The 67,431-nt window shown below is 40.5% G+C and overlaps 2 protein-coding genes across 9 annotated transcripts in view; both read left to right on the forward strand.

The window, feature by feature from the left end:
• Window positions 1–8,913, forward strand: part of SINHCAF (SIN3-HDAC complex associated factor) — an 18,341-nt gene extending 9,428 nt beyond the window's left edge. For both annotated transcript variants that reach the window (XM_032689525.1, XM_032689524.1), the window contains exons 2-6: window positions 972–1,119; window positions 2,783–2,882; window positions 3,816–3,942; window positions 5,365–5,515; window positions 6,384–8,913. In XM_032689525.1, the coding sequence (XP_032545416.1) occupies window positions 992–1,119; window positions 2,783–2,882; window positions 3,816–3,942; window positions 5,365–5,515; window positions 6,384–6,546 (669 nt within the window). In that variant the 5' untranslated portion in view covers window positions 972–991 and the 3' untranslated portion in view covers window positions 6,547–8,913. The remainder of the gene's footprint in view (window positions 1–971; window positions 1,120–2,782; window positions 2,883–3,815; window positions 3,943–5,364; window positions 5,516–6,383) is intronic.
• Window positions 8,914–26,733: 17,820 nt separating this feature from the next.
• Window positions 26,734–60,547, forward strand: CAPRIN2 (caprin family member 2). Of its 7 annotated transcripts, none has more exons than XM_032689042.1 (20): window positions 26,734–26,748; window positions 27,862–28,124; window positions 29,836–29,898; window positions 33,240–33,326; window positions 35,743–35,981; window positions 37,348–37,430; window positions 39,377–39,541; window positions 40,034–40,077; window positions 41,433–42,263; window positions 47,112–47,243; window positions 47,444–47,531; window positions 47,975–48,030; window positions 48,647–48,757; window positions 50,105–50,215; window positions 50,852–51,004; window positions 53,991–54,174; window positions 55,774–55,959; window positions 57,235–57,335; window positions 58,083–58,149; window positions 59,628–60,547. In XM_032689042.1, the coding sequence occupies exons 2-20, from the start codon at window positions 27,876–27,878 to the stop codon at window positions 60,194–60,196; spliced, it is 3,519 nt and encodes a 1,172-aa protein (XP_032544933.1). In that variant the 5' UTR covers window positions 26,734–26,748; window positions 27,862–27,875; the 3' UTR covers window positions 60,197–60,547. The 7 variants fall into 7 exon arrangements, with proteins under 7 accessions (XP_032544933.1, XP_032544937.1, XP_032544932.1 ...); XM_032689046.1 differs by lacking the exon at window positions 26,734–26,748 and adding an exon at window positions 26,999–27,125 and having other exon boundaries at window positions 27,885–28,124; XM_032689041.1 differs by lacking the exon at window positions 26,734–26,748 and having other exon boundaries at window positions 27,148–28,124.
• Window positions 60,548–67,431: the final 6,884 nt, after the last annotated feature.

Below are 67,431 nucleotides of genomic sequence, written 5' to 3' on the forward strand. Positions count from 1 at the left end.
TCTGCCTGGAAAACAGCCTCACTGTATGATACCTGCTCTGATAGCAAATCCTAGTTTAGGAAAAGAATAGGCAGACCTGTGAGAGCAGGATGGAATTTTTGGCCTTCTGTGTTGGTGCTGAGTTTGCAGAGCTGGTGGTTAAAAAATTCCCTGTAACTGGAGTTCCAGTGTTATTGGCAGCAGTGTGTGGTAGACACATGCTGAGATGTGCCCCAGGGTCCTGCTCCCTGGCCCTTTTCTAACTAGGTTTGCTTCCCATGGAAAGCAGGGTGGGGAAGGCAGGAGGGCGAGAACGGAGCATGTGCTGACATGGATCTGGGATGTGGCTGGGATGCTCACCCAGGCCTGAGAACAGAGCAGTGCTCCTTGGTCCTGCAGTGCAGACATGGCCACTGAGGGCTGGGTGGGACTCCACCCTGCTGTTTTTAGAGTGGCTTTTCAGGTATGTCTGCCCTACAGCCTGGAGGTATGACTGCAGCTCATTTAAAATGACTCCTACTCACTTTCAGCAAGGTTTGGCAGGGCTGTTTCCAACCAACACCGGTGGTGGTGACGAGGTAGTTCCAGTGACCTGGAGTTCAGCTGCCAGCTCCTTATCCAGGGGCTCAGGCAGATGCACATGGCCTGTCCTGCAGCCTGTTTTACCACATACACAGAGCTTTCATTAGCCAAGTCAGCTGCATTCACACCTCTGGGTTGTGCTGTTCTAGATGTGCCCTTAGAGTAGATTTGTGCAGTAAATGAGATTGTTACGAGTCCTGCTGGGTATTGCTTAATATTCCAGCTGTTAATTACATAATTTTTTTACCAAGTGCATTCTAGATGCCTCTGCTCTTCTGAGGCAACATGACATGAAAAAATGGTGCCCCACTCTAGCAGTTTCCCATCTGAATTATAGTTTACCTTTGCCCAGGTTTTTCTTTCAGTATCTACAGTGATAAGTAACACCAGTTTCTCTTTTGTTTTCACAGGCTACTGCTGGGAGGAAAAGATGTTTGGCTTTCACAAACCGAAGATGTATCGCAGTATAGAGGGCTGCTGTATTTGCAGAGCTAAGTCTTCCAGTTCCCGTTTCACTGACAGCAAACGTTATGAAAAGGATTTCCAGAATTGTTTTGGGTAAGATTCTTTCTTTAGTCAACGTCGTGGTCAGTTGTGGCATTGATCTCCAGGCCTCCAACCTGGTGTACTGTCCTTCTTGCTCTGTAAGACTGAAAGATTAGGTTAGCAGAGGTGAGTGGTGGGAAAAGGCTGCCTGTGGCTTCCTCACAGCTTTCCTGAGCAGACAGGGAGGGGCTGGATCCTCTGCTGCTGTGTATGGTACCATTTTAGTTTTGGTCTGCTGTCACTGCCCATGGAGAGCTGTTAATTCCTAACAGCAAAGTTTTAGGCTCATGCCTCACCCAGCTCACAGCACATGCAGGGATTTAAACCCCTCTCAAACTGTGCATTTTCCACTTGTTCCACAGAGGTGTAAATACCTACACAAAATGATGAACTGTACAGGTCCATGGAGGCTTTCTGTGGCTCTGAAGATTCAAGAGTGTTAGATAAAACTTGAGGAGAAATATTTAGGAGTTTCAGCAGCGTTAATGTGAAGTACTTGTTATGGATATTGGTGTCTTTGTTCAAATAGGACATGTTAACATGTAATTACAACTTCTCATTGGAAACCCCTTCTAATGGAAAAAAATGAGCGTCAAGTAATTAGCTTTCAAATTAGGTAATGTTGCTTGAAAGCACTGGTAATAAAACTATAAATATGAGTGATTTCTTGTGCCAATTACTGTGACCTTTTAAATTTTTTAAAATACTTTCAAAGAGCTTTGAAATTATGTATAAATATTTCCCTCTTCCCCTCTTTTTCTAGAAACACTACTTTCATGTACAACTTTATAGTGCTTTGTATTTACCAGGGATTTTTGTACATAAGTCTGGTGGTGACAGTTTTCCTTATCATATTTCTTGACTACTGTCCTTGGCAGTCAAAGACTGTGTGAAGATACATTGCTTTTTTTTTTGGTTGTTGTTAACTGCAGTAAAGCAGCTTGCAGTGTACCAGGGCCATTGGTCTCATGCTTTCTGTTTGCCAAGGTAAAAATGCAGTCTTAACACTGAGCAAATATCTAAGCCTGCCCCATTCATCTATAAATCTTCAAAGTCTTCCTATTTAAATAGCTGAAAAATTTTACAAGGTTTCCCCTTTATATTTCTTTTAGCATGGATTAGCAGTAGAGATGATTCCTGAGGAAAGCTTGTTAAAGGGAGCGAGTATTGCTGTCATTCCAGTGACTGCTGTTTCTGAAACCTTATCCTGTGCTTATGTGGGAGTGTGTTAGGTGGTATTTGTTACTCATCCTTGAAGCTCTGTGAGAAAGTTAAGACCTGAGTAAGCCGTTCATGTTTGTTCCCAAATGTACGTTTGAAGAACATGATTATTCCTCCTTCTCCAGTCAAACTAACAAACCCACTGGAACTGTGTGTTGTTTTCTGGTTTTGGGGGGAAAAACCTCAGAACCTGAAGATGACAGGACTGCTGTTTTCAGTGCCCCTCTGGAGGCAGATTATGACACCTTTTATTTCTCTGTGGAATAGTGCTCTTTGAAAGTGAGACCTGGTCTTTAAATGGCAATGTTTGAACACCCCAGATGACTTGTAATTCCCAAAAAACAGAGCTTCAGAACTCCTCTTATTCATGAATTTTTATGCTGCTTGCTGTTATCAAGTGGGGGTATGCTTTTATTAACTGTAGTTAAGTGATTTTTCCTTTTGTTTTTACCAGGCTCCATGAGGCCCGTTCAGGAGATATTTGCAATGCCTGTGTTCTTTTGGTGAAAAGATGGAAAAAATTGCCAGCAGGATCCAAAAAAAACTGGAATCACGTTAGTAATCTATTTCTCTTCGTTCCCCAGATCAACTCTTTCTAGGGAGGGGAGGTGCTGGCAAAGATTTGGGGTTTACTGTTTCCCCCACGCTCTCTCTTCCCACTCTCAGCATCTCTAAATCCTTCCTGGAGTACTTCCTATTATGTGGCTCTTACCTGCCTTCGTTTGGCTTATGTGCAAATGGTGATTATGCAAGCCCGAGATGGAGTCACAGACTGACTTACCTTGTAATTCCTTGTTTTCACAAGCTCATAACTTTGTCCAAAAGTCTCTTATGACACTCAAAACATTTCAGATTTGGCCTCTATCCAAAACGGGATGCTTTTTCTTTTTCCAAGCAAGTGACTTGCTCCAGCAACACATAAATCAATGTCATTTAGCCAGATAATTACAATGACTAATATCTCGCAGCAATTCCCACTCGTATATTCTGGTTTGATACACCTAATTCAATTTGGGCCTAGGGCTGGGAAGATGATCAGGATTCCTTGTGTATGTAATAATCTTTATCCAGGAAGCCTTGATGGTAATGGGAGCCAGAACTATAGCTATCACTACCACTAGCTTTGCTCAGAGGTTAAATTTATGATTAAAAAACCAAAAACTGCAGGGCAAATGCTTGGCAGACACCCCTGACTGTACCTGTATTAGTTTAAACAACTGTTGTGGGCTAAACTGAATTTATCAAAAATGATAAGTTGGCAAAAGTTGAACTAAATGTGCTTTTAAAACTAGTTTTTGCATTTCCCTACAGACTCAGCCTCTTACAACTCAGATTTAAATGAAACATAAGAGTGTCACTACACAGAACTGCCTTGAATTAACTAAATTGGTTTTGAGCACCTTCAGCTAAGTCAGTACAGGTGCCTTGACGGGGGCAATATCTGGGCATGATGCAAAAGTGTTAGGCATGCATTTTCTGTGTTCTAGGTGGTAGATGCCAGGGCTGGACCCAGTCTTAAAACAACATTGAAACCAAAGAAAATGAAAACTCTGTCTGGAAGCAGAATAAAGAGCAATCAAATCAGCAAACTGCAAAAGGAATTCAAGCGGCACAGTAAGTGGATCCAGAGAGATTTTGGCAGTAAACTTTAGCCTCCCCTCACATAGCTTACAGTTAGCTGGCCAAGTTGAATCACCATCTAGATTTGACTGTACACTCACACATTTGGGCGCTGCCTGTTTTCACAACCTCTTGTTCTCCTGGACCTTGGAGAGGGGGTGGAATGAGGAGGAAGAACGTGTGTGCAGAGTGGGCTGCAAGACAGAGGTGGGGAAGTGACAAGGGGGGAGTGTGGAGCCTGGCTTGAAAGAGTGGGCAGTTGTAGCTTATGTCCAACACTTAAATTACATGTCTCTAAAAAGAACATCTTGGGCAAGATCCTCTTTGAAACTGAAGTTGGAAGAGGCTTCCCCCTGCTCTCAGTAATGTGCTATGGCCATTTTTCAGATCTCTTTTCCCAGGAAGATTTCAATCTTTTTTTTGCATATATGTTTTCAACCCAGGCTTTGTATTTAGCCTAGACTTCCCCTCGCCCACCCCTAATTTAAATTCTTACCATGTTTCCTTATACCTTCCTCTGCTGGTCTCAGTGATTTCTTTCCAGTAGCACATGGACTATTCAAATGGATTTGGATTCATAGCTTTCCAGCAAAGCCATCTGCCAGTTATATTCTAAATATATGTTGGTCCTTTAGGGTTTTTTTCTAAAGCAAACCTCCTAACTTCTTAACTGTTGCTGACTTGGTCTTCTCTCTCTTTCAATTATCCTACCTGGCTTGAAGGAGAAGTCTCCAAAGAATCAGTAAAGGTCCTGACCCAAAGAGCTTGTATCCTCATTCAATGTGCTGTAGTTAATCTAGTTGTGTTACTGTGTCTGCTAGAGATGACAGCTGAAAGGTAGGGGAGTAGACACTCTGTTAAGGTGTGTGTCTGCACAGAGTCCATAGTTTACAGTCTTGACCCAGCAAAAGCTCAATACTACCTAATGCATGATGAGAATATATATATATATAAAAATATGCACATACACACACAGACACTAGAGAGAAGAGCTTTACCAGACTTTACCTGAACAGGTGAGAAAGAAGATTTACAGTAAGAGAGAAAGGTTACTAGGTATGAAGAGCAGATCCCATTGTTTTGAAGGATCTTCAGTGATTCCAGAGCATGGCCTGCGTGGGCTATGTTTGAGAGCCAGGAACTGAAGCTTGATCCTGAACCTCTTTCCAGTCTCTCACGTGCAAGGACCCCCTCCAGTTCCAAGGTCTGCTTTGGAAATGCTGACAGATCGTCTCTGTATTGAAACCTGGTGGGGGCAAGTTAAAAAAACAGGTTGTCACTGTTAGGTTTTTCTTGTTAATTAAAAAAACTCTGTCTCTCTGTTCCTAGTCCATGTATGACCTTTTTTACGAGTCAGGAAGAGGCTAAGTCATTGGATGCATGTCCTCATTGTGGCATTTATTCTTTCCCCTGCAGATTCTGATGCCCACAGCACAACTTCGAGTGCCTCCCCGGCTCAGTCGCCCTGTTACAGTAACCAGTCCGACGATGGCTCTGACACAGAGATGAGCGCTGGGTCCAGCAGAACACCAGTGTTCTCCTTTTTAGATCTCACATATTGGAAAAGGTAAAAAGGTGCACTCTGTGCAGGTGCTGACTAACACCACATGCACACTGCTTGATTCTGCTTATTCAGGAGTTTGTTGCTGCTGAACTGTTTTTGGTTTAAGGATATAATTTAAGTCACAGAGCATTAGACAATACCTGTCTGTCTTTCTATGGGAAGAAATGCCATGTACTTGAGACGTTTTCCCCTATCTCCTTCCAGTTTCTTAAATACTAATGCAGTTGCTGGAAAATATTTTTACTGGTTTTGGGAGCAACAGATAATATTCCTGTCTCTGTCATTATCTTTTCTTAAAACTATGCCCTGTAGATGTGATGTGTTGCCAAATACAAGAGTGTTCTCAGCTTGCCAGCAAACATAGCATTTGATTGGGTTGACCTGTGATGGTAGTCATTTGGAAAAAAACAATAAATCCTGGAGTGGGAGGAAAACCACAAGGTTTTCTGGGAGCTGACGAGCTTGTTATCTTTTATTGCATGTTGTGACACAGTAATCCCTTGTTTAGCTAATTGCTCCATTGAAATTGTTGTGACTTTGCTGCCTCCTCTCAAATAATGTTTGCAAGTGCATTGTAGCCAAGGTTAGTTCAGCCCAGATAGTTGTGTATCTGAAACTTCTCTGGGAAGCCAAGTGGGAGACAGTTTTGCAGAGATATATTCGGATTTTTTCTCCACATTTTTGTTTCTTCCGCAAAGCAGTGTTGTGGATTTAGACACAGACTTGTTTTCTCTTTATGAGCAGCCTTTTTGCCCCTATCCTCTGAGCTGGAGGCTCAGTAGTGTCTGGGGTCAGACTTATTTTTTGCATGTTTGTAAATTCTGTATATTCTAAACACACAAAGTATATGTCTCCCTGCCATTTCTTCCAGGCAAAAGGTCTGCTGTGGAATTATTTACAAAGGTCGTTTTGGGGAAGTCCTCATAGACACTCATCTCTTCAAACCTTGCTGTAGCAATAAAAAGTCCGCCACTGAAAAGCCAGAACAAGAAGGACCACAATCTCCAGCAATCTCCACCCAAGAGGAGTGGTGACTTCCTTGGATAGCTGCAGAAGGTTACACAGATCCTCTTATTCTCCGGAAAAATACTAGAAAAGTGACTCTTCACTTTGGACACCTGCTATGCTGCCAAAAGACTATTCCCTAGAACTGTTTTGGGTTTTACTGCTACAATTCCACAAACTCTGAAGCCAGTTGGTATCCTTTCAGAAAGACTGTACATAATATTTAAGATGCTATGGAACACTTGGCAAAGCTGAATGCTGCTGCAAGGTTGTCTAATCTTCCCCCCACACTCACTTCACGAGTGAACATGTGGATGGGGGTTTGTATATTAAAGTATATGTAGTTCATGTTTCTGTAATTGAAAGAAGCAGTGGTTGTAAGGTTTTTTTTTTTCTTTAAAAGTTGGTTGGTAAACTCCCTTAAATCCCCAAGAAAATATTTCATTCTTAGACATGTATGAGTCAATAAGATGAACTAATACATAGAAATGTTATAAGTCACCTCTCTAGTTATATAAATATATATTTTTAAAGGTGTGGAGATTTCACCCTGTACTACTGACGTAACAAAGACGAATATTTCATCCCTCCCTTGTGACACAGACTGGTAAACTGCAGACATCTCTACTATGAGTGGTAGCTTGCTGAGAAGGCCTCTAACATACAGTCCTCCTCAGAAGAGGTAGGAAAGCTCTCCACCTTAGCTGAGGAGGAACATAGCAAAACGGGAGGTTACTTTGTTTTAAGCCATCAGCAGACACCCTGGGCATGGTGTAGTAACCAGCTGGTGGTGAGAGATGGACCAAGAAACATCTTGATGCCCAAGTTAGGTGTAAGGGATGGCCAAAACTGAGTAACTGCTCTCAGTTGGCCCAGTGCAGCTGCACTGTGACCACAAACAAAACTCCTGCTGATTTTGGACCTGACATAGAACCAAACCCCTTGCTAAGCAAATCAGGCTCTCGTCCAGGGACATAATCTGATTGCAGCCTGGGGTCTGGATTCACAGTTGCTGTTTTGAAACCCTTCCCCTGCAGTGCTTCTCTGTGTTTGGGTTTTGTTTTTTCTGTTTGTTTGTTTAAGCAACTGCCAGATCAACACTTTTGTGAATACTGAATATGAAAAGTTCTGCTAAGAACGGTGCTGTGCTGAATCAAGGCAGCTCTGTTTGCATTCACGATCAAAAGATAATACTTTCTACATAGATTCCCAGACAAGCTCATGTGCAAATCATTGTGACACTCCTTCAAACTCCCCTTTGCCTGTGGGGTGGAAGCAACTTCCTGGAAGATTGTACTGCAGTTTTAGCTCCCAGTTGCTTCATGTTCCTTTTATGAAGGTTTAACTTGTGTGAGTTGGGAATTCTGCTTTTTGTTTGTTTGTTTTTTCTGGTTTTGGGGGGAGGGGGGATTTTTTTCTTACGATTACTCTTTTGGGATATCCTACAATGGATTGCTACATGGTGTGATTTTTGGGGCTGTCCTGCACAGGGCCAGGAGTTGGAGTTGATGATCCTGATCCTGAGTTGGTCCCTTCCAAACTCAGCATATTCTATGATTCTAAGCTTTCCTTTTTGTGAGAGTCATCAGCATAATACTGTGGTGGGTAGGGTTTAGGACTGGATTTCCATGTAGTCTCCATTCCTGAAATGGGAATACTTAGCAAATGAAAATATAGATAGGGAAATATACACAGGTTTTAAGAGGAGCCTCTGCCTTCAAAGCTTTTTTTTTCTTTCTTTTTTCCTCTCCTTCTTTTGGATAAACCAACCTCTGGAGAGAAAGAAAATCAGGGGAAACAGGGCTTTGACTTATCACAGCCTTACAGCTTAGGGCTTTCATTGGACTTATTTTGCGCTTCCTAAACTCTGGAGATTCTGAAGGGAGGACAAAGCTGCTTACCTTGCTTTCATCCTCAACTGAATAGAATCATTTGAGTTGGAGAAGACCTGAGATCATCGAGTCCAGCCATAGATATAATGGATACTTGGTTGTATAAAGGCATAATAAGGTTGGTCATGTCCAATAAGGGCTTGAGCAAGAGTCCTTGCTGTTTTTTGCAGACACTTGTTTCATGTGAATTTGTGTTTTCAGCATCAGTAATTCTGTACACCTGAGGCTGCAGTATTGGTGGTAGGATGTGCTCTGATACGAATCATCTCTTCTGTATTTATTTATTTATTGCTAGATTTCAACCACCAACTGCTTCCCCTACTCCCTCCCACCTCTTCCATTCATGGTAGTAATGCAAAATGAACTGTATGTAGTCATGCACTTTGTATTAATGTATTAGAAATCTATGGAACCTGTTTTGTACTTTTATACTGTTCAGACACTTGTAATCCAAACTTTTTTTTACTAGGGTAATGAATAAATTTAGACTTATTTAGAAAATAAGCAACTTCTCCTCTATTTATTTCAACTCTCTTCTGTTAAATTAGACTTGGTGTTGGAACCAGTCCAGGCAACCCATGTTGAACAAGACCAAGACTTTTTTTTTTTTTTGAGGTGGGGTGAGGTAATTCTCTTCCTATTTAATTTGGAAAGAAGAGCAGAGCAAAGGAAGGAGATGGTGTTTGTTATGATAGACAGCTGTCTTGGGGCAGAATCCCAGAGCTTTCCCTTGGCTCCGCATTCCTTCACTGGGAATGGGTGGTGCTGACATTGGGTGTTCACGGGGAGCTTGCTCTCTTTCTGACTCACCATCATTCATTGAAGGCCAGCTGAAGTAACAGCGTTAAAGGGTTGGTGCTGACAGCATTTGGAAACATCCCTTTCCAGATCCGGTGGAGTCGGTGGAAGAGACTGGTGCTCCTCTACTGAAGCTGGAGCCTGGAGTGTTCCTTTCCACAACAGGCATAGTCAGCTGGATAAGCTCCAGCAGACTGGTGGGAGCAAGGTCTCTGTCTGGTAGGAGCTGTCCGTGAGTATCTGAGTTTAGAAGATAATGGGGAAAACATTGCAACTTAAGTTTGTTGCAAGAGACCATTTTGGACTTTAGTGGAGATGCTGATTTATTCCTGCTGAGACACTGGCTGTTTTCTTATAAATTGAGTTTGATGATATCCAGAGATTCATATAGAAATCCCTTCAGAGAAATCTCTGCATAAACTGCAAGACCACATGATTTTAGTACAATAGCATCTATTTTTGATATATTTGACACATCTGCTGAAGATGCCTAAACATACCTTGAGCATAGTTCGGTTCACCTAAAATGAATTTACTACCTAAAATTACTGAAGAGAAGCAAAAGACAAGAAAAATCTGGCACGTGACAAGAAAATGTTTTGTCGAAGGCCACCAATGGACAGGGAGCAGATCCATGATTTCCAAAGCCTGAGCTGGGTGTCCAGTGCTGCTGCTGAAGCCTGCAATGGCAAGTTCTGTTTGCTTTTGTATGGTGCTGCATGAAGAGTAATTTTATTCCAATTTGTGCAATTTTGAAGTTTCTTTGTGACTTCTACAACACTGAGCCTATGACCTGCTTTCTGAGCAGGTGACTGGGTGCCATCCAGCCCCAGTGACCAAAAGTTGCAGCTCTTATGAAGTCATATAAAAGCTTAGTTCCACTATGATGTAAGAAAAAGGGAAACTCCTCCTAAATGGTCCTTGCAGTATATAATGTAATTTTTTAGGTTGTCCAGACCAGAGGTAAGAGCAATCTGCCATGTATTCTACAGACCTGGCCCTGCAAGTACCAACATCAGAGACACAACTTCCTTTTGGTTCTTGTTTTCTGTTTTCTTTCCATGGAAATCTGGTGGTGAGGAGGAAAGGGAGCACATGTCCAGTTCCCCTTTTTCAGACACTGGAAGTGGCACCCAGAAAATGCTGTTGGCTTCCTCCATATAAACAGTCTACAGTAAACAAACACAAAACCCATGCTCCCTTTCAGGATAACTATATATAGGGTTTGTAAAGCTGTTGGAGGTATCTATTTGGTTGTGATGGGCATCATGTAGCCAATCCAGCCTTTTCAGTAAACCCCACTTTGCCGTTTGGAGGAGAGGTTTCAGTCTGTATTTCTATTGGAAATTCCATGTTTGTGTTGACCTGCAGCAGCTTTGAATTCTGTTGGTGAGGAACAGGTAAGTTAATGGTTATGGGCTTACAAAGAAGTTACACTTTCTGGGATAAAATATGGTATGCAGAGCACTTGTGTACTCCAAATCCTGAATGTATTTGGAGTGCATGTGACACGTTTCAAGCCATTTAGCGCAATGAATTTAGGTTTTGTTTCTCTTTTACATTTATTACTGAGAGTTATTTGGAGAATACTTTCTACTGTATCTGAGAGAAGTTATCCCTACAGGAGTCCATGATATCTGCTTTGCCATAGCCTCCAGCCCAGCAGAAGATCGACTGGAAAGGGACAGACTGCCCAGATGTCCCAAAGACCTCAGTTCTGGGGAAGGGACTGTTCATGATCCTGCTCAGCCGAAAAGGGACTCTCACTGTCGGAACCTGAACCTAGCCCTGGCTCCCTGCAAAGACAAAACGGAGGAGGCTGGAAATGCACTGGGAAATGCAAAATGGAGAAGGCTGGAAATGCACTGGGAAACATGGGAGAGGTGAGACTCGTCAGAAAGGGACGGTGGAATCGGGCACTTTGCAGCCGCAAAGAGGGGTGGCACGGGTGGCTGTTATTGCCGACCTCTACAGAGCGGCCTGACGATACCGGGCATAACACCCACGTTTCGGAGGAGGTCGAAAAGCCTCAGTCCCCGGGGACAGGGGTAGCTGGGGGAGCGAGGTCGGGTCGGTCCCTCCCGGCGGCCGCGAGGTGGCGCTGGCCCGGCCCGGCCCATCCCGGTGACAGACACCGGCCGTCCCTTTTCTTCCCTTCCCTTCCCCGGCTGGCAGTCCCAGCGACCTGGGCATTCCCGGCTGGCAGTCGCGGCGTCCAGGGCATCCCCGGCGCAGCCCTGGGATGGAGCCGTGAGTTGCCCTCGCTCAGGCACTGCCGGCAGCGCTCGGCTCTCTGCACCGGCACGGCCAGCGCCTCCGGTGAGGACCTCCTCCAAGGGCACACTAAGCTGGGGCTTTAATCGTTGTAATTCCATCTCAGCAAAGAGCTACTGGGAAAAAAAAATTTTTTTTTTTTTTTTTTACCTGGGCAAACCCAAGTAGTACCAGAAGTGATGGTCTTTGTTGTCAGCCAGAGTAAATAAGTGTCATTGTCATTGTCTCGTCCACCCACTGAAAGTTGTTAGAGGCTATAAGGGGTGCAGGGGAGTCGCTGCTAGAGGGATCACTTAGCAGGGAAAGCAGCTCAGTGGGTGACGTGCATGTCTGTCAGCTCTCATTGCTGCTGTGTGGTGATGTGAGAGCCACAGCCACACTCGCAGTAGTGCTGGCCCCTGATGCTGCTGTTCTCAGCCTGTAGTTGCCCTGCGAGGCTCTGAGAGCAGCGCTCCACTTGGCCGCCCTCCACGGCAAAGTAGGGCACAGGCCCAGCGCTGCTGCAAGCTGGTATGCACGGCAGGAGATTTTCTTAGAAGCTGAGCTGGAGATGCTTCTCTGCTGCCAGGTCTGTTCCCAAGAATTTAAACTGTGAAACAGTGAGCCTTGGTGATTGGCAATGCTGCACCTCCTGAGTGTTTCACCTTCTGACATCTAAGAAGCAACTGCTCCCTGATGACTGACTGATCTGGCATAGCTCGACCCTTGGTGTTTGCCTCCAAGTGATGATCTCTGGGCTCCCCTTCCACCTGAAATGGAGCTGACCAGGGACCATGACCTCTTCCTCACCATCTGTGACTGTGAGAGAAACAGATCTAATACCCACATACAGCCTCTTTTCAAGTCTGCTTTAGGGAGAGCACACATCAGGTCATAATCAGCGGGTGAGTTTTGCTGTTACATCAAGAGGCTCTGGTGTTCTTCATTTCCCCTCAGCTGCTGGTATGCCTTCTGTGATTTTTATCTTCAAGAAATGAAAATGCAGGACACACAGGAGGAACACGTGGCATCTATCGCTTGCGGAGTCCACTAAGTATCAAGGGCCAAATCCTGCTGAAGGATGCAGGCCACTGCAGTTGAATCAATCTGCAATTGTTCATCTGAGAACAGGTGCAAATTAAATGGCTGAGAATTTTACAGCTGATTCTCAGACACAATGTAACCAGGATTAACAACTTTTTTCCCACTCCAATGAGATTTCTTAGCCATGTACTGCTGCTGCTCATTAACATTGCCTTAATTAGGCCATGGCATTCCACAGCAGTTTGGTACTGAAGCAGAGTTTTGATCTAGTAGGAGGAGGTCTTTCACCTGCTTGAGAAACCTTACTAAGTAATTGGAAAAATGCAGTGAATTGAATCCAGGTGAAGCATCACAGGTCAGTCATTAATGCCCCCTCACAAGGATTGCTTTCATGGCAAGGCCACCTTGTTAGGAATTGGAGTGCAAACCACAGCCTTTATGTGTGCCCCAACGCCACACAGTCAGTCCATGGGCTCATACTGAAGCAGCCACAGGGACAGAAAGGCCAATGAAGGAAACAAGCCGGGCAATTGTTCCTGGAGCTGCTGTGGCATAGAGGATACTGGAGTTAACATCCTGTCTTATGTCCTGAAGGGGTAGCAGATTTATTGTCCTCCTTTATGTTCTGTTGAAATAAAACACAAATATAGAAACCTCTTTGCTCCCTTTTTTTCTGTTATTTTTCATCTTCTGGAGTTACAGAGCTTCTAGAAATTTTAAAATAGTCTTAAACAGAGGTCAAGGTACCCTAGAAAGAAAAACTGAGTAAAATCTAATCATGTTATATACTAGCTCTCCTAAGTAACATCACCTCTGTAACATCACCTTCTTAGTCTGATCCCACCCCGTTTTCTCTCCTTCTCTCAGCTTTGTCTCTTCTAGTGTTTCTGTCATTTCTGTAATTTCTGTCTATCCCATTGGACAGACTTTTGAAGTCTGAGTGATAACTGATCCTGTTTTCACTGCTGGCTCTGCACCTTTGGGAGTAGATGGGAGTCCTAATACAAGCTGAATGTTTAAAATAAAGATCAGATGGAAAATGGGAAGAGAGAGTATCCACACAGATTTCACAAGAAGACTAAGTTAATGTTCCTCTTAAGAGAAAATGGAAAAAAGTAAGTTTTCGAAATGAAGAAAAAGATGATTTTTTCTAAATGTAAACAGTGGCACTCATATAACGCATGTTCCTATTGCAGGTGAGGAATGTGCTTTTTAGGAAAGGTATGAGAGAATATGGAGATCTGTGAGAGCGTGGAATAAAAGTAGAACTGAGAAACATCAGGACTCGAACAGATTTGCAGTGGTGTTGGCACACAGTAACCATCTGTTTTCTCTTTTGCTTCTGGAAGGCCTCTGTCAGCAGACAGGAGGCAGGAGCTTCACCTCGTCTGTGTTACCAGCTTTCCATGTGAGACAGGCGCTTTGCTGGGCAGGCACTTTCCCCCCTTTTGAAGGCGGGTGAGTGAAGGGCCCATCCCCTCCGCATCACCTCCCACCGTTTACACAAGCTAACCCTCGGCTATTGTCTGTGCCTGTGTGAACAGAGCTCTGTGCAGCACGATGCACGGCTCCCAGGCTTACATGGGAAGCTTGTGAGCTGCAGATGGCTGCCCCAGGACAGCGTGGGGCTGCGGGCAAGGCGCACAACACAGCAGAGAACTGCTGGAGTATGTGCAGAGAGAGCTGTCTTCCCATATGTCCTCCCTGGAGCAAAATCTCCAACCACAGTGACCCTGTGTAGGTTCCTCAGACCTATTTTTGCCTGCAGGGAAAACAGAAAAGAAACTAAGACTAAATAGGAATGATTTAATATCCTTGCAGCAAAGGGTAACTCAGACTTTTGTAGGCTTTGAGGGGCAAGGGAGAAGTTATGGAGGGGAAATTTCTGCCGTGTGGTTTGGAAGATGATTCTGGCACTCTGATACATAGTTAGATTTGATTTGATCTTCTAATACAAAAATTTCAGGAAAGTCATGTCTTTCCCCTCTCATGTTACTTCTTTACTGTTTCCTACATCTCTTTAATTAGGTTAAAATCAGCAAGCTGTAAACCACGAGGTAGATTTCTCCTAAGTTTCTAATGTGGAGATTACATACCTATGAGGTGGCCAAAATAAAAAGGCAGTGTTTGTATGAGGGATTATGCTTTCTGGTGGCTGCAGGGGAACCCATTCCATTACCCAGGATGGGTCCTGTCACAGCTCTATATCCTGTAATGAGTATGGAGATGGTATTTTAAACTGTGTGAATTATTGCCTGCCTCCTTGTTTAGAGGGGTTTGGACAGTTATTGCCAAACCTAGTGAGAGGACTGTTCAAAAATTATGCTGTCACCTCTGCTCTTGTCTAAACTAGAACAAACTGAAAATTGCATCTTTATCTTTCAGTCTTTTCTCTCATTTACAGCGTAGCAATAGTGTGAGTTACAGGTGGAACTATGAGATGGGGAGTTTACCCAGGTCCCTTGCTGACTTTAAAGCTGCCCCTTCCCCTTGGAACCTACCCTTGGAACTTCTGCCAAATTTCAACTTTTTTTAAAATTTATTTTAGGTTTTCGAAAAGCTTGTGGGTTTTAAAAATAATAATAATAGAAAACTCAAACATCAAACCCAAAAAACCTAGACCAAATCAAACAAAAAAAAACCACCAAAAGAACCAACCACCAGACAATAAACCAAACATGCTAATTCATTGTGGATATTAGCTGACCACTACTCCATGCATGCTTTCAGCCATAGCCCATTTAAGTACATTGGTTGTTGTGAGCAGCCTAACACAAAGGAAAATTAGATTTCAGTTTCTAGCACTGTCTTTCTGTCATCTCTTGTAAGCTGTAAATTCACTTAAATTTTCAAATTAGTTGAAAAATTATGGCCAACAGAATAAATAGAACATTTAGCTTCAAAAAAACCCCACCTTCATCATCACATCTACCTGCCTTACTATGTAGATAGCAGTAAAAATAACAAATGATTCAGTCTTCAGTACATTCATTTAATAATTATAATAATTCACTGTGCTAAAAGGATTCAAAGGACATTAATTGTGCAAGTAACAGGCCTCATGACTATGCAACAAAGTGGGAAATTTTCAAATCATGGTTTTAAAGCATGTGTACGAGTTCACTGTTCTCTATTATCTATTTAGAAATCACTGTCACAACTCCCTTATTAATGTATGAGGTAGAAACCAAATGTATAATAATTTCAATCAACTTCATAATTTTTTAAAACACTGCTTTAAAACTCTCCATTATCATATGCAAAATGGTAAAGTCAGTTCCACTTAATCTATTTCATATGTTATTCCAACAGCATCACAAATAGTTCATTGTTACACATCTCTCCAAATAATGAGTTCAAGACATCTTTTCCTTTGCACCACTTCAGCTGCATGCTGCACACTTCATATTGTGTAATTGTCTGATGAAGAAGGGAAGCAGTATCAATGAAAAAGTGTTGGACACAGGTCTTATACCCCCTATGGAATATTTGGACGATGGATAAAAAAGGAAACTAATGATGAAACTAATCAACAGATTACTAAAAACATAGTTTAACTTCCTTCCCTCGTTAGAATGCTACCCATCACCACAGATGCTCTCACCCAGGATGGGAAACTTCCAGACAACCATGAGATTCCCATAAAAGGTGCTAGATCAAATTTAATGAGCTCTGTCTGAATGCTGCACTTACAGTATTTGCTGGAACAATTGATGTGAGTCTAACAAACCTCTTATTAGCTAAACAATATACTTTTTTTAAAGCCTAAAGAAACTAAAAAAAAAATCACCAAAAAAAGGGTGTTAAATTACATAGGAGGCAGTCAATCTCTTATGCACTGAAGTCTGTGCTTTGCTGGACTGGGAATATAGTAATCATATAAAATGCATCTATTCAGAAATACCCCTGTTTCTTCTCAATCTACAAAATGTAAATGCCCCTCCCTTTCTCCACATCCATGGAGAGAAGCACATGTTCCTCTTCTGATGCTTGTAATGTAAAATGTTTTGTAGCTCATTAAACTGCTATAATTTTTCTACTTGAATTCTGTATATAGACTTTCAGAGTAAATAATCATATCTTGATTAGCTGTGAGAAAGGTAATTTTCTGTGAGGCTGGGGGGGGGGAGGACGGGGTAGGAGTTCCATGAAAATATTTTCTTTACTGGAAATAAATAAGATAAATATTTCTGCATTGGAAATTTAGGCAACTAATTTAGGTTCAACCCAGAGGTCATTCATAATTGTTGGTGTTTAGTATGTTGGGTTTCCTCTGCTACTTCCCACCATGTAAAGAAAAGGGCAGAAGAGGAGCTGAGCAGTACTGCACTGCTCTGTGTAGAGCCCTTTTATACTTGGGGATGCTCCAGGTCTGTGGATCCGTGGTGTCTTTTGAAAAAAACCCACAGCTATTAAGAGAGTCTGAGATTCAGCTTATGATCCACTGAAGAAAGACAAATAAGTAAAAAAGACCAAAAGAACAGTTATAAATTATACTGGCATTTCATTTGGCCATCATACCTGAGTGTCTTCTTTATAAAGTCATGCAGTTTCTAGTGGATTTTTAAGGTCCTGTGAGTTTTTACTGTATGTTTCCCTATAGAGAGCAAAAATATCCACCTAACTGCAGTCAGGCACTGTTTCAGGTGCCTTTCTATAATGGTACAATATACTTGAACTACACAGCAGAAGAAACTTCTGACAGCAGCCAACTAAAATGCGAAGCTGAAACTGGTAATCCTTTGGTAGTGTGAAACTAGCAGCGGCATTATGGCAAGGTAAGGGGGAATGTGGAGGTTTTTAATTTAAAATCTCATAAAATATATTCAAATATTCAAGGTGGGGATTATTTTTTGTTTGTTGGGTTTTTTTGTGAGCACATAAGTCAAATTTAGTCCTCCACTGAATACATAAGCACAGTGAGAGTCAGGGGCAAAATACTGAGAGGCCCCTCCAAGAAACCCACAGAAGTCTTTCCAATGGCTTCGATGAAGGCTGGATAATGTGTCACAGAATTACTTGTGTATTTAAAGATAAACCTGTGAACAAATATTTACAGACTTGGGGGCTTTTGGTTTAGTTTTCAGAGTGTCTGAGCCTTTCTGGTTACCATGGATGTCAGAGGGAGCTGTAGGTGGTTCAGCATTTCTGGAAGTGGAGGCTTTTAGTTACAGAGTTGCCTGCTCCGTCTAGGGCTACCTGGAGGCCTACCTACCCCAGGGGACTTGGAGGGTGTTAAGATGAAAGGGCTCTTGATTCCACATCCAAGATCTGATCCGCCCACCAGTTGCACAGCCCTCACTGGAGCGTGCCCAGCCTGGGCCCTGGTGTGTGCAACCGGCTGTTCGGGAGGGAAGCTCGGGTGCCAAACAGGCTGACTGTCATCAGCTCACGTCCCTACATGTAACACCAAATAATTCAAGTGGTTCCAGAGGACTCTCAGGCCTGGGAAGTGTGGCCACAATCCAGGCACACACCACGGTCCTGCATTTTTTGCTCTTGTTTACATGCTGGTGGCAAGGATGGTGTGGCCATAACCTAGGCAGGTATGACAGGGCAGCATTCAAAATGGAATTTTTTTTCACTTTGTGTTAACAATCCCGTGTATCATCATGCTGTTGACTCTTGAGTGAATCAAGGTCTGTGAAATGAGAGCATGTTTGTTTACCACTGAAACATGAAGATAACCACGCCTGTTAGTGCTGCCTTTCAGCCTTACTGGAAGAGAAGATTTGTGCTTTGTTGTGGTTTTTGTAGTTTTCCTTCTAAGCTATAGGATGGTCACTAAATCTCTGCCTCTCCCTCCCAGGCTCACCCTTGGCTCTTTGTTTTGTTATCAGCAGTGGGAGTGGTGCAGGAGTATAATACTGCTCTGCTTTTCTGAGGATCTGAAAACACTCTGCTGCTGGTAACCTGTCTGGAGGCTGAAGGCTCTGATAATTTCCCAGATTTTTGTCTTCAATCGTGCTAGTGCACAGCCGGTTGAAAAACAGGAAAATTGAAATTATTCTCCTCTATTCTGGCAATCTTCAGAGATAGTTCTGGTATTTTTTTACCAGAAAATATTCCTTATATTCCATTGGGTCTGTGAGCTATAACAGCAGTATGCTTTTGACAACATTATTCATTGCTTTTTCATAACTATGTCTCGATATTCCAAGTGCTGCAGAAACCCTAAGGTTTTGTTTGCTTTTCTTTTTTTTCTTTTAGCAGGATCTCTGAATTGACTGGTATTTGTAACCTTTAAAATCTAATGATACATATGTATCTGAATTATATGAATGAATAATACAGAGAGTAAATTATTATTCATCAACACTTTAAGTAAAGTTCTTTCATGTAACTTTCATTAGCATACTAATACTGTGCTGGAAAGCTCTCTAGATTTTTATCTCAAGGAAGCACTTACTGCTCCTCCTTAAGAAGATGAACTGTCCCATTAAGACCACAATTCTCGTGAGCAGGAAAAACAGCAAAGGCAAAAACCCCATGTTTTTCAATAGGAACCTTTAATAAAAATTAAATTTGTATATTGTCTTAATGAAGTCAGGGGGATTAGCCAATTGCTCAGAGTTAAGCATGGGTTTATGCAAATGGTTACTAAGGGTCCTGAACAAAAAAATTAATTTGCAGGCTCTACTGCAGTTTATACTCCCTGTGGCTCCATGTTCCAACACTCGTGTGAATGACTGCACTTATATCAACACAGCCAACATAAAAAATGCAAAGTACTTAATCAAATTGTTCCAAGTGAAAGCTTCCTTCTTGTGGCAAAACTTAATAAGGTAAGAGAAAACCAGATTAGTTTCTATGCAGGCACTTTAAGAGGGAGCTTTGTTCGTAACAAATACCGAGAGTAAATGAAAATAGGAGTTAGATGAAGCAGGGGATTAAAACAATGGCCAATATTTAATTCATTTTAATAATACAAAAATATTAAGATCCAACTTGTCAGGATCCCTGAATAAATGCATCCTGCCCTCTAAGGGCTTTATGAAATTGTTTCAGCCCTGTTAAAAACTGTCAACAATATTCTTATTTCTCATAAAAATCTATTCCTACTTATCAGAAAGATACTGATAGATTTATGAACAATTTATTTGCTGTTGAGTCTAAGCAAATAATGGTAGCAAGATAAGATCTTTTTAGAATATAAATTAATAAAGTGCCTGAATTTTATTAAAAAGTGGGAAAATTAAAGACTATGATGAAAATTGGTTTTCGTACTTTGAATTCTACAAGGAATTATTGGAAGTCTTCAGGAAAGTCAGGCCTTACCCTATAAATCTTAAACATGCTTATTTGTATTCATGTGATCAGCATTGTTTTATTTTGTGAGAAAATGGCCAACATAAAACTAAGCATATGCATGCACATTTTTAGAAAACACCTCTCCAGTTTATAAGAGTATGAGAGGGGTGTTTTGGGTTTCTGCATTTAATTTTTCCTATAAATTCTATTTATCATGCATTTTAAACTCTGGTTAAAATCTTCCGCATAGAAATACCATATTCTTTCATGTAAGTTTTAAATTTTTACAGGAACACAGACGAATCAAATAAAATAAATGATAATAAAAATCTCTACAGTCTTCAAGCTTCGTTCCCTAGTAATTTTGGATGGTTTTTTTTTCCCTACTGAATCTCATAATAGCATTTTGTGAAGTTGCCAAATTCTGCCCCTCTTTTTATTCAGTTACATACAGACACACAGCATCTTGCATATTACATTGCTGAGAACTCGCAGAATCAAAAAAAATGAAGCCACAGAGACTGCGTCCTAAATTCAGGTCACAGATGGATTTCAGGAATGTCAGCTGTCTGCCACCCATCCTTTCTTCCTAATGAGAAAAAGACCAGAAAGTGGGGCCTATTTTTTTCTTTCCTCACAACTTATTGGGTAGTGATGCAGAGAAAGCTATCGGATTGTAGAGATAGTCTGCTATGGTCTGAAACCAGACTTATAAATTAAGTTTAAATTAGTCCCAGAATGCATCTGTGACATAGTAGGAGTCAAAGGGAAACACAAATGAAAATATTTTTCATGGGTCCACCTGAAAAGTGTGAGATCAAAGGTGTTTAGGTGGCAACAGGAAGGAAATAAATCTGTTATTAGTATTTCCCTGGGAATAATAAAAATCCATTAGCTTCTCTGGAGGAGTCAGGGTTATTGGTTTTAGGATGAAAGGCATGCAAGCTGCCCAAATCACTATCTAAACCATACCTAAGATAAACAACTGGATAAAACAACCCAACAAAGTCAAGCTGTTATATTTTTAAGACCTATTTGGCTTAAATATTTTCCAGCCATGCATCATAGTTGTAAGTGTACAGCCAGTCTGAGATTCATGCTTGTGAGATTCATGCTTGTGAGATGATATTCTGCTGCACAGAAGCTGGAGCCATGAGCCATGAAGGATCCTGAGTCAGTGAACAAGCAAATCAAATTCTGTGAGAAGAAAGTGTGTTTGCATAAGAACTCAGAAATCTGAAAATGATGGACCCCAGGTGTTTGAGAAAGGTTTTTACAAACAATTGAGAAGCTGCTTTAATGGATATGAAAACCATAGCAAAAGAAGTGCTCTAACAGAAAAATGTAACAGAATAAAATTTTAATGGAAGCCTGCAGAATCAAAGGGTTCTTTGGGGCTGCGACGGAAGGACAGGGTCAGGGATAGCTACTTTTTGGGAAGCAAAGAAACCCTGGACTCTCTGGGCTCTGCCAGTGGAGCAGATGAAGGTAGGACACCCAGTACCTCAGAGTACCATGTGGTTGATCTCTGTGCAGAATGGTGAGCATGTACAGTTCTACAGTTCCTCTTTGTAAGAAACTCTTTCCACCACAAAACTCCCCTTCACATTTAAGAAAAGGAAAACATTTCTCCACAGACTACCAAAATTAAATAATAAAGATATGATTTGGAGACAGTGTTGGTTTCAAATGGGGAAATACACTGGGCAGCTTTTTATCAGCATTCTGGTGGAGGTGGGATTATCCCCCTTTTCTACAGGAAAAAGTCAAAGATGCTACTAACCTTAAGTGCATAATTCAAGACATATAATGCCTCATTCTCCAGGAGATTTGTATTCAAAGGACCATATTATGTTCAAAGCATCCCACCTACTGATGCTAGTTGCAGCTGTGAATGCTCTGTACCTACAACTGGATCCTAATTCATCTAGAAAATGAAGAACATATCCATGCAAAGTTCTTCAGAAATATGTAGCAGAGACAGCTTAATTTAGCTTAAAAGCCAATGTTCGCTTGCATTATCCATAAAAATATATTTTTCTGCAGTTATTTTTCTCATTCACTCTAAGTGTTCTAAATCCTGCAAAAACTAAGTATGTGTCCTGAACTCAACAGTTTTAATGCACAATCCAGTTTTGTTCTAAGCCCACATCCATGCCAGGCAAAAAGAAAGGGGAAGGGAGGAGTTTCATGGAGAAAATAACACTTTAAATGTGTTCATTTATCAATATATCAAAATACCATCAGATAGACATAAAATTAACTGAATTAAATTGGTCTTAAGGAAAAGTTTACTTCTACTATTTTCTAAGTTTTTAATGCCTAAATTTACAAGCTTACTAATATCTTAACATCAAATTTCCAAGGTTTCTGCAATAGTCCATCACTCTGAATCCTCTTCTGTCCCGTATATTATCTTCCAACCTTTTATCTCCTCTGCAACTGAGTTAAGCATCTTGCCCATGTGCTTGGTAGCAGAAACACAGAGAATTGAAAAGTAAGATTCCCATCCTGAAAATGAGAGTGATCCCACAGCACAGTGGCCATCCAAAACCTGACAGTCTGCACGTCCTCTGAACATAAAGTCTGGAGAGAGTTTAGCTGCCAAAAACCCTAACAAGCACATGTGTGAGTTGCAACCTCCAAAAGTAAGCAAACTTTTTTCATAGGGTCAATGAAAAAAACGCTTCTGACACAAATAACAAATCCACTTTCATGGGTTGATCCTTATTGCAAAGTGTTCATGGGCAAATGTTCCCTTTAATCTCACCACCGGAAATCAGTGAATTTCTTTGGAAATTTTTTCTCGTGTACACACAAAAAAAGAAATCCCATATGAATGCCTGCTCTGCATTGTTCCCCTTTTTGCAGCTGAGGTTTGATGAAATCCTAAGCAGGGACAGAGACATTAACAGAGGCAGGTGCCGCTGCTTACACTGCTCAGACCACATCATCTCCCTCCTCAGCTGGGCCCTCTTACTACTAAGGTTACCCAGCACTTTTAAAATTTGCTTTTGCTTTAACACTTTTTCAGTTCCAGATGAACTCTTCCATTCTAGGTGACTGCTTCAAACTGAGTTGAGATCCACTAGGGTCTGGGCTAGGTGATATCTAGAGATCCCTTCCAACCCCAGGAATTCCATGATTCTGGGTGTGTTAACCGCTTTCAAGAATTGAACTGAAAAAACAAGCAGTTCATAGGATCCTTTCTGTGCTTTCACTGAAATTCCAGAAACTCACAGCCTGGGAACAGGAATTTCAGCTTCTGCCAGGAAGCATAACTTCATTCCCTTGCAGATCTTATAGGTATTAACACAGACTTTAATTAAACACACTCTGTTTGGCCTGGGGCTACATAGGTGAAATATGACTAAGCTTGTAATGGCTGCTCCCAGGCACAGTAACTATTTCTGCTTACTTTTTTTGCTCCCTTTCCTCTTTTTCTGGAAATTTATGGAAGAATAAAACAACTGATGTAAACACCGAAAGTGAGTGGAAAAAAGGGAAAAGCAAAACGAGAGGAATGGAAAGGAGTCAATAGAATCAAGAATTCTGGTGAGTGAGGTGACTAGCACTGGCTGGGAATTGGAAAGGGTGCCTGGCACCAGTGGCACAAGAAGAGCAGGAATATGAACCAGTTTGCTAGGCAGAATTGAACATGGAGGTAAAAAAAGGACAAAAAGTTTCTGTACAAGGAAACTGAAACAAGGATTCTGTGAAGGAAACACCGAAGACAAGGAGCTGAAGTGCTAAGGGAGAACTGTATATTTAAGAAACCTTTGCAAAAGTTAGGTAGAAATCACTGTGGAGTGCAGTAGCTTGTGTAAGGCAATGCTGGACACTGAGTGGGGCACCCAGACTCCTTGGCTTTGAGCTCTGAACAGCAGACAGGGAGCCACAGGGTATACACATGAAAAAATTCCTTGCAATGTAACATAGCCTTGCAGCGATGTATTTCCTAAGATCCTTCAGGTTCTTCCAATAAATTGGATGTAATTCTGACTTATATTCCTCTTTGTGAAATCTAATGTATTCATCCCGTGTTGGTTCCAGAACTCCTCAACCTTTCTGTCTAAAATATGTTCTATGACTGAAAAGGGCTTCTCTAGTCCATCACTGTATGATCTTTGCAACAGCTTCACTGTCTTTCTCTCCTAAGGTTAACAAGCAGCTGATCTTATTCTACACATCGACTTGCTTTCTGGAGTTTCACAACAAAATAATAAAAGGGGTGGCAGGGAATGAAAGTGGGAACCTGATCTCAGTCTTCGCCATGGCTGGCTGGGGGTTGGCCCACTGTACTGCAGGGAGGCAGGCTGATGCTGGATGCCACTGGGATTAGGAATGGTTTTGGTAGGCTGGATAAAGAGTCAGGTGTGGAAAACTCAAGTGGTTGGGCAAAGGGTTGGAATTGTGGGCAAAGGAGCCTGTGACTTGGACAACATGCAGACCTGGGGAGAAAGACTGAGCCTGGGGTTCAGGGATGGAAATAGGAATGCAGGAAATATGAGAGTGGGATAAACTGCTAGGACTTGGAAAGATTAGAACAGTCTCAGTGAGAGGAGATAAGCAGAATCAGTCAAACACAAAAAAAAGGACAGAACATTTTTCTTCAGCCATCAGAGCGTAATCCCTTTCTGATCCTGGAGTAAAAGGCACAGATTCCCAGGTTGGGAATGCTGGGCATCTGGGACTCCACAGCTATGATCGATGTGTGGCTAGGCTATAATAACCTATGATCATCTACTTAAAGATGATCTCACAATGGATCTGCAAAATGGAATTAAACTAATTAATTTCGGTTGTGCTTAATCCTGGCATCTCCTAACTTCAGTGGGCTTGAACTTGCCACATTAATAACACTTTTTACAATGCTCTAGAGATCACATTTATACTATAAATGATACAGCAGAAGTCTCAATCAGATATTCTGTATTTGTTTTAAAAGGAAATTCAACTATCCTTTGATTTTAAATATGGATTTGACTTGTATGACTTTTCTTTAGAATTTTTTCCTCTTTTATACAGTTTCTTAATTGTAGAAGTGCACTATAAAGCAGTTTGCCAGCTGTAATTATGACATAGAATATTCCTGGGTGTATGAACATTAATTATGACTTATTATTAATATATGCATTAATTGATAATTCATTTTATAATTACTTTGCAAGGATCTCTCTCATCAGTGCTAGCTTTGGAAAAAAACACACAAAGAACATGAATCTACTGGAAAGACTCCCAGTGTACACCGCTGATCTGAGACACAAGCTGTGTCTTATTCATTAGCATTTCTTCTCAGTCATGAAAACTGCCCCACAAAATTACCTCATTCTAGGGGTCAGGGATATAAGAAAAATAAAGTATTTTGAGACTTGTGACTAAACCAGGAGTAGTGGCAAGATTGTGGATGCTACAGGTGGCTGCATATGGCTGAATCTGATTCTGTGATACTCTGTGAATTCTCCTTATTGTTTGAATCGCTTAGCATTTGCTTGTTCTACTTTTAAATACAGTCTTTCTTTTGTACGAACCTTTCCTCTCCAGTTCTCTTATCCATCCTGTGTACTACATAAACACTTCTTGTGTTCTGTAAAACCTCTCTCTGCAATCCTTCCTCACTGACTTATTTTTCTCTTTCAAAATGTCTTTACTTTCATAACTTTCACGCTTTCACAACTTTTAGGATTGCTATGAACTTGCTGTATTATTTATTGGTTTTTTTGAGGTAATGGCCACAAAAATGGAAACATAGAAAACAGAATTCCATCTTAGTCTTCTGATCTTTAGAAAGTCTGTTTTGTCTAGTCTTCCAACCTTTGGCCCCTTGTGCAGCACTGATGGAGTTTAACAAAAGTTTGCGTGTGATTATTTTATGGTGTATGCTCAATGCACTTTAAGTGCTTTTACTAGTTATCAAGTGTTTACATGGTGGGATTTCATTTGGGTTGCATTGGGTTGTCCTACGAGGAGCAGCTGAGGAAGCTGGGGTTGCTTAGCCTGGAGAAGACGAGGCTCAGGGGAGAACTTGCTCTCTACAACACCCTGACAGGAGAGGGGTCAGTCTCTTCTCTCAGGCAACCAGTGATAGGACGAAGGACATAGTCTTAAGCTGCTCCAGGAGAGGTTCAGGTTGGACATTAGGAAGAACTTCCTCACAGAAAGGGAGATCAGACATTGGAATGGGCTGCCCAGGGAGGTGGTGAAGTCAGCATCTGTGGAAGTGTTTAAGAAAATACTGGATATGTCTACTGGACATGGTGATGTTTGGTCACAGGTTGGGCTTGATGATCTCAGGTCTTTTCCAACATACTTGATTCTGTGATTCAGTGATTTTTAGAAGACGTACACATTTTTTTGTTACATAAGGTTACCCACAATCCCACAAGTCTCCTCCAGGAACTCTGTACAGGCCCAGAGGAACCCTCCAGGTGGTTTCACAGGCACTTGTCTTATTGTCCCACGGCCACCCGCGTTACCCAAAGGGTGCGACAGGGCCCTGGGCTGGGAGCAGGCGGAGCCCCGGGGGGGATCCCCTTGCACAGGGATGACGAGGCCTCTCGCTGTTCGGAGAGAGCAGCCCGCCTGTCCCGGGCTGGCTGCCGTAAGAGGCTGCGGCGACACGCGCGACTCGAGGGCAGATCGTGGCTCCGCCAGAGCTGCGCCAACCTCTCCCGCACGGACCGCGCCCGGCGGGGCGGGGGTCGCACCGCACCTCCCGTCCCCGTGAGGAGAGCGGCAGCCCCGCTCCCCCCCAGGGCGTCCCGTCCCGCGACCCTGACTCCTCGATCCCAGACACCCCCACAGAGCCCACAGGCGGCACCCGGGCGGGACTCCCCGACCTTCACGGGGCCGCCCCGCGGTGCCCGCCCCCAGGTGGGGCGGCGGCGGCCATTGGGAGGCGGGCGGGGAGCGGCGCGGCCTCGCTCCGCCCCCGCCGCTATATGAGGCGGGGGGCGGGCGGCGGGGCGGGCCTGAGCGTGTGCGGGCACCGAGGTGAGCGGGGAGGCGGGAGCGGGCGAGGCGCTGCGGGACCGGCTGGCTGACCGACCGCGGCCCCCCGCAGCCCGGCCGCCGCAGTGGGCGCAGGAAGCCGAGGAGGTGGAGGAGGAGGTGAATCTCGCGGCAGGAAGGAGCCGCTGCTCCTCTCTTTTCCTTCCTCCACCGCCGCCCTGCTCTGGGAGAGGCGGCGGCCGTGCCCTTCTCTCCCCTGCCCATCCCTGGCAAGGACGGGATGGAGGGCTGAGCCCTGCGGGGTTGTCCCGGAGGGAGGCAGGTTTTCCCCCCCTCGCCCCCGGGGCTGCTGTGGCGCGGCCTCCCCGGCGGCGGGCGGGCAGAATTGTGGTGTCATTGCTTTCCAGGAGCAGGTGTCCGTAAGTAGTTGAAGATGAGGGTGGCGGAGCATCTCTTGCAGAAACTCTCTGCTCAAGGTTACAGCCTCTCCCATGGAAGCTGGTGTCTTGCCTTGGCACAGGCACGTCTTTCGGAGGGGTGTAGACAGGGACCGGCTCCTCACGGAGGGATGATGCTGTTGTAGCTGAGCGTGCTGCCGGCTTTATTCAGCGTTTTTCTTTTGTCATCCTTCTTTTTTCCATTGGAATATTTTTAAGTTCTCGATTGGACTGCTGCAGAGGTCATATAAGGGTAAAACCGATTTAATGGGGTTTAGAGAGAAGAAGAGGGTCTATACCTTCAGGCATTCCACTTCGAAATCTTCATTCAGGCTGCAGCCTGGATGCCAGGCTGGGGGCGTGATTTGCAATTGCTTGCTTGCAGTTTTTTTTCCCCTTGTGGGTGATGTGTGCAGGAAGCCTGCCTAGTTTTATATGGTCACTATATTGGATTTCTGGAATCATCCCCTGTGCTGTCTAATTCTGCCTATGTAAAGGATTTCTGGTATCTGGATGGGTGGGGAGGCTTTGAACAATACAAAGTTTGCCTTGCTTTGAAATTCGTGCCGCAGATTTTTTTGAAAGGGAGGGAGAAGAGCGAAAAATTGCGTTCAGTTCTTACTGAGGCTCAGTTTTGCGGTTACAATAAGAAAAGATGTAACTTGAGAAAGGGGAGGGAGGTGAGAGAGAGAGCTAAATAAAAGGAGTTTCTTTGCAGCTCCATCCATTTCAATGGTGCAGCTTTCCCAAGCCCCTTTTCATCGCCCATCATCACCTTCAGGCCGGTCGGAGGAAGGGGAGGAGAAGAGGATGAAGGCGGCCAAGCAGCAGGTGACCCCGTCTGGGGAGAGCCCGGCTCCCGCCAGCCCCCTGCAGTCCGCGCTGAGCACGGCGGCTTCTCCTTCCCAGGCTTACGAGACGTACATCGACAATGGGCTCATCTGCCTCAAACACAAGATCAGGAACATCGAGAAAAAGAAGGTAACTTGGTTTTCTTCGGTATTTAAGCTGCCAGTTGTAAAGCTCGTTACGTATTATTGCAATTATTTTTAATAGCTGGAATATGGTTATGTGTGTATATAGAAATCAAGTATATGTTGATCAGAACTGGAGATGCTTCTCTGGACTGAAACAGTTCAGAACAAATTTGGAACTGATTTAAAGATGGCTTATAATCTTGCAGAAATATCTATTTCTTTCATCATTTACATGCATCTAATATTAGGATGTAGAATTGTTTGTAAAATTGGAAATTAGAACAGCACTTCCTCTGACTTGTGGAAATGTCAGTTTATATTAAATATGTATTGCCCTTTACTTTGCATAAATATTTGACTTATATATTTTAAATATAGACAAATGTTGTTCATTAGAAAGCTTTTATACAGAAATCCTCCAAGGCCTGCTCTCTTGTTTTGGCCTCTGCTTTTCTGAGGTTGTGGGAACAGAAGAGTGTTAATGAGAATAATAACTTAGATGATACACTTAAAATATTGTGGTTATAGCTACTCAGACTTCTGCATTCCAAGGCTTTTCAGTTGATTGGCAGGTGACTGAAGGCTATGTGCATAGCTTTTAATACTATTTTCTGCGAGATAAAAGAAAAATTGTACCACTGCTTTTAGTATTGGATCAGGATCACAAGTAAAGCAGCTGTGTGAATATATTGTGTTTCTCTAAATGTCTGCAAAGCTTTGTTAAGTGTTTGGGTGAGGAGAAGGAGTAGATCAGACTTCTGGCCATGTGGTTAGGGGACTTGATCCTCCTACAGGAGATGCAGTATTACTGCTGTCTCATGTCATGCATCATGCTGTAGTTTTGAATAATGTCAGACAAGCATGTTTTCTTTGTGTGATTAACCAACTTTGTATTGTGTTCTAATTCTGTCCAGGGTAGCTTATTGTTGTTAATTTCTCTGCTATCTTTGATTTTCACATGAATGACAATATGGCATCACCAGCAAATGGAAGTGTGACTTTCTACTCATATTAAGTATTCCTAGTCCTAGGCTTCTGTAGGTACTGTGTCAGTAAAATTCTGTAGATACACAAATTAAACAGTATTTGATTTCATGGCAGTAAACTCCTCTTTCTTTTCCCTGTGTGTATAAAAGAAGCTTGCAATACCTAACAGTTCAGTTTTGTATTGTTTACATCAGCATTTAACTGTTTCAGTATACTGGAAATAAATCTTATTTCTTTCCTGAGGACACTTGTCCACTTTCTTAGGGAATAGTGCTATAGAATCTTGATGTAACCAAAGCCAAATTTTTGAAAGGCATGTTTTGGAGAATTCAGAAGGATTATTCAAGGGTAATAGAACTGAATTCCAGCATTAACTTGGAAGAGCTAAACAAGCTAACTTAAGGACACTAGATGTATTTGGAGCCCCTTAAAAGTCTTGGATCAATGCATTAATATTTCTTAAGTGAAACAAAGGTAGCAAGTAGGAACTGAAAGATCAATAATAGGGAAAGGAAGTAGACAGTCTTGCAGGCTAAGATTGCCAAATCAAAGGCAATAGCAAAACTTCGTGTTCCTTTCTCCTGACAACAAAAGGAAGAAGCAAAATCTCTATTCTCTTGCACTATGTGGATGACTTAAAATACAGAAAGAATATGTAACTTGACTCATACCCCATAGTTCACATTAGACAGAAATTAATATAAAATTGGGTTTTGAATTTTCTGCAGCTCAAACTAGAAGACTACAAAGATCGTCTGAAGAAGGGAGAAGCCCTCAATCAAGACCAGTTGGTAAGCTTGCTTTATGCATGAGTTGAGGGCCTCAAAACCTTCCAGTGTGTCAGAAGGGACAGGTTGCTGAAGGAGATGATGGTATAGTTTTACAGAAGCAGTGCCTGCAGGCTTGCAGTGGCATCTTTCGCAAAACCAAATGAACAAATTATTGGTAATTAGGCTGAACATTGAGCCCACAAGCTTTGTCTCCTGCTTTAACCTTCCTGCTCTGTAATGAAGTGGTAGAAGGTCCTTGTTTATCTTTGCTCTGTAGACTTTCAGCTTCAGTGCTTCTGCACCTTTATTTCATAATGAGGTGTCTGTGTGCAGCTTATCTGTATTGGTAGTGCAGTGTCAGAACCCAGACCTCAAGAATTCTGGGGTAGCTAATTAATCCTCATGACTTTTTCATTAACAGGTCTCACTTGAAATTGGCTGTTGGCTGCACAGTGCTGTTGGTTACAAGTAGCTGTTAATATAACTGACAGGGTTTCTAGCTTTTTTTCTGTCTTGAACTGGAATGGATTCTAGAACCAAAACAAAGTTTCTGTACCATGGAAGTTATTAATTCTTAAGTGCATCCGAGTAGCAGTGTCACATACTCCAAGGGGTTTATTGTTCTACTCATCCAGGAGTCACATTTTTGAAATGTACTGCACACATGCTAAAGAATAATTGTGTGATGAAGGGTACTGACACTTCAGTGGTAGTGCTGGTCCTGCTAATAAACCAGCTGGAAAAATATTTCATTGAGTGTTAGTTTTATCACGGTGCAGCAGCATGAGAACACAGATACTATATTCTTACTCTGAATCATTTGTGAAAGAGAGCTAGGCATAAATGGGATAAGAGGGGAAATGATAACTTGCTGCTTAAAAGCAGACCTATTGGAGTGAATGATCATTTAGCACTTAGCAGCAAAATGTGATGTAGCCTCTTGCCATCTCAAGTGCAAAAGTAAATTGATTAAACCTGATGGTTTGAAGTAGGATGATGGCCTTTCAGTTCCTGTAAACTCAATCTGGAATCGGGTGGGCAAGAATATTTTGTGTTTAGATCATAGGTATTCTTTGCAATCTGTTTTCTGCCGTGAGCAGTGAGACAATTTAACAGTATTCTGTGTAAATTGGTTTAGTCTGGAATATGCTTTAAAGCTACATCTAAATTTGACCACTCTGATGTATGCCCTGGACTGTGAAAAACTGTTGAAAGTAAAATTAAGATGTGGGGAACTAAAGAGATGAAGGATTATGTAGATGCATTTCCTTTCAAATGCATCCAGGAGCACTAATTTTGGAAAATGGCATTAACTTGGTAACTGGTTTCTAGTATTCCTAGCTGAGCTTCACTTTTTAAACATTAGTATCTTTATCCCAGTTTCTGGGATATCTCAGGGTTTTAAAATGTGGAATTAGATTCAGTCTTGCTAGTCAACTGGCAGGTAGCAGTCAGACTGTTCAGATGACTTGAAGAAGTGCATATACACTGAGTATGTAATTAATAATCTTATGAAAATTCCTGTTTCAGTGGTTAATGTACAGAAATACTATGTTTATAACTTTCAGATGCAAATTCCTGCTGTATATACAAATCGAAGCTAGAGTAGAGCTTCATACAGCCTAACACTTAACTATAGATGGCAGTTCAGTTTCTTTAGGTTTCAATTTCTAACACAGTGGAAGAAGTGCACATCTGGTGATGATGAACGTGTTTTGCAAACAATTTGGATTAAGCTGTAATTACTTATGGTGCATACCTGCCAGAGCTACTGTGTGCTAGCCTCGCTTCAGGAAACATTTGTTTCAAAAATGAGGAGCTTCCAGCAAGTTAAATGTTCTTATTGGCAATATTGTGCTGTTTTGCAAGCTGAGCAGATTTTCCTCGGTGCTGTTCCTCCGGCATGCTGTTAATGAATGTTAATAACAGGTGTGACAGACAAAAGCTGTTGCTTTCCCCGCAGGCTGAGTTATAGCTTGTCATCAGAGCAGTGATAACTGTTCTTAGTGTTTTCAGGTAGGGTGTTTTACTCTAGAATTTGCTTTGTTAAAAGCACAGTTACTGTAATCTGTCTAGTAAGATGTTGGTGTTACATTGTGACTCTTCCTCAAATGTGTGGGCATTCGGGTCTTAGAAGTCATTCTCCTGAGTGCTAAGTGAACTCCTAATTAGCACTTAAAAGTTCCTTTAATGGATCTGAGTGTGGAGACAACCTAAACTACCAGATGAGTGATTCGCAGTAACACATGCATTATGTGTTGAGTAGCATTTAGGCCTAGTGTTGTCTAATATGCTACAAACGAGTCTATAAAAGTAACTAAGCAATCAAACTGATTGAACAAATGAACATGTAACTTGTTTTCCAGTTGCTTAGGAACACACATGGAATTTGCAGTCCCAAATCATATTGGGGCAGTAGATTAAGCTTTTGTCACTGCACTGATGAAACTCAACGCTAACGCTGCTTTGGAAAAGCCTGTTACAGAAAAACTTACGATGCCATGTCAGGAGCACAAACCAAACTGAGTGTAAAACACTCATGAACAACTGAAATTAAACTTAACTTGTTACTTCCCAGACATACCTTATGGTATGAGGATATGGGCAGCGTGTCTGAACTACAGCATTTTGTTATCTTGAGAGCTGTCAAGGAAGCTATAAAAATGAATGACTAATTAAAAAAAGGGTATATCAAAATGCAATTAATAATCTACTGCAATTAGTCTTTTTGAAGACTAGCTAGTAAAATATTGGTTAAAGCCATTAGTGAAGACAGGAACATGGCTTAATTTGTGGAAGCTAAATTTGAAAGACTTTTTTTTCTTAAAGTATGACTTGCCTTGTGTATTTCTAGAGTTTGTACAAATTGTTTGTGAAGGCATTCACACATGAGGGTAGAAGATCTGTGCTGAACTTGTCTCCTGTATTCCTTCTGGGTTTTCAGATCAGTGCCTGATTTTAAGTACCTGTTTACCTGTGATTGCCGAGCCCTATGGCACCAAAATTAGAAAAAAAAAAAAAAAGAAAAAAAGAAAACTTGTATGCAGGCTTTCTTGTGTCAACATTAGTATACCAAGTATTGTAAAAGATGTTGCCTGGAAAGTCTAATGCAGGCAAGTTCGTAGGATATCTGTCTGGTGGTGTGAGCTGGCTTTCTGCTGCACATTTCAGATAGCTATGGGTCAATGATACTTGCAGTTAAATTTAAAGTACCAGCTACAGACATAGTATCGTAAAGTTACAATTTTAGAGAAGTGCATACTAAATGGCTGGTTCACAATGAGAATTTAAGTACCAGGGAACTGAGTTGCAACCAGTAATTTTAAGCATGAAAAAATACATTTTTATCTGTTCCTTTGTAGGAGGCAGTAGAGAAATATGATGAAGTAGTACATAACTTGGAATTTGCCAAGGAGCTTCAGAAGACTTTTTCAGGACTTAGCCAAGATGTGAGTATAAATGTTCTTTCCTATATTGCTAGGAGGTAACTGCAAGATTTGTGCTGCTTTTCTAATGGTTACTGTTGTATGCCAGTGCACACAATACTAGGAAGTTCCTGTCTTGGAGCAGAAAAGTGTGGACAATTTTGTGTACCCCTCCACAATGTAGTAATTCACTGCATGCCCCTATAAGAGCTTGTGCTTAAGTAAACTGAGTCACTGAAGCTCAGCTGCTTTTGAGATGATTCCAGTTTACTTAGATTTGTACCATTAACTCATCCCCTGCACAGGTGCAGACTGCTGGGGAAGCAGCTCTACTGGGTGGGACATGTGGGTCCCTGGGGACTGCAGGCAAAGTAAATGGATCACCCTTGGATCACTGAAGCCTAGACATGACTGAGGACCAGGAGATTAATGTGAACTGATTATTTGGTGCTTGTTGACCAGTTGTGTCTGATTCTGGTCACTTGGTAGACAAAGGCTATAGACAAGCTTCAGTGAGTCCAGTGGTGGGCCCCTGAATGGCTGGGGCCTGGAAAATGAGACCTCTGAGGAGAGCCTGGAAGAACTGGGCTTGCTGGGTCTGGTAAAGTGAAGGCTTGACAGGAGGGGAAGTATTAGCCTTCAGATACCAAATACTGAAAGGGTGGAGCCAGGATTTTGCTGAGAGATGTCGTAGGAGAAGGAATGATCACCAGTTGAAATAGTAGGTTCCAGCCAGGTAGGAGGAAATGGATACTCTGAAGATAATTGAGTACTAAAACAGCCTGCCTAGAGAAGTAGTAAAATCTGTCCTTGGATCTCTTCAAGACCTGACCGAACAAAGCTCCAAGCAATCTAGTTTTGATTCAGTGGAGCCTTTATTCTGGAGGCTGGGCTAGACAATGTCTCAAGATCACTTCCAAACTGAATAATGTTTGCAATGAGGGAAAGTGCTGAGGTTAAATCACTTTGGTTTCCTTAAGAAGTATGTTTCTCAGTAAAATTCAACTAAAACTTATGGAGTTTGCTACTTAAATTCCTGTAGTTTTCTCTAATTATGGCAAGTCACATAAATGAGGTCTTTATTCAGGATTCAAAGCACTACCTGCATTATTTTTATGTATGGGAGTATTTTATCTTTGGAGAAATCAGCCTCTTGGCTCAAGCAAATACTACCCTTGTGGAAAAATTTAATCCAGGGTAGTGGTGGGGATGCTAAACATGATTAGTCACTGCTCTGGCATTATTTCTCTGCCTCCTACAGAATGCTGAAGGACTGGTAAAATGGCTTGTCTCGGTGTTTACTGAGACCCAAACAGTTTTGCGAGAGAGTGTATCTTGTGTGTATATAGTATATGTAGTAATTCCAGGTAGTGTGGTAAATCTCACAAAGCACTATGTGAGCAGAAATTTAAGAGCCTTTTCAGCAGTGTTATTGCTTTAGGTTCCCTCTGTCATTCTATGTTGAATATAGAAACTACTGTACTGAATGTTAAAACTTGGATTTCTTCCTATTACTTTCTTTTGTGTAGCTGCCCATAAAAATATCAGAAATGAAGGATTGTGACCCAGTGTATCTGTGTGCAGGTGTTTTTAGTAGTCCAGCATTAGGTTCTAACAGTTCATGTTTGTTCTTGAACTTATGCTGTATTTAAAGGGTAACTCACGTTGTTTTTAACTTGGCTCTGATTCTGCTGTTATGGATTTTACAGCCATTACTGGAACACTAGAGGCCTTTCTGGCAACAGCATCTTTGTAGCCTTTACAGTGTGTTCTAGGAAACAAAACTTTCATAAATCTTACCCCATATTGAAGCATTTGGAATTCTGCAGTTACTTGGATAGCTTCTGCCGGATAGTTCTACTAGCACATGATGAGAAACTTCTCGACTGCATGAGCACTGAGTATGTTCTGGGACTTGTGTTGTTGCTTATTTAATGAGTGTTTCGGTCTTCTGCCAACAAAAATCAAAGTAACTAAGATTCTGCTGTATCAAACTGGAGTATATAAAAATGAAGAGCAGTTGCCTTACTAGGAGAAACTTGAGACAACGTCTGCATCTCCAACTTTGTGCTAAATGTTAAAAGTCAACTACGCCTGAATTTGTGCATTGGTATCAATTCTACCAATTCCTTTGAAAGCTGTTACAGTAAAACAACTAGCAGACATAATCAGGATCTAGATATCATAAAGGCATATCACAAGTGAAGCTACCAGTATCCAGTTTTACTAAAAGAATTAGTAGAGAGATGGGGAACTCTTCCAAAGGAGGAGCTTGAAAGATCCTGGCTATCTGAAGAACGTTAGGAGGTTCCGTTACCTAACCAAAATTAATAGTTATTTTGCCCAGTGTAGGATGATAAATAGTAGAACTCAATGTTTTATCCTGGATTCCTGTTACTAAACTGTTGTGTTTAATTGTTGACTTTGTGTATTAAAACAGCTGCTGAAAGCACAGAAGAAGGCTCAGCGGAGAGAGAGTCTGTTGAAGCTTGAAGCAGAGAAGAAGAAACTGCGTACAATACTTCAAGTCCAGTACGTGCTGCAGAACTTCACTCAAGAGCACGTTCAGAAAGATTTCAAAGGTGGTGTGAATGGTGCAATATACTTGCCTTCTAAAGAACTAGACTACCTCATAAGATTTGCAAAACTGACGTGTCCAGAAAGAAATGAGAACCTGAGGTAAGTTCAGGGCTTTTGTCTAATTAGTATGCTTCATTCATTACAGTAAATGTCCTCTGTTTGACACTGCCATGTCTTTAAATACTGTGTTTTGGAACACTAATTAAAATTCTATTCAGTACCCTTACTTTAGTCTGAGATTAGGAATGTAACAGATTTACCTCACTGAGCATTAAAGGAAAGCTGTAGTAATTACAGCCTCAGGTGCAAGTTGCAGGCAAATTTTTGCCATCTCATGTCACCCTGAGGCACTGCAGGGAGATAGTCCAACACCATCCTGAACAGGGAGGCTGGTGGCATGCTGCTGCCTTGAGGTCTCACTGTTCATGAAGTGAGAAAAGGGCAGTAAATTCAAAACTGTTCTATGTTCCATTCACATGATGATCCACATGTGGTTCTTTACATTCCTTTGGAATAAAGTGGTGCTCCCGAGGCTCTCTTGCTATTAACTTTAAAGTGGTTTTAAAAAATTGCCTGAAGTTTTTGATACCTCTTCACTAAATGTCATACATGTTAACAGGTTGTCAACAGAAGTAATATGTGTCAGGGCTAATGTGGCACTGCTCTTGTACTACAATGGCTCATGCTTAGCATGACAGCCTGTCTGCTTTTAAGATAGCGTAGTAGAAGTTGTATTTGAACATGGAATAAGTAGTTATTGGGTGGTAAGTTGAAACACTTCATGGTTAAGTCATGTTTGAATATGGACTAACTCTTAAGTTCCCAAAAGTTCTGATCACTTGTCATATACTAATCTTTGCCTAATCTTTGCTTAAGTTAACTTCTAAAGAACAACACTTGTAAAACGCTTCACAACAGGAGTCTCTCATTCCAGTGAAATAACTTAATTTCTGGATTACTCTCACCATATTATGCTTCCATGGGAAGCTTAATCCTTTCTTTTGGGATGCTGTGTTTCATCATGTTGGACTTCAAATTCCATTATCTGAAGGGTGTGGATCATGGACCTGTCACAAGTTTCTCAATAACTGCTAGTTATTGAGAGTGGCAGGAGCTGCTGGTGGTTACCCTTGTACATGTTTGTCCAATAAACACGGTGACCAGTTGATTAAACAGCAGTTGTTTCCCTGTCTGGGGATCCTGGCTTGGAATGAAGTCCAGCTATATGGGTGAGATATCTTGTGGGATAGTGCTAGGATCTGTGTAGTGACCAACTAAAGCACTTCTGTTTGCTGGGTTAAATCACACAGACAGATACATTATAATTGCTTTCAGTGATTTCAGGGCTTAGTATTTGCTCTGTGTGTGCAGCCTTGGTTTGGAGGGCTGAACTTGGGCAATTGGGATGCTGCAGCACTTGATCTTGGCTATGATTCTACCTGGTGAAACTTGTCACTCGTTTTAGTGTTGAAGACCAGATGGAACAATCATCTCTCTACTTCTGGGACCTTCTAGAAGGAAGTGAGAAACCTGTAGTTGGAACAACATGTGAGTGTCTCATCTAGAGAAATAACTGAAACATCTGAAATTTGTGTGCTTGTTAAAACATCTTAAAACCAGTGAATATACGTGGAAGGCTACCAAATGAAACACTTCCAAGTGCTATCTGTAACTATTATCCAAGGATGAACTGCTGTTTTAAGCTCTGTTTTTTTTAAGTACAGATCAATAGCAATACAGCATACTTGCTTTTTCCAGGTCAAGACTTCTAACCAATATACTAGCATCCTTTTGAGGAAAATTATGGTAGTAATTGAAAAGCTGATGTGTGAATACCTTGCAGAACAGTGGAAAGCTTTTTGTATAGCTATGTGCAAATGGGTTAAGTTTGGAATAGTTCCCAACCATGAAAGGCTTAGTTGAGCATGCTGATGTGTGTTACAAAGCTTCATTGGCCCCAGGCTGAAGGTCCCACAGCATTGAAGATTCTCCCTTATTTGTAGGAATTCTAGACTCATAGCTGTTGTCTGCCTACAGTGCAGAATACCACACTAGAGAAAGATAGTCACTAATGGAACTTACTGTGATCTCTGATCATGCACAGTGCAGTCTTACCTTGTACCTGTGTCAAGTGTCCTCACCTTCCAAGCACAGCAAAATCTGTGGGACTACATATCTTCCATTTGTGCCATACTTCCTAAACCTCTGCTTGTAAGCCAATATGCACATTCTTTTCTGTTCCTATTTACAACTTGCTTGCTTATGAGGAAACTGCCTTTACTTGAGTTGTACTGTCTTTCCTACTGCAAACAGACCTTGCTTATCCCACTTACTCCAATCCTGTAGTGGTTGTGTTGCAGGAATCTTTCACTTGTCACTGAAAATGTTGAAGCTGTTAGACCAGAGCACTGGTGTGCCCTATCTAACTTCCATATGAGGTAGTCGAAGTAACAGCTAAGTGTTAACTCTTTGCATCTACTTCTGGAGGAACTGCAAGCTTCCCTTGTATTGCTACAGGCTGGTAACTTTAACCTCGTGTCTATTGACGTGAATAGATAGTTGCCTTGGACTCCAAAACTTTGTTTTGTCTATCATCTGAACAACTTCTGTCATTTTATCAGTATCTCTATCCCTTTAATGTCAGTCTTGTGTCCTTCTGTGTGCAAGCTAGACTTCAGATAAAGCTGTTAGGTCATCTTATTAGCATTCATTGTCTTGGAAGACAATTTTTTTTATGACCATGTTAAATTCCAGCCACAATTCTTGTTTGTGTGGTTATCACTGGTAGGAGTGATCTTTCACTGAATATTCTTGTTCTCAAGGCTGTCCTGTCTCTAGCTCCTCTTAAACAATTTCCAGTATCACTGTTCTTTCTGAGGTCTTGCTCTAAGCTGCTGTTTCTTGTTTGCAGAGAGGAAAAAACTGGAGAGAGCTTCTCACAGTACACAGCTAAGCTTTTGTTCAACCATGTCAGCTTTGACTCTTTTCAAACTTGAGGATTAATTTCAGCCTGAAAGAGTCTCTTGCATTCTCCCTGCTTGTTTCTGCAGTTCTTAACTTTTCCTTCTGAGACTTACTGTCCTGTTGCTGGAAAAAGGGTCTTGTAGGGCAGTTCCACAGTGAATGTTTAGCTTTACCTATGTTGCAGTCTGCGCATGATTTTAGTATCAATGCTGGCTAGTTTGTTCATAGTAAACAAATCCCTTTCTAAACATGTGAGACCAGGTGGCTCAGTGTTTATCTTGTGTGCATTTAAACACAAGATGCAGTCTTACCTCTGGATTGAAAAGATGTTTTTAACAACAATATATTAAGCACTCTAACAAATACTTTTCTTTACGAAAATGTTTTATTGCTATAACTGGGTAAGATGTGTAAACTTGGAGAAGTTGCAATTCATATACAGGGAGGAAGAAGGAAGTCTTAATCTGTAAACTGAATACCCCTTAATTTCAGATTTTCCTATTTTAACTTCATGGATTTTTATTCTTCAGATAAACACATGAAGGACCTGTTATCCAAACTTATAGACTCTGGCTACTTTGAAAGTATTCCGACTCCTCGTACCACTGTGCCAGTAAAAGAACTGGAAGAAGAAGTAAATAGAAAATCTCAGAAAACAAGACAGATGTCAAAAGAAGAGTCTGTCAAAGAACCAGGTGGAATATTAAAGGGTTCAGTTTTTGTATCAGTGTTGGGAAAGATTTGAACTGAGCATTTACTTTGCATGGCTTGATGCTGTAGCTTGCTTGCAATGTAGTAACTGAAATGGAACCTGCAAGTCTTACAGCCCTATACTGGCTAATAATGTAGAAAAAATTAACTCAGTTATAGAATGTTTTTTACCTTCTGAGCAGCTCTCCATGTTAAAGATATGGGAACTGTCTGGTGTAGGGAATATTACATATTACAATAACCAAATTATGAATACTACAAAATGTTTCTTGTTTAACTCTGAACTTTTGCAAATGTAAAACCTAATCAGAAAATAAAAGCTTGTCTAAAAACAGCAATTTGGATGGCAAATTGAGCTTTCAGAATATCTAGTTTAGCAATTGGCACTGCTATTTAAATAGAATTAAAGAGTTGCTACTGTTTGGTCTGCCTTTCTGCATTTGATCAGTTGAAACAAATTAACATCCTTTCTCTAGAATCCATTATGGAGCTTATGAAGTCTGAAATACAGCCACAGGAGGTAAGATACTCCAGTACTAATTGCTTTCCTTTAGTATTGTGATTTATCAGACAAATAATTGCACTTCTGCAGCTCTTTTTTAAACTTAAAAAGGGAGTCTGAACAGCAACCTAGGTGTTGCTTTATGTAGCAAGCATTAAAGACTTAGTTGCATTTCTGTTTCTAACACCAAATTTATGGCATCTGGGGTATTTTGGGATAAATGGAGCAGGATTACATGAAGCAGTATAGTACTTTAATGCTCTGGCACTTTCCTGAATAAAACAAAGCCTTTAGAGTGGAAACACACAGATCTTTTGTGTACTGTGGAATAGAGAAAATACACATCTACTAAAGCCATCTGTAAAAGCTAAGCTGATTGCAGTAGGCTTGATATCAGTGGGGTTGAGAATGATATGGGTTTTGTCCTGATTTGTCAGGAAAGTAGGGATTCCAAGACAGGGTCGTGTGCACAGGGGTGTGTAGACCTATTTCAGCAGCTCTTCAGACTCCTGTGCTCAAGCTTTGACTGTTAGTAGCATAAAACCCATTAGGTTCAAAAGGTGGGGAGGGGTGTCCTTTTCTAAGTGTAAATATTGGTTCTTAAAATGCTGAATCCCTGTTTCCCAGGTATCCCACTAGAGGGTGTACTCTAGAACAAGTTTTTGTAACTTGCTATTAAGTTACCTGACTCCTCTGGTGTTTTGTCAGAAAAAAATATCTCAGACAGTGAGCCTTGTACATTATTCACTTCGTATATTTACTTCCTATTCATGACAAAGTGGTAACTCAGAAAAACTTCAGGACATCATTAAACTCTCAGACTTACTGATGCTAATCACAGCCTGCAGTTGAAGTCCAGTGGTACTAAATCTGAGAATATGACTTTTTTTTTTAGTATTATAACTCCATTAAGAATGAAGGTTATACTTGGTTAATGGGTCTAATATTTGGGGGGGAGATGGCACTGCTAATCTTAGCACAATGTTTGCTAATACAGTACCATGGCATTTTAGATGCTTAGGAGGAGAGTTAACTTTTGTAAAAAGTTGCTGTTGAACTCGATATTGTCACTGCCTAGGAACACCAGGTAGCATTGAGGATAAGGGCAGGAGATTCACTCAGCTCTAGTGGGTTTTACTTGTGCTGTTCAGGACTGTTTCCTGTTTCTCTGTGGCATACCAAGCAAAGCTAGTCTACAGTGTGGTAGGATAAAGCCATGGCTGTCCACACAGTTTCTATGACTGGTGCTTAGACTGTCTGGGCTCTGCTTTTAGTCAGCAGTTTTCAGTAGCTGGGTGACCTTATTTAACTGACCTGAACTGTAGTAGCAAAATGTGTTCTTGGGAGCCATTAAGTTTCTCTGGTCTATATAGTTTCTCAACAGGCGTTATTTGCCTGAAGCAGAATACTCTGTCAAGAAGAAGACAGAAGAGCCCAAATCTTGGGAAGCTGAGTGTGCTAGAAAGCAAGAACCTCCAAAGTCCTGGGAAATGCTTGTTGATACTGAAGAGAAGGAACAGAAGCAAAAGCCTTGGGAAGCTCGTGTTAGACAGCAAGAACTAAAAAGACCAGATTCTCCAAAGCCTTGGGAAGCTCGTGTTAAAGAGGAGGAACAGAAGTGTGAGTCTGCAAAGCCCTGGGAGACCCATGTTGAGGAGGAAAAACAGAAGAAGCAAGAAGCACCAAAGGCCTGGGTAGCACGTGTCCGAGAGGAGCAGGAGTCTCCCAAACCCTGGGTAGCAAAGGTTAGGGAAGAGCAGGACCAGAAGAAACAGGCATCACCTAAGCCATGGGTAACAAAAGTTAGGGAAGAGCAGGAACAGAAAAAGCAGGAGTCCCCAAAACCTTGGGTAACCAAAGTTAAGGAAGAACCAGAAGAAAAGCGGGAATCTCCAAAACCTTGGGTAACCCAAACTAGGGAGCAAGCAGAACAAAAGAAGCCAGAGCCTGTGAAAACATGGGAAATGCCTGTTAGGGAAGAGCCAGAGCAAAAGAAGCAGGAGCCTGTGAAGGCTTGGGCTGCACATTTTAGGGAGGAGCCAGAACAAAAGAAGCAGGAGACTCGAGAGGCTTGGGAAAAAGCTGGCAGGCAGCAGCAAGTGTCACCACCACAGTTACAGAACCCTCCGAAGTCCTGGGGAGCTGCAAGTATTGGGCCAAAGGAGCAGATGGGGCCAAAGAAGTTTGATATGGAACCCAAAGAAGTGAGTTGGCATATGTAGTATTACCTGTCCTAAGCTTTTGACACTAGTGTATTGGAATAAAGCTACCTATTAGCAGAGCATTTATAAGGTGAATTTTGTAGGCCTATACTTAAACCCCCATTTCATTCTTTCTTGGGGGTGAATAATTCTGGCAGTTAAAGTTTATACTTGAATAGCAAGATGGTTTGCTTTGCTTTTTACATCAGCACAGTGTTTGAGCCTTGAATAAGTGCTTTATGCACAAGACAGAAGAATTAACTTGGTTCATCTGTAGCTGTTGACTCTGTCCACTTTTAGCAGTACAAAGCAGGTATGACTCATCCAGGGATCAAATACTTTGTGGCTGCATGCAAATAACACTTCAGTAATTTTTAGACTTTTGATTAAAATAGCTGCTGATTCAAGAGAGATCTAATGTCTAGATCAAGCAATACCAACTGTACAGGGGCTTAAATATGTATTTCCAGATGAATGCATGAACCATACTGCTGTCCTGGGGAGTCTAACAATAGCATAGCTTTAGAAATGTAAAATGAAGCCATTGCAGGGCTTTCAGCTGAGGAGGCTGGTCACATTACCTTCCTTCTCATGTGTGCTTGGGTAGCAACAATTCTGATAACTGTAAAAATGGATAACTCTGCTTTATCTGCCATCTTACATTATTAAGAGCAGTGTTTAAATTAAAGTCAGACTTCAGGAATACAATATGGGGAGTTGAGCAATTCTCTGTTAGTCAGCACTGCTACCTTTGTGCAAGAAAGCAGGAATCACAATACACTCTGTAATAATCACAGCAAATGATTAAATTTACATCTTGTCAGTAAACTTGGCATAACTGAAAAATGGATGTTCTTGTGCCTAGAGGCGAGACCGCAAAGCGAAGGTTGAACACGAGATCAAGAGAGTATGTAACATGCAGCACTGGGTAACCAAATGGGATTGAGGTGTTTCACTTTGATTCATCTTTACACTGAAGCTGAGTGGAATCTTGTGTCCACTGGTGGTGGTGGTTCTGGCAGAAAACCTGGTTGTCTCCCTAAGTAACTCTGAGCACTAATAGGTGTGGTGCACCCAACTATGCATAGTAACTGAAACTAAGTATTGGAGTAGTCTCAAGCACTTTAAGAGGCCTTGGGATTTCTGGTGGCAGATTAAAGCTTAAATGCAAGAGATGGGGCTGTTGTTTTTATATGGGATGGATAGACGGATGGCTTAAGTGGTCGACAAAACTTTGCTGCAGTTAGTAAAAAGGAGGGTCTCCAGTCAGTTGGAGAAACTTGTAGACTGCCTAGGAATCTTCCACTGACAAAGGTAAACTAAATGTTGGAATGTGAGGTCACTTAAGGTGGATTGCTGAATTAAGTAAAAGCATAATTTAAAGTAGTCAAACTTTGATTTACTTAGTCCATAGAGAAACACCTGCTGGCTTTATTTTTGCTTAGTAGCTGTTGAGAAATCCTCATATCAAAAGTATATTGAATGAGTAGGAAATAGTGTACTGGCAACATAACTAGTCTTCACAACCAGTTTTTAAAAAAAATGAAGATATCTTTGGCTTGAGGTGCATATGAAGAACAATTAAAATCATATTAAGCTTTTCAGACAAGTTTCTCTTATCCTTGTTTATGTAAAGAGGCAATGCAGTGCTATAGCTGGATCTGTTTAACTCCCAGAGTGACTATATAAATGACTTTGTGCAGAGATGTAGGCATGGCAGATAAAAGGCCTGTGTCCAGCAAACTTGGTTAGAGCTGAGTTTGTGGCCTGCTATGGGAAAGCAAAACAGTTTGGCTTGTGCTGTCATCCAGTTCCATTTAATTTATACCTGCTGTGAATACTACCCTGAGTAGAAAGCAAATGTTAATTGTGTATCTGCATGGTACAGCTGTGATTACAGCTTAGGTATCACCATTCCACCTCATTTAGTACTCCACAGCTAACAGGAGTACCTAGTATAGTGGCACTCTGACTAATAAAATTCCAGTGTGGTCGGTGTGCCTTTACATTGGTTTATTTGCAATTGCTAGCAGGTCCAAAACCAAATCCTGGGTATTTCAACTCCACTTTTAGTTAGTTCTTTGGATGTATGTCAAGACAGGTTTTGCCAAATGTATAAGTAGTGTTAAAGTTGGTTTTCACAAACATTGTTATGACAAATTACACCTTGAACTTACAAGTACTGTGTTACTCTAGTGGTTCAAGCAACAGTCAGGTTCACGTTAAGTGATCTTGGCATTTACAAGCTTGATGTGAGCTGGAACAATAGGTTACTAAACTAAGAATCTGCTACCAGCTTGTAATGACTTCCAGAAACAGCATGTAATTGTAGGCTAGAAAGAAAACTTGATTTAAAGCCATCCTAAGAATGTTAAGTACTTACTCTTCTTCAAAGCATCTCTTTTTATAAAAGGCATGAAGTACTTTAACTTCCTGATACCTTCTCATAAATGATCCTGTTGCATTAAATATCATAGTTTTGAACACCTAGGAACTAGCAAAGCAGCAAATCAATATGAGGTAACTTCACTACAGCTGCTTCTGACTGGTGTATTTTAATAACTGTAGGAACTAGAAAATAAATTTCTGTGCAACAGAAAGACTGTGTTTCAGCCCTGGCTTAAAGCCTTAATGTCATGTATGTAACCCTGTATGCTTGTGCTTCTTATTGAAGTAAAGAATGCTACCAACATAAGGCAGAGTATGAGCTGTGGAAGGAGAGAAAATCTCTAACAAATTTCTTAAAGCACACAGAAATTTTATCATCTTTGGGAGCAAAAGTGACACAATGCAGTCTCTTCTGTTTCCATGCTCTTGAGGCTGTTTAAATTCTTTTGTGTTTAATGTACAAGTCTCACTTATGCAACTAGTGGACTGTCTTAAGAGCTTGAGACACTGCCAGACTTGACCTGGCTAGGTGACTTAAAGGTGGAAGACTTCTGTTACCCATTTTCAAACATACAGAACCAGTTTGGTAGTGTACTTGTGTCTTAGTATAAACAGTAGAGAGTAGGAAAAGGATAACAGAAGCATTAATCAGTTTAATGGATATAATGGTTTTACGATATGTAATGGATTTACTAAGACAGTGAGTACTGTAGACTTTAGTCTACTTGTGAATGAGGGCTAATAAAGTGATGGACAAAGATTCAGATTCCTAATAACTTTATAACTTTCTGAGATTAACTTTATTCAACTGTATCTTTTGTCCTGCACTTAGATGCTTAATACCTTTAGTTACTGTTCAGTATTGGAAACTACACAGCAATATAAACTTGGGTAGTCAGTAGTTGAAGTAGTGCTTGTGTATCAGAATTTCTAATTAAGATAGTTGTACAAAGGTGTGCTCATTTAGTTTTTGAATAAAATAAAACTTCTCATAGCTCAACAAGTAGTTGTCATGTGGGTCACACATATTAGAAATGGAGCCCTTCAGTTAATCATGTGCTGCAAGCTTCTTCCCTGTTCACGGTATGGAAACTTATGCAAATGTGAGTGATTAGTTTCAGGTAACTGTTGAAGAAGAAATACAAGAGTGTTTTTTTACTTGCCCTAAAACTGGACAAAGAGCACTTAACCAGTTTGTTTTGAATTTATTGTGACAGGTATGACACATACCCTTCTGTCGTACAGTCTTCCAGTGATTTCATGCATGTACTCAACACACTGCTATACAGTATTGAAGTAGTAACCTCCTATTAGAAAGACAAGTCTTTGTACTGTAAGAAGGCAAAGGCTTTCACACGTTCCTGTGTATCTCAATGTTTGGACCTGTTGAAATAATGCAACTAAATATTTTCAGATTTGCCTCCCTCTAGCTGCATAGCCAAACATATGAGCATCAAAACTTTTGAAAGCCACAAAAAATTTTGGGTTTAAAATGCTTATAACAAACCTAACTCTTCTCCAAGTTGTTTTCAAAAGATGTTAGACTATCTAGACAATGTAATATTATTGTCACTCTGTAAATACCAGGGCTTCTGCTACTTATGGAGCTTACTATTATGATTCTGCTACCTTAGACTTACCTGTTCTTTGACAAAAAATTTCCCTCTTTGAAAGTGAAGTGATGACCAGTTGGGATGAACTGTGAAGGGACCATCTGAAACAATCAAGGATTAATAAGAGAAGCAGAAGTCCATATTTAGCTACAAAGTTAGACTCTCATGGGGGAGTACAGGTGTATTTATGCCAAACTTTGAAATTTTTAATTAATAGTTTCTGCAGGAGCTGGTATATTCAGAGTATTTGGCTTGTTGGGGTTAAACCAAAATGTTTCCACTGAATTACCAGCTCGCAATGTATTTCTTAGGTGCAGTTTCTTCAGAATGTCTGGAAATGCCACGTTAATGAAAGATCTGTATTTAGTGGCATTGCCTCTACTGGGAGGAAGTATGTTCTAAACCTTGAGTGATGTAGCTTTGATTTTTAAGTTTGTTCTGGCCTTCAACTTAAATATGTGAGTTTACTTAGATGGAAGTGCCTAATTTTGCAGTAGATGCAGGCAACTTATTTTCTTTACATTTGATGATAAGAAACCAAATGAAGTGAATTAATCTAGTGAAAGGTGCCCCTGCCCATGGCAGGGGGCTTGGAACTAGATATTCTTTAAGGTCTCTTCCAACCCAAACCATTCTATGAAATCTGTAGCTTAACTATCTGTAGCAACAGAAGCTGACTTTTTTTTTTTTTCCTTTACTAAAGTGAAAGATTGATTCAGGAAATATCAATAACAGCACAGAATTCCTTGGCTTCCAGTGTCTGACACCTGTAGGTTACTCTGGAATTATGTTGGACAAGGCAGCTTGCCTTGCTTCCAGCATTAGATTTAATACAATTTCTCCTTATTAGGTGCCTAAACCTGTACATCAGCCAGCTGCAGAGTTTTGCTCTACTTCAACTCTTCCAAAAGATCCAGTACTGAGAAGGGAGAAACTTCAGGATCTGATGACTCAGATACAAGGAACTTACAACTTCATGCAAGTATGTTTTTCTCTGCTGTTGTAGCACAAAGCTCCAATAACCCTACCAAGGGCTAGGGAAAACAGTGCTGACAAAATGTGTTGGCACTGAATGAATGAATTTAGTGCTAATTAGCCAACAGCAGCTTGTCAAGTGAGAATGTTTCATTTGTATCTAGAGTTTAATTTTTTTTCTACCAACTGGTGATCTTTTTTCAAAAGGAGTCCATTCTGGATTTTGATAAAGCTTCACCAAGTGCCATTGGTTCATCCCAACCTCCTTCAGTTACTCCAGCAAGTAGTCCTGTAGGTAGGTGATACTATAAGTGTAAATGGTATGTAAAATTCTGCAAGCACTAACAGGGTTTGCTTGGGCTGTAGATCAGTAAACCAGCAGGTGAAGACAGCTTGTCTAACTATAAAGAACAGGCCACGCTAAGAAACTGTTTGGGTGGATCTTGGGCTGTAAAACTTAATTACCCAGTTTATTTTTTCTAATCTGTAAAGTGGGTATCTCATTTGTGGCAAAAAATGTATTTATTATTGAATATCTGTCCCCTTTTATCAAAAACACTGAAGTTTTCAGTTGGCTTTAGGTTATTGATAGTAGGTTAAATGTTTGCAGTGCATATGCTAAAAACAGTGTGCATTTTCATATGTGAAATGTTTGAAAGAAATAGAACTCCACACTGAACCTTTATGTAGTGTTTGAATTTAAAAGTAAATGCTGCTTAATGCATTCTTTTTTTACAGCTTCAAAAGAACAGAAACTGCCAAGTCAGAGTGATTTTCTTCAACAGCCCCTTCAAGTAAGTTGAAGTTAGGACTGCCCCAAAGAGGCAGATAGAGGTTATTTACTAGTATAGACTTATATTCTAATTGGTTTTTCTTGTCAATTGTTTTGTAACAAATTTCATATAACCTAGTAGCTTGCAAGTCTGAGATCACTCAAATGCTGCCAAAGTTGGCTGCTTTTCTGCTTCAAAAGCAGCAAGAGATGCTTGAAATTTCTGGAAGCTGTAAAGTATGTTGAAGACATGCTGAAATAGTTAGAATATTTAACTCATAGATTCAGGTCATAGCTAAAAGTTGTGTGCAGAAGAACATTGTTTCTTTCCTAGATAGTCCATATTTTCATCTTTCAGATCCTCACTTGTCCCAAAAATAATGTCTCAAGCTTTGGTAGCCACAGTTAAATGAACCTTAAATTCACTTACCCTCCTTTCATGTCTTGCTGCTTTGGCTTTTAAATAGGCTCCCTTTCCACTAACAGAATTTCCTGAAAAACTGACTAACTAGTCAAAGCACTTCAGTTCCTGCCTTATTCTGTGGTTTACTTAGAAAGGCTGAGTGTGAGTACTAGTGAAACTGAACATTTAAATTCATTTTTTTCAAAACCTTGTCTCTGTTTTCTCTCCTTGCAAGACTGCTGCTTCATCCATGGCACTGCACAGTTCAAATACTTCCCTGGCATCTGCTGATCACACTCTTTCTGGCTCTGAAACTGAAGACTTGGTGACACCACAGACACCACAGGTAACATACCCTGGGGTTCACTGGCATTTAGAAATCTGTGTGATAGCCAGCACTAACAGAAAGCTGTGCTGGGGCCCTCCTGAATAACTGTACTTAAACAATGTACAGGGACAGAATGCTGGTAACACCAATAGTATAGCCCACAATCTGGAATACTTAAAGAAGGCTGGAAAAGTCTTCCTAGTATTGCATGAATGCAAAGTGAACAGTCTGCTCCTTGAAACATGAAGGGTGTGGAATGAAAAGTGCACACTAGAAAGTGTAATGAATATTCTTGTGGAAACATGTGAGCAGCATAAATGTTTGCTTTGGTTACAGTGTAGAATATTCCCTCTAATGATGACAGAGGTTGCATAAATTGGGATGGATATGGTCATGAAATAGCAGACCTGTGTGAAAGCTGAAGACTGAGATGTTCTCTCAAGCTTCTCTCAAGAAATACTCAGAATTGGACTCTGGTGTTCAGCCATGACCTCAAACCTTGCTTTCTTAACTGTATTTATGTGCAGTAGAGTCTTCAAATAGCATTCAAATATTGCTTAGAGCTGAAAAGCGTTTCAATTTATGCAGATCGCTGTCTTAAAAATCTCTTGTGAAGTGTGTTGCTGTGTTGAGAACAATATGCTTGACAGGGATATTCTAGTTTCTTGCAAACTTTGGAATTAGGGTTGCTTATGCCCAGCATATCTCTAGTCCCTTTGGTTTGAAGTCTAGTATCTGTCTTTTTCTGGTCCTGCTTCTCATGGGAAGTTTTGTTTGGTCCCAGCACAACCAGGGAATACACTCCATGGTGAGAGTGCTCTCTCCTGGTGTGCAAGTGCATCCCAGTACTGTCTGAGGCACCTGTGATGTGTGTACGTGGTGAGCACAGGATTGGTAGTCATTAGCCTTAGGCTCTGCATTTAAGTATTAAGCAACTCCTAAACTTAGCATTACAAGTGTGAGCTAACTATAGAACATGCAGGCTTTGCAAAAGCAAACCAAAGCTTGGCTCTGAAGCTTTGTTCAGTAGAGCTCACTAGAAGCTTAACATAAGATGTCTTTCCATATAATTCAATGAGACAGGTGTGTGTCACAGACTTCACTGTAAGAAACTGCTTGAAGCAATCTACAGTTCTTAAAATTATCTGAGTTTGTTCAACCAGTTGCGTAAGCAGGTTAATCTAAGTCTGAATCTCTAAAGCCAATTACTTGAAGCTTTTGGTTAAGATGACTATTTAGTACTTTGGCTTTGGACTTAATGTTTGTCCTGGTCTTTCAAAATCCATTTGTTTCAGCTTATGCACTGGTGTTTCGTAGCTCTACCAGAACTCTTTAGTACTACTTGTAACAGCAGGTTTCTTCTAGGCACCAACATCCCTTTCTCAAGAGACTGAGAAATACACTTCCCAACCATTGTATCAGACAAGTTCACGTATTTCTGAGCCACTGATACCTAAAAAGATTGAAATTGCCCAGGTGAGCCATCACAAATACAGGTAAAGTAAACCTATTAGTTGCTGAAATGTAAGGCTCTGGACATGTTCCTTTTGACTTCTGATTCCTGTAAATATTTGTATTCTAAACCAACACTTGATTTTGCCATGGGCACAGATGAGATCTAATGCTGGTTAATACTTTGTCTGGACAACTCAGCATTGTTTCTAATCTGAAACATGATTAAGTGGGGAAGGGGGAAAAAATCAACCCCCTTAAACTTTCTAAATTCCTCCAGAAAAGAGAAGCCACTCTTAATATCAGCCAGAGAATTATCTTTCAGTAAATAGAACAGAAAGCATTCAGTGTTTCCTTACTGGTGGGAAAAATACCTAATGTCTCTTTATTGTGAAATTATTGCAATGAATGGTATGTATAGTAGCTCATAGGCACATTTCACTTGATCAGCAGAGACTGCAATAGAAGTACTGTTTGCTGAGGATGCACAGCAAGATTTGAAATTGTAAGCAAAAGCTATTTTGTAGCTCTACTATGTCCAAATGTCATCCTGTAGAAACTGCTGACTTCTGTCAGTCTAGGCTTTAGAACAAATTAACTGCTTCTGTTACTGCCTGATAATTATCAAGTGACCTTTCGTTACATTTGTTCTTCCCCCAGGCAACTATTCCCCTCCCAAGTGAGCCACAGTCACCATTGCCTACTTCAAGCGCCCCCATGTCATCGGTACCACCAGCGCAAAGCTTTCAGTCTCCTCCTGCAAGCAGCAGTTCTGTCACAATAACAGCAGCTCCCTTTCAGGCTATGCAGACTGTAAGTACACAGCTTGAGGCCACACAGAAATAATTGACAATAACGTTAGTAACTTGAGACTAATGCTGAGGAGCTGGCTCTTCTTGGTATGGTACAGAACTTGATAGATCGTTCTGTTTTAACATTGAAAACCTAGGTTAGAACTCTGCTTCTCCAATGCTTTCAGAACTCAAAACAGATCATCTAAGAACAGAGATGGTAGTTTTGCTCTGTAAAGTCCCAAAATCTAATACTGGGGTATGTTAGTAGCCTCAAGGAACTAAGAAGGAGAAGTCAGGCCTGGAATGAACAGATTTATAGCTGTACCCCCAGGTAAGGTTGACTGTACTTAAACTGTTCTTAGGAATAGATTTCAAATAAAGACCTACACGAGAGAGAGAATTGTGAAGTACATAGCTGTTAGGACAAAAAGCTTTTTGAAGCCTGAAGTTGTCTTGCTGCTTTTTAAACAGTTTCCTTCAGTGGAGTAAAACTCAGTCCACTGGAATCACAGAAAATGTGTCCTTGATGAAGACTGGTGTTGCTCACTATCCTATCTTGTTGACAAGTAGTTGTGTTAACAATATACATGTGTAGGAAATAGACCCCACACAGTTTGAGTTGTTTATTGCAAATAGAGAACACTAGTAATGGTGTATGGCCTGAAAAAAATAGTATCTAATATTGCTACTCTCTGGTAATCTGCAGTGCAGGCTTAGAGGAGTTCAGAGGAAGAGTCTCCATTTAGTTCTTAGTGTTGCCTTCTCTGTACTTGGTCTTATTTACTCCTCTGATACCTTCTTCAGAAGATGTTAACCCTTCATTTAATGGTCTTACTCAAAAGAAAGCTTAGAAAGAGGCCACTCTGATTCTCCAAAGGTGTGTTCTGTTTCAACAAATGTGTCTATGGAGCTCCACAACTGGCCGGACAATATCTTCTTGTGTTGAGATGTATGTTGTAGGATTTGGTGGAATACAGTAGCTAATAACTGCTCAAAGCACAGGAATTAATAACTAAAACTTCAGTGACATCCTGATGTGGTCTATGGTAAAATCACTGCATTGACTTTTTCTGCTTGCTGTTCTATATGTGTAGAAGAGTTTCAAGTAGAACCTACCTCAGAGGTACAGAATTTTGATACACATGACAAATAGGGCAAGTGGTAGGGAGATGGTGCTTTCTGAGCTGGATCTATTTAAATTATGCTAAGGGGATAGGTGGTGATTTTTCCTGAAAGTGGAGAAATAGTAGCATGCTATGATCAAGAATCTAGAGTCTTTTGGCAACCCAGTCTGTAAGATAAGCATCTGTCATGGTATAAATATGGAGTCTTGGTCTCAGTCATTCTGATTGATTGCCTGTGTTCAGAGTACTTTGATCATAACGGTACCACTGAAAGTTCACTTGATGCCATGTTTTCAGATATGTTAAATGTTCAAGATTTCTCTTGGGATTTTTGGTAAACCTAGCAAGCATCTGTCACAAAATTGCTAGACTGTTCATTCCTCTTGTAGTGGTAGCAGTCTTTAACTTTCCAGTGCAGGGTTTTCTTGTTGCCTACATTGCTTAGATTCTCATTGCTGCCAGGAAAACACAGCCATTGGATTTGAGTGGAGAGTCAGGAGTCAGACAGTTCCTTGCCAGATAGTGGTATCAGTGACAGTAATGCAAGTATCTGATTATGTCCTCAGCTGTCTGAACAATAAGCACAATGGCATCAATAGGAAGCTTAAAGGCAGACCTGACCTGTAGCCCTAATCCTATATTCAAATTCCACCTGTAACTTTCACTGTAGGAAAAAGTAGACCACTTGCTAAAAATACTTCAGGATGTGGGTGTTGACAGCCTGACTGCACAGCATCTTCAAATCTCTTTTAGAAACTGGACTGCTTTGGATCATTCTTTTTTTACTAGAGGAAATGCCAAAAATAATAAAAAAAATCAACAGAGCCTGTTTCATTTTACAGTGGTTCAAAATTTATGCTCAGCATTTCAATATCATGAGGAGTTTCTGCACTGACTCTCTCTTAGAGGCAAGATTTTGTTTCTTGACCCTATAAATGTGTTCATTTCCTGCTTTAATTATAGAGGCTTCTGAAAACGAAAAGAATTGTCAAGCTGTGAAGCTGTTCTCTTCATCTAGCTGTAGTTTTACCCTGGTCTGTCTTCAAAGAGTTTATAGTCTTGGGAAATGGTCAGATACACCTCTAGACCTGGTATCAGAACTGCCGATGATTCTTTTTGTGAAATTTAGACCCTTTTTACCTAAAATAGATCTCTTTTTTTTTTTTCCTCCCCCCCATGTCAATAGTAGTTGTACTTTTGGCAGCATCATTTCTGGTAATTTTGTATTACTGGTTATAAAGCAATACAGTCACCGGAGTGAGTGAACTCTGGTTGATTAGATTAAACTATCAATAATATCTGCTCACCATTGTACTGCCCAGGCTGTAACATTTGACTTACAAGACTGTTACCTAGGTTGTGTTTACTCTTGGGAACTTTTTAAATGAGTAGGAGAGTTGAGGCCCAGTTGACTGAAGGGGCAAAGGCTGTTTAGTATGGTATTTGATTGGAGAGTAGTGTTATATCAGATTCCAAGACATATATGAAACCCAGGTTCTTCCCAAATATGTGTCCTCTCACTATAGGCTGTCCCAGCTTCAGGGTGATCTGTAGGACAGGTGAGTGAATTTAACAGAGGATTTCCCAAAGAAGGAAAATAGCTTATATGGTAACTGTTCAGTTGATTAAGTACTGTAGCTATAGTCAATCAAGCTGTTTATTGGGGAGTAGCTACATAAACAGGTGTGTGTTCCATAAGTTTACTGAGAGGGAAAAGGATGGGTTTATGTACAGTATTTTCAATTATTTCTAAGAAACAGTTGGTGTTCTAGGAAACATGCTAAAAAGCATAAGGATTTGAAGCACAGTGTAGCAGGGTGGTGGCACTAGGCAGAGACTTTAGCTGGTAGTGTTAAACACTTGTCTTCAAATACGTTGTAGGTATTTAAAGTGAACGCACCACTGCCTCCACGTAAGGACCAGGAAATTAAAGAGGATTCTTCATATTCAGCAGGATATAACCAGAGTTTCTCTACAGCAAGTACACAGACTCCTCCTCAATGCCAGTTGCAATCTTCTCATGTTGCAGAACAAACCTCTCTTTCACAAGAATCTCTGTCTTCAGGTGAGAACTGCACTTGGGTCTGAAATTCAAGTAGACTTTAAATATCTTCAGTGTGTAACAGTCTTTTAATTCATTATCATGTGCTGTGAGTTCTGACAGTGAAATTGTTAACAAGTGCTATATAAGTGTTTAACATGAGGTTTACATCAACTCTAATGTAGTCAATGGTATATAAACTTAATTTCAAACCTGCTAGCAGGATGAAAGGCTGGTTCAAACTTGTTTCTCTACTAGATAAATAGACTGTGTCACCTACATGCCTGAATTTCCCAGTAGGTGAGAAATTCAAGTATGTAGTGATACCTGTCAGTCAAACAATTGCTTTCTTGGAATTGAAGCAATGATGAAATCCTCTTATTTGGAACCATTAATTTGGTCTCCGGTAATAGTGCTATGCTGGGACTTGCTAAATGCTAAGTAAGAAAGTTGGGGTAAGTTCTCAGTCTGACCTGAGGAATACTGAACTGAGTAAGTGGTCTTGAGCTGTTGTATTCAACACAAACCTGACCTGCTTGACATTCAGATAGTGCACCAGGTGGATTTATGTAGCTGACACTAAATTTGATGTGGTACTAGCCATGAAAGAAAGCAACAACTAGGGATCTGTGTTCGTAAGAGTATCAAACCAAATGACTCAAGGTCATTTAAACCTACTGTTTTTCTGCCAGTGATTTTCACATGACTTAGAGTAGAAACAGACTGATAGTATGTGAAGTCAGTGAGACACATGAAGACTAAGAACTGAAAAACCAATATAAATATAGAAGTCAGGAAAGCATGTTTAGCTTCAATGCTCCTTCTCATCACTGAGAGTATAGGTGATCAGCTTTCTGTACATTTTTTGATGGGAATCATTATTTTTTGATTAGCCTTGTGCAGTGGCTCTGCACAGGCCTCTCAAAAGGGTTTATACTGTTGCTCTGGATCAGTTTTAAGCTTCTTGGATCGATTTAAAGCATGGTCCTGTGGAAATTACACTCGTGATTGCAAAGTCTGTATCTAAAGCTAACCACTCAACCACTCTGAGTGAAAAGCATTCTTGAATATGTGTTGCTTGGGGCTGAACTGCCTAATAACATGTGGTAGGAATGTCTGTTGAAGAGGCTGAACCCAAATATCTGTTTTCCATAGTTATCTTATTACTATCCAGATAAGACTGAGTTTATCTCATCATTCTGAAGGATGTCAATACTGAGGTGACCTAGTTTATCAGATAAACCACTGAGGTCTTGCTAGTAGAACAGTGTTGATTCCAAGTGAGAATTCTTAATCAAATGTTACTTGATTTTAATCTAAATTGGGCTTTTTCATGCTGCTAGCAAGCTTGTTCTCACCTATGCAGCTGAATATTGCAGTTGTTGAATGCATTAGAGGCTTACATTGACAGCCTGGGCTCTCAGTGGCTTTAAACAAGCATTATACTCTACAGAACTAAGGAACGGATCCCCACTTATTTTAAGTAATGGAGGGGCAGAAGAACAGAATGTTCAGAGCAGCTTAATCAGTCTCTGAACATCCTAATGCTGCCCTTGCTTCTAGGTGTGGTAACTTACTGCAGTTAGAAAAAGCTTTAAATTCATCTGTGCCTTCTGTTTTAAGCAGTGAACTATCAATCTGATGGAGCAGTTCCTGTTAGCAACGGTAGCCTTGCCTTTTATCCAGCACAGGCTAACGTTATTCCCAGACCCCCTCAGCCTTACCTTAACAGTCGTGGGTCTGTCAGAGGATCTGCTAGAGGTGGAAGGTCACTGGCTAATTCATATCGCTCCCCTGGTGGCTACAAAGGTATGTCTGTATTTACTACCACCTTAAAATTTGCTGTACTAACACTGCAATGTGATTTAACACAACACAGTATTAAATTCAGGTTCTATATGTGAAAATTCTTAAGACAAGGCTTTAAGGGCAATGTGCAAAGAACAGAGTCCTCTTGTAGAATTCAAGGAAGTTCATTCTGACTCGTGGTCCCTGTACTTGAGATTCTCAGGTCAAATGGCAGAGCAATTTCATAGCCTTCTTAATTATGAAGATAGAAACTTTCACTAATAGGTTATTAGATTATCTAACTGTATGGACTCTTTATTTCATTCACTGTTTTGAACTTCTTACCCACTTCTGTTCTTTCTCTTGGCATCTGTCTTGCTGACAGTCTGGGCAGGCATTTTTCTCATCAGATGTCACTTGTAGTATTTGCCCAAACCAAGATAGTCTTTGCTTAGCGCTGCTGGCTTTAATATTGCCAGCAGAAACCAGGATGGGGGACAGGCTCCCAGTAGTGAAGATCCCTTCCAGATTAAAAACAAACTGAAGAGTTATAAGAGGAGGATTATTTGGTCTCTGCAGACCAGTTGCTCTTTAGCTGCAAGCTGAAGTATTACAGAAAGTTTCAGCTGACTTTCAGCAGATACTAACTTAAGGTTGTTGGTAGCTGTGGTCTATTCCACTTTCAAGTGGAAGGGCATTTAGAATGTGATAGTTGCTTCAGTTATTGGGCTGAGCCTGCTCATACCTGGTAGGAATGTGTACCAGACGAGTTCTATAGGTCTAATTTAACTGCAGTTAAGGGTTTGGTGGTGTCTGGTATGAAATTGCTTGCAGTCCTCTTTGGTATTTAAATAATAGCTCAAGTTAATACTTTAAAGTAATGAGTTATTAGCTCAAGAAGCAAATTATTGCAGTAGCGCCTAAATGTATGACAGTGGTAGTTATATGTAATAGCAAAAGAAAGTATTTCTTAATTCTCCATTAAATCCTGTTTCTGGATCTAGCAAGCTTTTCAGCTGTTCTGGGAAATCCCATTAGTATCACAGGCAATTGTTAGGGTCTGTTAATATTTTTAAAACATGCAATTTTGATATATCCACAGTGTTATGAGTAGCTAATGAAATGCATTTATTAAAGGAGTAGTAAGACTCTGTTCCAAATTCTGAATTTAAGAATAGCTGTTTTAATGCATAGCTTAATATGCATAATTGCCAGAAAAGAGCTCTAGTTATATTCTGAACCTGTAGTGTAAACCAAAAAATGAATAATATTGAATCATCAATGTTATTTGAACAGGTTTCGATGCTTACAGAGGTTCACCTTCAATAACTAATGGCAACTATGGCCAGCTTCAGTTCCCTGGTAGAGATTATGCTGGAATGCCATATTCTCAGAGGGTAAGTATTGACTTTGTTTCCAGTAGCCTTCCAGTGTAGAGGAGCTAAGTCTTCTAATATGATAATTTTTCATAATAACAGGTGACCTATTTCTTACAATCTAGAGGTTAGTTTTGTTTTTTTGTTTCCTAGGCAAAACTCTTATTTTTATTTTTTTTTTTTGCAATGGTAGACAGCAGTTGAATTAAGTCAGTTCAGATGGATAACATTTCTGTACAACAGGTTGATTTTTAGTCTGAAAGGAGTCTTTGAAATGCAAACAGATGGTAAATAAGATGTTGTGTGAGTCTGTTTTATTACTTTAAAAGTTGGTACACTAAAATGGCTTTGTAATGTAAAATAATGAACCCCTAAATGGACTAGCTGAAAATGCAGTTATGCAAAATAGCAAATAAGAAGAAAATAAAGGTTCTTGATGGGAGGAGAGCCTGTGAGGGTCTTCTCTACAGGCTCATGCACTTCTAACAGACTTGATGTTTGAAGTTCACTGAGTTTGCTCAGTAAACTCAACGGAGTGCATAGTTCAGAAGCTAACTTGCATTAAACAAGCATCAAAATAGCTTTTTAATTTTATGCAAGCTGTTATAGAAGTAAATTTTCCATGAGTAAGGCTATCTAGATCTTATTTCTAAACTCCATCATTGTCTATTCTAGAGATTAAATTTGTTGTGCAAAAGAAAAATAGCATATTTGCTTCACTTGATGTCAGATTTGCTTACAGCCATCTTCCTAATTCTTCTCTTTTAGGATGTTAATTACCAGCAGTGCTATAAACGAGGTGGGATAACTAGTGGTCCTCGAGCAAATTCAAGAGGTAAGGCTGACATCAGGTTCCCAGTGGTACATAGACGTGCTTGGGTGTAGCAGCTGGGGTGTTATGAATAGTGTGAAAAACAGTACACCATCACTGACATAAGAGATTGACCTTAGTATGAATTAACTGAGCTAGGTGGAAGCTTGAGTACTGTTCTTAGACAGCATTGCATAGCAGCAGATTTAATTTCACTGTTCTCAGATTGGAGTCTCCATGTATCAAAGTTCTGACACAATGGTGCCCTACTGAACTGCACGAATAAAATGACCAGGAAAACGCGCAGAGGGTGGTTCTTTGTGTTCAGGGAAGAAGCATTTAGCTTTCCCTTAATTGTGTTTTCTCTTGGTTCTGGTTAAGATATCAGATCCCAGACACTTTGTAAGAGAACTTTTTCTATGAAAAATAGTGTGTTTGGTAATACAGGCTTATTCTGTACTTCTGTGGTGCAGTATAAAACCTAAAGAAATAAGTAAGACTAGTTGTTTGAAACCAAGCACAAAATAGCATATATTTTGAGAAGTTATAAACAAGATTATTTAATCCTACTGTCTGGGCTAGAAAAAGCTGGACTTCCAGTGCTACAGGTGAGAAGTGAGATGAACAGTAGCTGTAGATCACTACTTTAGAGAATAAAGGGATTTTACAGCATATCATGGAAGCTGTTTCAGGATAAAGCAGGTCATCTCTGTTTGAGGGAGGATTCACAGAATATATATCAGAAGAGAACTATATGAGATGGTGGTTAATTAACAGTTGGTAGAAGTACTCATTAGCATTAAGATCTCATAGCAACTTTGCTTAGTTTCATTGATTATCTTTTAAGATGTTGCTTTCCAGTAGAAATAGCAATGGTTTGCACTTGAGTGTGATTGTTTTAAATTTCTCAGATCTACTAATGGTTTCATTCTAGACCCTTTTAACTTAGATATTGGAAAAGATTAAACACTTCATTTTGGGAAATGTAGTGCAGAAAACTTTAAGCAACTCTAGTTTGTCAGGCTTAAAATATTCTAGCATCATAAGTTAGGACTACTAAAGATGCAACTCTAGAAGAATGGTGTTGAGTAACTTGAAGTAAAAATTCAGATCTTGAAGGTGACTAAATGACTACTTGGCTCTAACTTTGGCACTTTTTTTTGAAATTACATTTTATCTCCCCTCAAAAGTTAGCATATGCTTTCTATGCTGATATATGTGAAAAAGTAAAGCTAAACCTATTGCGCTCTACTGCCCTCTCATACTTAGGAGTATAAGAAGTAACTGTTCATAGCTAAATTATGTCCCATGTTGCTGAATGCAAGTGTGATGAATGTAAACCAGCTTCAAAGCTCTCTTCTCACTCAAGTCCCTTAACTTGCTGTGGCTGAAAGACAAACCTGTTGTGAAGCCTGCACACTTGGTGCTTAAGATTATGCCTGCAGGCCTAAGTGCATCCTTCGGTTTATAGTACTTAACGCTGTGCCAATGATTTTTAACAGCAGGGTGGAGTGACTCCTCTCAGGTGAGCAGTCCAGAACGAGACAATGAAACCTTTAACAGTGGGGACTCTGGGCAAGGAGACTCCCGCAGCATCACCCCTGTGGACATGCCAGTGACGAGCCAAGCTGCCACCATCCTCCCGGTGCACGTCTACCCGCTCCCGCAGCAGATGCGAGTTGCCTTCTCTGCTGCCCGAACATCCAACCTGGCCCCTGGAACTCTAGACCAGCCCATTGTGTTTGACCTGTTGCTGAACAACCTTGGAGAAACTTTTGATATCCAGCTTGGTAGGTTCAACTGTCCGGTGAATGGTACCTACGTCTTCATCTTCCACATGCTGAAACTGGCTGTAAATGTTCCGCTGTACGTGAATCTCATGAAGAACGAAGAGGTCCTCGTGTCAGCGTATGCCAACGACGGGGCTCCTGATCATGAAACAGCAAGTAATCATGCAGTCCTGCAGCTGTTCCAGGGGGATCAGATCTGGCTACGTCTGCATCGAGGAGCCATCTATGGAAGTAGCTGGAAATACTCCACCTTCTCGGGATACCTCCTTTATCAGGACTAAAATCCAGTGCGATGTTTACAAAAGAGCTGCTCCAAACACCTTGGTGGAGGGGGGTGGGACTAGCTTTGCACTTACTACTGACTTTATAGAGGATATGTGGTTCCATTATTGGGGGGAAATGATGGTCCTGTTGTGCAAGGTGAAATCATGGAGTTGGGGTACTGAATCAGCACTAATTTGGCACTTTATCAGTTGTGATGTAGCCTTGCTAATAAAGCTGTGAATGTATATTGTTTGCACTTACCCTAAACTGTATTAATGTCCAGCTTACTACACTATTTGATTGCCTCAAGTATGGGCTATTCACAATGCCTTGTTGTGCCTCAATAAAACAAGTTAATATGCATTTTAGTATTAATCTTGCTCGTGGTTTCAATTTTAAAATATATCACTGAGCTGATTCCTGATGTGGGGGATACATGAATATTATTGCATAGAACTGGTCATCAAGTTTCAGTAATTCAGGGTAATCTGTATTTAGCTGGGATTACTTGTTTATTCAGTTCCTGCTTGATGTCCTCATCAAGTGTTCCCTTGATCAAAATGAATTCAAGATTTAATTATATACTTTCTTTCTTTTTAACTGAAAGGCCAAGAAATGAGAGGTGAAATGCTACATACTTAGTTAGGACTACTTATTCCATATACATGTCCTGTCAAAATCTAGCATTGTCATAACGTCAGTCCTTCAGTAGTAATGCAGTTGAAATTCTTAAACCTCAAAATACTCACTGAAGGGCTAGCTCACAGTGTTATTCAGTTCCAAGATACTTTAAAATTCACCCTTATGAAGCATAAATGTGTATTGCTTCCCTCACCCATGAGACTTGAATCAGATTGTAATGCAAGTTATGTCCTCATTTGAGAAGACTGCTGAGGAACTTTGTATTTGAAACCTACTGCTTGCAATTTAAATTGAACCTGAACAAAAGTGCTAGGAAGCATTTCTGAAATTCCTTTCTTGCAGCTATTGGGTGGTTTGACCAGCCTTCAGCACTCTCTTGTGACCTGAGGATTGAAAAGACATGAGGTATGTCCTTGTCTGAGCTGCAGTGTGTCAAATACTATAAATAATTCCGATGTTTAAAATGGTAATATGAACTAGTAAGAAGGTAGGTCACTGTCTCTTCCTCCTTTGAAAAGCTTCAGTAGATTGTTTTAGCAGTAAGAAGCACTTTATCTGAGTGTACTAAGGTAGCCAGTGCACAAGCCTGACTGGTATATCTAAGGCTGAACTAGAAATATACAAAGTAAAGGCAGCTTAGCTATCTGCTTATCTAAATAAAAGTAAACCCCTAAATTCAATAAATTTCAGACCTGATATAAAGCTCTGCTGTTTCTAGGTAACTGGTTTCACAACTTTAAACATTTTGCCCTTGCTACCACGCAGGTGCCAAAACAAGTCTGGCATGACTTCTGACATAAAGTCACCGGCATAAAGATCTTGATTTTGTTCCAAACTCAGATTTGTTTTTCATACAGATTTTTTTAAATGGTGACCATACTTCAGGTCTTGGTTTAATTCCTTTGGCAAATTTTGAGTTGAGATATTTAGGTAGGATAAGCTTTAAGGAACTTAGTTTTTACCACTACAAAAATGTCAAGCCTTAACTATTGCACACTATGCCTGTATTTTGTATTTTTAAACTCACTAGTTCTGACTTTAGCCAGTGAAGAGCCTTATGTCTAGAACAGTCAAAACAGAATAAGTGGCAGCTTAATTAGCACTTTTTCCTTAGAATGTTAACTCTCCTTGTAGATTAATTGAGAAATATGGTAGGCAGGCAGAAGTGGTAAGATAACTTTCAGACTTCATTGTTTTTTTCACCTGCAAGCTATTTTTTTTTTTTTTTTTTTTTAGACATGTGGGGCATTGAGTCACTCTTCTCCCAGGCTGTCTCTAATGGGACTGGTAAATAAGTGAGCCCTACTGTGTGTACAGCAGGGTACCCCTTGCACTTCAAACTGCTTTAATGTCAGTGCACAACTGCTTGGCGACCCATGTTACCATTTGTTTGAGACCAATCTTATATCTCACTGGTAGTTCTAGCAAAGTGTATCTTTACCTTGCATATGTTTAAGATACCTGAGATAAATCTCTTTCAGAACTGGTTGTCCATTTGTATAATAAGGATTTTTGAATTCCTAACTAAAAAGAGTACAACCAGAATTGTGTGGATATGATGAATGCAGTAATTGTACTATTCCTTGATAGCAAACTTGACCGTAAATTACAGCTTCTCAAAAACACAACGCTTTTTAAGCCTTATCAGCCTGAATTAGAATAATCCCTACAGTAGCAGCTACTTTAAAATAAAATATCTTGTTTTCTCCTGATATTCTTTATTTAAAAAAACTACGAAACTTGGACAATTCTCTTCCCTTAGAATAACTAAAAATATGATTAATTTTATGCTATGGGTTTCTCACATAGTACCTTTTCATCTACAGCTCTTGATTTTCACTGTTTCTAGTCAGCTCTGAACGCTGCTTTTGCCAACCTCTGTTACAAAAAGGAGCATAAACACAACTGGACAGGTGCTGTCATAAAGAAGCTTTTGGACCAGAAGCAACTCAAAAGGCTGTTACTGAACCTCAAATGCTAAGGCTGTGTTTAAAAAAAATACTGCAGAAGACCCATAGCTGGCTAAAGTCCAAGGGTAGAAAACTTATTATTCTAATCTCCAAAACATCTAAAAAAAATCTAAAAATGTGACATGATAGTTTTCTATGATGATAAACACCCAGGGTATTGATACCTCATCTTTTATGCTTCTAGATGAATACTTTTTGAAATCTTCAAGTACTTCAGAAGATTTCAGTGCATTTACTGACACAGTTTTAGTCTACCTCAGAATGTCCAGACGAATGACCTAGTTCTTTATTCTGCTTCTGGGCAAACCATTTAATAGGTGAGTTTCACAACGTGAAAATACTTGAGGTAACACTGCATAGACTTCATGTAAATACTGTCTGACAGCACCTTTTTCCTCAGTAATTGTTAAATGGAGTTGCTTCAACTGTTGGATTAGGAAAAACGCCCCAACTGTATAAGAATGATAGTCAGGTCTAATTAAAGCATACAAAGAGGCAGCATAGTTCTGCTAATTTCTTTCTGCTGTCTTGCTTTGTAAATCAGATACCACCTAAATTCTCTCCAGTTTAGTTCTCTTGTGTGTCCTGCTGAAGATAAACTGTAAGGGTAAGGAACTAACACTATATTTTGATTTGGAATGAGTGAATTTCTGTTTCCTTCTCCTGAGGTCAGTGAAATACTGGAATTACCCTGAAATGGGTGGGTGTAATGGTTTTGGCTGGGAGAGAGTTAATTTTAATAAGAGTAACTGGTATGGGGCTCTGTGACCCAAATCTTTTGGATTTGTGACCAAAGCACCGTTGATAACAGGGCGATGTTTTGGTTATTGCCGAGCAGTACTAGCACAGTGTCAAGGCCTTCTTTGCCTCTCATACCACCCCACCAGCAATTGGGCTGTGGGTGCACAAGGAGCTGGGAAGGAATACAACTGGGACAGCTGATCCCAATTAACAGAGAAGATGCCCCAGCCCCTGTGATGTTGCTCTCAGCAATACAAGCTGGGGGAAGAAGAAGGGGACATTCAAGTTGCGGTGTCTGACGTCTGAAGTCACCATTACACATGATGGAGCCCTGCTTTCCTGGAAATGGTTGAACACCTGTCTGCCCATTGGAAGTGCTAAGTGAATTCCTTATTTTGCTTTGCTTGAGCACGGCTTTTGCTTTACCTGTTAAACTCTTCTTATCTGAACCCACTGAACCCACAAGTTTTCTCACTTTTGCCTTTCTGGTTCTCTCCCTCATCCCCCTGCAGGGCCACGAGCGAGCAGTTGTGTGGGGCTGAGCTGCCTGGTTGTGGGGTTAAACCATAACAGGTTTCCTAGAGTTTTCAAAGCACTGGGGTACCAGTACTTCCGTGTTTTTTTTTTTTTCCCCAGGCAATGGAAGTGAGGGGAGACCATGAATAACCTCCCAGAATTGCCATGGCTGACTGCCTGCAGCTAGGGAAACCTCCATCCTGCAGGCTGCAGTGGTGGTGCAGGGAATGTCACTGCTCTGTTGTACTGGTTCAGTTTATGCACCTTTTCCTCCCTGACTGCTTTGTTATCTACAGCTGCTCCAATGAAACAGTCAGTGGGGGTGCTTTGGAATTTTAATTCTGATCGAAGGCTTGTATCTGGAGGACTGGAATACATTTATCTGCTGCAGATCATCCTTGCTAACTCTTTATCAAATCTATACATATCTTTTGAGAAAATTGCTTGAGTCTTGTGGAGGATATGAAAAGTCTGTTGTGTATTATAATTGGAGAGATACAGTACCATAACCAGATAAAAATGAGTTAACTCCAGTTAAGTACTTGTTCACAAGTCCTTGACCAACTTAATTTCGTGTCTTGTTTCCCAACTATAGACAATCCAGTTAAAAATGAAAAAAACTTATGAATTTGTATCTGTGGACTGAACATTTCCAGGTGGTGTGGTACTTGAAAAATAATATGGTGAAGTACTAATCTAGCTGGATAGGTATGAACCTATCAGTTCATACATCTTTTGGACCTTAGATGAGTAAGGTTTGAGATGTGGCTGGTATGGAACAAAGGCTTTATGCTAAGTACAGATCTAGTCACTTTGTCATTAGTTTACTGCAATGAAGTAAACCCTGTATTGAAAACAGAGGATCACTTTTAGCCTGTAGCACATCACACAAAGATCATTTTCTTTCCATGAGTGTCTGCTATTAACTACAACTTAGAACCAGATGCTGTCTTAGAGGAACTTGGTTGGCATGATAAGGGAGCTGTTGTTCCATGCCAGCAGAAAGTGTTACACATTGTGTTCAGCCGACACTCCACATGCATTTCTAAACCACCAAAAGTCGAAAGACTAATTCCAAGTAACCTGCAATACGTAAAGCTTTCCTAGTTTTCCTCCACCTCCCCAAGTTCTTGAACTTAATCAGATTATCTTGATGGCAATTCTGTCAGGAACTTGGTCTGATTTTTGTTGAAGTCAAACTTGCATTGCTTTAAAAATCTTTGGTTTCAGCAACTGGGTTTCAAAATAAGATTGTTTGTTCTAAATGCTGTATAAAACTCTTGTTATAGTGCACCTGGAATGTTTTGGAGCTTAAAAAAAAAAATCTTTGCTTTCCCATATCTCTGTACCTCCCTGGTACTATCTTCCTTTTTTTCCCCCCTGTACTTGTATGCTGGCACAATTTTGATTTCAATTTTTTGATTTCAGTTTCTTTGTATATCACTTGTCCCTTTCACACTGGGACTTCAATCACCAGCAGCTAGAGAGCTGACAAGCAAAGCTCAGAATCTTACCTCAGATTCTCTATTTGCAGAGTAGCAAACCAAATTAAAAAACCCCAAATAAATAAACCCCAACCATTCTAATTCAGTTCCAGCCCATAATTTTGAAGTAGATGAAGCCTAAAGCATTAACAGAATCTTTGCTCTAACAATATGAGTATTTGCTTCTAAGTAGTTACTTTCATCCTGAAGGTTTTGAAGTTACATAAAAATATCTCAATTAATGACTAAACTTATTTTTAGAATAACATAGCCATTGGTATCTATGGAGGTTCATGTTGTACAGAAAGAAGTACCAGGCATCCAGAAAATCCAGCACACGGGTAGACTACAATGCTTGCAAAAATAATTCCACAATTAAATCCCTGCTGACATATTACAAAGAAAATAAGCATTGTTGAACTGGATGTTACTTGATTTGGAGACTTGCTGGCATTTCCTCATTGATGTCTATGAGCACAAAAAGCAGGTCTTAAAAGCCAAATCTCAGGTGTAGAATCTCTTCCACTTTTTGTGTAGTCAATTTTGTGTGTTAAAAGTGCCATTTTTACATACAGGTAGTAAGTGCAATAAAATTCTAAAAAACACTTGAGGAAGATATTAAAATAGCCTTTAAGCATGTTTTGTTCTCTATTGATATGTTTTTTGTCACCAGCTCTGCAAGACTGAAGTCCTTCAAAAAATAAATTTCATACCTTTTAAGTTCTCTCACCACAGATGAATACACAGAAATGGAATGAAACAGATCTGCTCTTAAACTGTCCCTAACATCCCATTTTGGGAAAAGGGAGTAGCGAGAGAACACCACAAATCCTTTAAAGTAATTTGGTTTGGGTATGATATGTGACCCAAGATCTTTGAAATGGGCAGTTTTCACTGGACTAGTCTTATTTACTATCTTAACTCAAATGGGAAAATAACAAAAAATTGCCATAGTTAACGATTACATAGTTAACATACTTTTTACACTAACTTTGGTTTTGTTTCTATTTTATGATTACAGAACATATTCTCATCTGCTTTTAAGAAGAAAAGGAAAGGTGAATGAAAGTGCCTACAATTTCATCCTGGATGCTGTAGAGCTGTTGTTACTGGAAAACAGAAAGATAATGATCAGGTGTTCTGCAACACCTCAAAAAGTGATGAAAACCACAAGAGAGCCCAGGATCTTCAAGTGCTTGGTAGGTGCAATTCATTGTTACAGCTGAATTCTTTCCTAATTAGAGAAAGTTTCTAAGGGACAAATTGGTGGGTTTTTTTAATTAAATCACCATAGCGCCACCTGCTTTAACATCTTCCTCTGTTTATCCTGTAATTACAATGAACAAATAACATGGTGTCCCATTGTATTCTTAAGGTACCAATATAATGGGATGATCTTGTAATTGCCCTTCTGTTTGACTCTTCCTAAGCACAGCAAATAGTCTTTCTGTTCTTTCTAACAGTTCATCACACCTCTCTGGTTTGTAAATGTTATGTAAATCATCACCTGCAGAAGTAACCAGAGTATTTGGCTCACCAAGGTCATATTAGTCATGAGGTTTTTCTGGTCTGTGGTTCACCTGCCAACTACACCTTTGACAAGCATCTTTCTTAGACCTGTGCCGATGCTTAAACCTTACTTTGGTTCACCTGTGTGTTCTGGGATTTAAGGGAGAAACAGGAGGACAGAGGTAGAGAATCAGGGTGGGTCAGGTGCTTAAGTTAGAAGTGTTAGAGGTGGTGTTTGAAGTCAAAAGTGGTGTTTGTGTTTGACAACCTGAGGGGTAAGCACCTTCCACCCACTTTCACACACGAACAGCATTAAGATAAGCAAACCCTTTTCAGGTTCTGCTAATCTACGTGGTGATGAGGACAAGTATCCCACGGAAACGTGCTCAG

The sequence above is a fragment of the Chiroxiphia lanceolata genome, chromosome 5 (genome assembly GCF_009829145.1).
Source record: "Chiroxiphia lanceolata isolate bChiLan1 chromosome 5, bChiLan1.pri, whole genome shotgun sequence".
Taxonomy (NCBI): Eukaryota; Metazoa; Chordata; class Aves; order Passeriformes; family Pipridae; genus Chiroxiphia; species Chiroxiphia lanceolata.

Excerpts from the sequence above, each read along its gene's own strand:
- CAPRIN2 (XM_032689042.1), top strand. The coding sequence starts at position 27,876 with ATGGTGCAGCTTTCCCAAGCCCCTTTTCATCGCCCATCATCACCTTCA. Across the intron at positions 29,899-33,239 it reads CCCTCAATCAAGACCAGTTG|GAGGCAGTAGAGAAATATGA; the intron begins GTAAGCTTGCTT and ends GTTCCTTTGTAG. Across the intron at positions 40,078-41,432 it reads CTGAAATACAGCCACAGGAG|TTTCTCAACAGGCGTTATTT; the intron begins GTAAGATACTCC and ends TGGTCTATATAG.